This window comes from Bidens hawaiensis, unplaced genomic scaffold (genome assembly GCF_021521415.1).
Source record: "Bidens hawaiensis isolate Kalapana, Puna unplaced genomic scaffold, B.hawaiensis_p1.1 tig00009039_1, whole genome shotgun sequence".
Classification (NCBI taxonomy): Eukaryota; Viridiplantae; Streptophyta; class Magnoliopsida; order Asterales; family Asteraceae; genus Bidens; species Bidens hawaiensis.
In genome coordinates this window covers 318,565-389,847 of record NW_027491661.1, presented here as the reverse complement: position 1 = coordinate 389,847, position 71,283 = coordinate 318,565, and the positions used below count along the sequence as shown (strand labels likewise).

Genomic DNA, 71,283 nt, shown 5'->3' with positions numbered 1-71,283 from the left:
CGGTCGCGCAGATCTTTAAACCCTTGATTCGGGTTGTCAACGTGTACCACCCCTGGATGCACCTCCAAGTGTAGAAGGTTATCAGGCGGTCAACGTAGGGCTCAACACCCAAAATCCGGCACACCCACTCGAAGTGGCGAATCTTCGCGATCACCATCGGATGCAACTCGGTCAGATGAACACCGTGCCTCTCAAGGACACGGTAAACAAACTTTGTCAATGGGAACCTAAGATTCCCATAAACAAAGAATGCTGCATAAACCCCGATCTTGCCTCTGGGGGCATCGTACACAGTATGGTGGGGTTCAGGAAACTCAGGCTCGAGAGACTCGAGCATGTACTTCCTGACGACATACCGGTACAGATCGCCAGGCAGAGCACACTGGCACTCACCAGCAGTACTCTTGTCATCGGCTATGGATTCAACATCACGAGACGACATCTTGTGAAGGAAAGAAGAAAACGATTTCGGGAGAATGCTTGCCTGAAAAGGGGAGTATTCGCCGGAAATCGCTTAAGAGATGAAGAGAAGAGTGAAAGTGTGGATTACAAAGAACCCTCTCCCCCTTTATATACTAATCGCAATTAATGCGATGAAATTAATGCGGAGGAGAGAGAAATCGAAGGTGCAATGAAACTATGACACGTGGCAAAAAGCAAGCTGGCAACAGTTGTTGACAGGACGCGTACCATTAATTTCGCGGCCACGCGCCCGAAAAATAGCGCCCACGCGCCTGAAAAAGCGTCTGGAATGACCATGTACTGTCACGTCACCATAACTTCCTGCACGTCCTGACACAGTCAGAAGAAACCGTCGCACGACGTTTCAGATGTTTGGACTGTTCTTATCCTCACCAACCTTTCGAATTTCAAAATTCAAAATTCAAAAAGATCAAATAATAGGCGGGAAAATACCCCTTACCTTGGCAAACAAGTAACCGTAAGACGGCTGCGGGTACAGTGTTAAGGCAAAACCCTTCACATACCTAGCACCCGCAGGGAATTGAAGCCAAGAAAACCTTGGCGAACAAGTAACCGTAAGACGGATGCGGGTACAGTGTTAAGGCAAAACCCTTCACATACCTAGCACCCGCAGGGAATTGAAGCCAAGAAAACCTTGGCGAACAAGTAACCGTAAGACGGATGCGGGTACAGTGTTAAGGCAAAACCCTTCACATACCTAGCACCCGCAGGGAATTGAAGCCAAGAAAACCTTGGCGAACAAGTAACCGTAAGGCGGATGCGGGTACAGTGTTAAGGCAAAACCCTTCACATACCTAGCACCCGCAGGGAATTGAAGCCAAGAAAACCTTGGCGAACAAGTAACCGTAAGACGGATGCGGGTACAGTGTTAAGGCAAAACCCTTCACATACCTAGCACCCGCAGGGAATTGAAGCCAAGAAAACCTTGGCGAACAAGTAACCATAAGACGGATGCGGGTACAGTGTTAAGGCAAAACCCTTCACATACCTAGCACCCGCAGGGAATTGAAGCCAAGTACCTCGGCAACCAAGTAACTATAAGACGGGTGCGGGTACAGTGTAAAGGCAAAACCCTTCACAAACCTAGCACCCGCAGGGAATTGACGCCAGGAATACCTTGGAAGTAAAATAACCGTAAGACGAGCGCAGGTACAGTGTTAAGGCAAAACCCTTCACATACCTAGCGCTCCGCTGGGAATTGAAACCAAGAAGGATCTTCTGGGCAATGCTTGCGGAAACGGAAATAACATCCCCGCATAGCGGGAACGTCGAGAACTACGTTGTTTGAAGCTCCAGGATGGAATTGGTGGTCTTAACATAATTGATCACTATGTTTAAAACTACCAAAACCTCATGGAGAATCCACACAAGTGGGACTCAACGCTCCTGACTTGCGCGGAGGTTACAGCCTACCCGCATCATACCCAAAGACCAAGCAGGAAACTCGGGCATTTCTGCAAGTGACAAGGACTTTCGCGGGAGGAATCCCCATGGAAAACCTTAAAAAACCCTTTTCAAAACCCTCTACTTAAGTCCAAAAGTTCACCTCACTTTATTAAACACTAATGAGAAGAACATTGGACTGGGGGGACTTGAAGAGGTAGGTCCCAGCAGAGCCCAGTTGGACCCGCAAGACTCACCTTGAAAAGGGACGTCTGCGCAGAAACCAACTGGATCCGCAGGACCAACCATGCTCAGAGACGTGACGTCCTTACGCGCAGTACGCAAGCTGGTCCCGCAGGAAATGCCTCCCGATGGTGAAGGACTCCGCCTGTCCCCGCAGCCTCGGATACAAGCCATCAGGGAAGGCCACCCGCGCAGCAAGGCTACACGCACAAGGCACTTAGCTCTCAATCACTCAGTGTCACCTGAAGGAATGAGCGAAGCCGGGAACAATCCCGCACAAGGGCGGGAGGGGGAATACTCCCGCCCAAATAAGCCAGTCCGTACGATACGGGAAGATCTTCTGTACTGTACCTGACGAGGTATGGGAAAAAGATCTGACTAAAGATACGACAGCTTATTGACAACAATATGGCGAGCAGCATGCTCCTGTACTGTGTCACTATTAGCCGTTGCCTACTCACCAACTCCTGTCATACCACGTGCGTAGCCGGCAGTTGGTGGAAAAGGAATGGTATACAGCAGGCCTGGTCATTATCAGCTGCTGCCTACCCACCAACTACCAGCAGGGCACGTGCGTAGGCTACTGTTGGTTGAACAGGTACACTGTTGCAGCCGGCCACACCTCCTTGGAAACCTACCTTCGGCTATAAATACCACAAATGGTAAGACCATCTCATCTTATCATATCTTATCTTGTATCATCATAATATACCTGATATCTGCTCTAGCAATCTCTTAATATACGTTTATATTTAAAGAGCAATCTAGTCTGATTCTCACGCCGGAGGGTGGTCACAAGGAGGAACCCCCCCCCCCCTTCTCAGTGACAAGCTCACGGTGTCTGTTTTGCAGGTTATATCAGAACCATCTTCTCAGGGTCTCACCCCTCGTGGGAAACATCTATCTAACCCCCAGGTTACCAGTAATCTGCTCGGGGTCTGGTTAGTGTTTCTTCAGATACCATGTTAGAGAATACTATTATTGGGGTGTATTGTTATACCGGTACAATGTTTAAGCAATATAATTTGATTATGTTTTCTTCGTAATTATTCCGACAGTAATTCTATAAATAGTTTGTCAATAATATACGATACCTCAAATGGTTTTTATTATTCTATATGATATTAGAGTTTTAGGTTTTGCCTTTTCTTTCTCTCTTCTACTTCTTGTCCTTTTAAAGGAACACTTGTACACACATATTAGTTTTTCAATCATCACATGTTTTCTATCTTTCTTCTTTAAGTTTTACACAGGCCTGCTTCGGCAAAAAAAATTTCCTTGGTTTTCTGGCTTTCTCACAGACCCTCTTCTTAATCTCCATAAAAACCCAAATCTTAGGGTGCGTTCGTATACATATATTAGTCTTCCAATTACTATCAACTTTCTTTCTTCAAATTAACGTAATTTCGTTCTTAGATTTACTCATCTCAACCACGAATCTGCATACATTTTCACCAGCAAACTCTTAGTTAAGTTCCTGCGATAACTTCAGTGGTTTTCTCAACAGCAAATAGGTTTTTTCTCGTCGTTGCTAAAAAATTATCGACCAGACTATTTTTCCTTTCATCCAAGTCAACAGCTTCGTTTGACTCATTGGTTGAGTAATGTGGTTTCATCTTGTCTTTGTATCTTATTTTATTGTGTGTCTCATTCTGGTTTGTTTTTTTAATGAAAGTCTTATGTGTTGACCGGTATATTTAAGAAAAATAAATTGTTATTTATTAACTATTATTATTATATTTGAAAAAAAAGTGCCATTGTGCCGCCAAGTCATAACTCCTATGTCGTCAACGTCGACGTCACCGGTTTGTGCTGCCTCCTACTCTGGCTGCGGATCGAGGAATATTAGATATGATATATGTTATTAAGGTTTCTTATATGTTAATAGCATGTTTTGGAAAATTTTAATTTCGTTAGGTTTCTTTTGTAAGCATCCATATTCTATTTCTATAAATAGTTTATCAATAATATGCAACACCTCACTGCAACACTTTGAAAACTGGACGGGACGGGTTAGTCAGATCGGGACCCAGATATGAGGATGGTTCGGTTCAACAGCTTTGGACCATTTCTGGTGGGGCTAGCCAATTTGGCGCGGTTGAACTAGTGATCCAGTTTGTGGTTAGACAAAGTTTGGGAAAAAAAATTCATTATCTGTTGACACATTATATTTGAACTTGAGAACTCTCATTTATATTTTTAAGCCCTTACCAATTCTTCTAGCATAATATTAATTATAAATACCATTTATAATACTTTAATTTTTTTTATCTTTCTACTTTAAAATTAAAATTATTATTTAAGAAACCAATGCATTTTTCGTTTCACCTTTTTGTAATATATAAGTAACATAGAAACATAGTTTTATTATACTTTTAATTTGGTAGTATCTTAATTTTATATAATATTTGAATAATTTCAAATTAATTATGATGTCATCCAATTTTAAAATCTTATCCAACTAGTTAAACCGGTGCAACCTGTGAATCGATAAGACGGCCGATTTACTATTCAGTCTCATTCACTTAGATCTTGTTCCTTGTGTTTTACCAATCAATTGAATATGCGTATTCAAAATCAAACAACTTTTTGGCTTCATCTTCGGTTTATGTTCATTGTTGTTGCTAACACAGCATTTGGCTTCATCTTAACTTTTTGATATCCAATCATTCAAATAGTTTAACTGCGTTGGGAATTTATTGTCACTATCAATTGTGTCTTGGAGAAAAAGAACAATAAGAGTGAACGCAAGGTATTTCTACAAATCCAATCGTGAAAGCAAGCAAGAAATGCCATTATCTTTCAATCTCCATTAAGTTTCATGAGTTATGTTTGTGACAGAAATACAATAATAAAAATGATTAATAATAGTATAACTAGTTTACGAAACCCGCACACTATTGTGGGTGTCTTACATGAAATTTGTAAACTCGATTCCGACAACTTATACATTATCAATCATTCAAATAGATTTTACGTCAAAACATTGAAAATAAAAGCCCCAACGTCAAAAGTGAGCAAACCTCATGAACGATGTCGATGTTAGCGGTTTACACTTTACTCTTTCGATTACAATCATATTCTTTGTTATCAATGGTCTTATGTACTTACAACATATTTGAAGGGGTATATAGTGACAACTTTCAATTGAAGTTATTTCCTCGTTCAAACTTCATAGATCCTATTCATTCGGTTATTCTATTTCATCGTATTGAATTCTTAATTATGCTCTCAAACACCTGCAAATCTATTCTTTCTTTTACTGCATTGTCTTCATCGACCAGTCTTACATGGTTAGCATCTTGAAATTTGTTTCCGTACAATAAACACAACTAATGAGAGATGTCACAATTGTTGTTTTTACATATATATTGTGATCAATGATTAAAGTTTCCTTTATTCCCCATTTTTTTAGGTCTGTGACAAATACAAGTTATGGCATATAAGGTGGATCACGAGTACGATTACTTGTTCAAGATTGTCTTGATTGGAGATTCGGGTGTCGGAAAATCCAACATTCTTTCTAGATTTACCCGTAATGAGTTCTGTTTGGAATCTAAATCCACCATTGGAGTCGAATTCGCTACGAGGACTCTTCAAGTTCGGTTCTTCTCTGCGAATCTCGATTTATTTTGATTCACTTTATCATAATTGTTTTTTTTCGAACGACAAGAATTATATTAGAAAAACCTTCACTAGTAAGGAACGAGAGAGGACAAAACACGAGTACACAGCCTAATACAAAACACGTTCCATTGTTATCATAGTAATTAGTCTTGTTTCGAAAAAGATGCAATTTTTGTAGTGCCTAAATGTGTGTAACAAATGTTCCCTTGTGTTATAAAAGTTTGTGTGCAATGTTGTGTAGGTTGAGGGGAAGACAGTGAAGGCTCAAATATGGGACACGGCCGGTCAGGAGAGGTACCGAGCAATCACAAGTGCTTATTACCGAGGAGCAGTAGGCGCGTTTTTGGTTTACGACATAACAAAGAAGCAATCATTTGAAAACGTGACGAGGTGGCTTCGTGAGCTAAGGGACCATGCAGATGCCAACATTGTTCTTATGTTGACTGGAAACAAGTGTGACTTGAACCATCTTAGAGCGGTTTCAGAGCATGATGCGCAAGCATTGGCCGAGAAAGAAGGGCTTTCGTTCCTAGAAACTTCTGCACTTGATGCACATAACGTTGAGAAGGCGTTCCAGTCGATTTTGCTTGACATTTATCATATTGTGAGCAAGAAAGCCTTGGCTGCTCAAGAAGCAGCCGCTTTTGTTCCTACAGGCACTGCCATTAAAGTTGAGAGTAATGCTTCCAAGGGGAATTGTTGTGGTCGTTAAGTGTGTGTTCTTTGTTAACATGTTTTGGTACTTGAAATGACACTTGACGCGATGTTTTGGTGGTGAATTCGTGGCGTGGGCTGCGAGTTTGAGCGTTGTGTGTAACACAATTAAACCAAAGAGGCGATGAAAGGCGGAGAGGGATTGATTAGCGCATTGGGCTTTTGTTTTTTGTAAGTATAAAGAGTTAGGTTCAAGAAAGTTTTGTATGCAGTATTTGATTTCACCTTCATATAATATTGTTTGGGCAAAATTAGGGATTTTCAAATCAACCAATAGTCCGGTTCGATCAGGCCAGGAGTAAACAGTTTGGTTTATGGTTTGAAAAACCGAGTTCCGCAGTTTGTAACCAGTAAACCAATTTTGAGAGAGATTAAAGCAAAAGATTAATCTGTAACATTTTAAAAAAATTAGAAGTCTTACTATTTTGATGTGTATAAATCTAGCATTTATAATATGTATCAGTATTTTAAACTATAATGCTGATAAGTTATTAGTTTAACCACTTTCATGCTACTATTAACCTTTAATACTTACACGGTAAAGCGTCTGGTCTTCTTTCCGGCCTATTATTTTACTTCTAAAATCTTAATGGTATGATGCAATGTTAGCAGATAAAACATGATAAATAAACATCAAAACTAAACCGTTTTCCCTGGTCCGGTTAACCCATACAACCCGACGGGTTCTGTTTAGTTTTTCCAAAAACCTTAGTTACCAATTTGGTCCATAAATCCTGTAAAAACCGGTTGAACTGAGCCGTGAACATCCCTAGTGAAAATGATAGAATACTTCATGATTGTTTGAAGATATATCCATAGTTCTGTTTATGTACTTGGGTATTGTACTATTTTCTACCTAGTTTACTAGTTAATGTTGCTCAGTGTTCCTATTTTGTACCTAGTTATAGTTTTTGAGTTAAATGGGTATTTGAAGTTATGAGATAATCAACAGAGCAGCCCAACAGTTAAGCCTAGTTTCATTTAATTTAATTCGTCTAAACTCTAAACCGGAACTAAAGTATCTATTACCGGCCCGGTCTTCGGGTCACGATTTTCTACTTATAGAAGTGTTAGTAAAAATCGTTAGTTGCTCGTCGCTGGTGGGGCAGGGACTAACGATTAATCGGATCGGACTTCAATGTATGATTTTTAGTTTTATACATACAAAAACACATTTTGGCCGAAAATTAGCTAGAATCTCTTTAGAAACTGTTGATTTTTGCTGAAATCTAGTCGGAAACCGCTGACTTTGGCCGTAATCTCGCAAGAAACCGCCGATTTTGGCCAGAAGCTCATCAAAAAAAGTTGATTAAGTCCGATAATCTTAATTTTGATCAAATTTGACCATTGGCCGATTAACCCAAAATTAATCAGTGAAATAAAGAATAGCGATTAATCGACACTTAGTCGGGATTTTTTGGGACATTGCTTAATAGTACTTTTACAATTGAGTCCATTGCCGGTCCATTCTATCCATAAGTAAATACTACATGTGCCTAATTATAACGTGTATTCGTGTAATAGGCTTCATTTAATTAGAGCAATCTCATGAAAACGAAATAAAAGTATATATTTTAATCTAGTGGTTCCTAGCGTCTCAAGATTACGTCATTTGTTCGGTCAGAAGGCAAAAGAATATCTCGACATGTGGCCTAGGAATATTCTTCATTTATCTTGGTCCTAAAATTTTTTACAATTCTTTTTGTTATTACAAAAAAGCGTTATGCATTTTAAATGTAACATCAAATCCCTATAGTCACACAAAATAACAAATGCTTACTCTTGGATTATTGCTCATGCTATATTAGAAACCCACTCAAATAAGTCCAATTAGTGTAAAATATATGTTTTTTTTTCTAAATGGATTAGAGTTAGACCCTAGCTATTCTTTCTTTGAGGCACCATCAATGAAAATAAGTCCGATCAATAACTTGATGAATGAAATGAATCATCATACTTCTAAAATCTTTGATGCAACGACAGTGATAAAAATCAACAGGGTACACTGTATATACTTTAAACCGATGAAACCCACTGGCTTTCATGAGCATCAGTGATGCATTCAGTTTTGATGTTTGTGAACAAACCTAGTGAAGAAACACAAGTTCAACCAGAGGCTAACGGGGTACTTTCACAGGGTGTGGTGATCGAGAGTCTTGAATTTGAGGGTAAGTTGTGCTGAAATATACAAATACAAAGAGTATTACAAGATAAATATATTAATTGAGGTGTAGCTAGTTACTCCAATATACACCTTAAATTAAAAAAAAAAATTGGATAAAAATAAGATTAAATATTTATTATTATTTTTAATTTATTAACTTATTTCGTTTATTCATGTTTTATTAAAATCCTTTCTAAGTTAAATTTTCAATAATATCTTAAATCTTAGCATGTTTAAAACGACTAAGACAAACAATACAAAAATATCTTAAAGCGTTATACAACTTTCATATTAAAATATTTAACCGTTACTTTTAAATAAAATATAATAAAAAATGATGCAGTTAAAAAAATAAAGTAATAACGGTAGGATAACAGTGAGTGCTGTTCGTCAAAAACCACGCATTTGGCACGCAGAAAACCATGAACTTGGTTTTGGTTTTCTTTGTTTCTTAGAAAATAATAATAATAATAATTCTTAGTAATTCATCAATCAATTAAATTCTCATCATTGTCATTTAGATTTAGGAGTGAATTCATAATTTCAGTTTCCGATCTTACATTCGAAAAATTGATAGATAATATGCAAACGGAGGCTAGGGTTAGGGTTGTGGAAGGCGGTGGTGGATCGGCTCATAAACATAAACTGGTGGCACAGCATCACCGATCGCAGATCGGAGCGGTTTCTCAACTCATCGCCGGCGCCGTTAGCAAAACTTGCACCGCTCCTCTTGCTCGCCTCACTATCCTCTTTCAGGTTTCATTTTGAAATTGAATTCTATTATATTAAATTGTGCATCCGAAATCTTATTATTCAAATTAGGTTTTTGAACTGTACAAGTATTAGTATGATCTACAGTTTGCCTAGTAAGCAAACAGAGTGGTTCTCTCATTTAAGTGATAATATGATGTTGTTATATAATATATATTGTAGGGCTGTAAACGAAGGTTCAACAAACAGTTCGTTTATGTTCGTTTGTTTAATAAACGAACAAACACGAACAAGAAATTTTGTTACTTTTAGTTAAATGACGAACGTGAACAAAGGTTGTGTCCGTTCATTTTTTTGTGTTCGTGAGCGTTTGGTAATGTGTTCGTTAGTTTAAGGTTTGTTTTATATTTTTATAATATTTTATTTGTAATAACCAACCTAACATTTAACTTTTAGAATATTATTGGTTAGGTTCAGTTTGTTTTGTTGGCAGTTTGTTTTATAAAGTTTTGCTTTAACAAATAACAAATCTAGCCCGTGATTGGGTAATGATTTTGTTTAAGATTATTATCTCAAGTTCTTAAATTTATATTTAATTAAGGTGATTATGTCTAATGTTTTAGATTAAGAATGTTTTTTCCCCTTACATGTTCGTTTGCGTTTGTGAACAAGTTCAATTCCTTAACGAACGGACATGAACAAGATTTTTCATTCGGCTAGCGTTCATGAACCGTTCGTGAACAAGTTTACTGCTAAACGAAAGAACATGAACATGGCATCGTTTGGTTCGGTTCCCTTACAACCCTATATATGATGTTGCACCTTTTAAAATGAAATTTGTATCTTAATATTTTTAGCTGTGTTAATAATAAGGGATTTTATTGATTCTGCAGGTGCAAGGTATGCACTCTGATGTTTCAACATTAAAAAAGGCTAGCATATGGCGAGAAGCGTCACGTGTTGTTAGTGAAGAAGGTTTTCGTGCATTTTGGAAGGGCAATCTTGTCACAATTGTTCATCGGTTGCCTTACTCGTCCATTAGCTTTTACTCATTTGAGCGATATAAGAATGTTGGTACAAATGTGCTTAGCTATAATTTCTACATGCAATTACTTTGACCATCATTCAAACTGATAATTTCAATCTGACAGTTATTACAGTTGATGTTGGGAACCGAAGGCCATGAAACAAATCTTGGTGCAGATGTGTTTGTTAGACTTGCAGGTGGTGGCTTAGCTGGCATAACCGCCGCTTCTGCAACATACCCTTTGGATCTTGTTAGAACACGCCTTTCAGCACAAGTAAATATTCATATTTCCCTTTCTGTTAAACAAATGACTTGACTTTCTGTTATTTAAAAATCTCTTATTCACCTTTTGATGTTGCAGACAAATGTACATTACTATAGAGGTATATGGCACGCTTTACGTACCATCAGCAAAGAAGAAGGCGTGTTTGGACTCTACAAGGGACTCGGTGCTTGTTTATTGGTATTGTACTGTTGTTTAATAACTTATGCTATTTCATTTTTTATTCTATTTTGTCGCGTATACCTTTCTTTCTACTAACTACATGACTTCAATTTTTACAGGGTGTTGGTCCCAACCTAGCAATTAGCTTCTCAGTTTATGATACTGTTAGGTCTTACTGGCAATTGCAGAGGCAACTAACTGTCTTATATTTCTTCATCAGTCATCATAAGATATTTGAGTTTTTCTAATTATTATGTTAATGTTGTAACAGGCCGAATGATTCTACTGTTATGGTGAGTCTGGCTTGTGGCAGTCTTTCAGGCATTGCTTCATCAACAGGTTTGTGATTAAAATCTGGTCCTTAACTCCTTATAGATGAAGCCTGTAAACGAACATGATCCTGGCATGTTCATGTTCGTTCGTTTAACTTTAACCGAACAAACGGTTAAACACAAACAATTAAACAAAATGTGTTTTTGTTCGTGCTTGTTTGTTAAGAAAATGAATGTGTTCATGCTCATTTATGTCCGTTCTTTAGCTGTATAAACGAACGGTTCACGAACATAAACAAATGAACATAGCTAAGTTAAAAACTAATTAAAAGTAAATGTGAACATCAATTTGGTGGGCCTAAAATTTGATAAAAACAGACTAAATTGTAATGTGGGATATAAACAAGACTAAGTGATGATGGACCTAAAAAATTTCATTTTATATATACACAAACGTGTAAAATGAACAAACATTTACGAATTTAAATGAACAAATTAGCATCAACTAACAGGGAACACAAATGAACGAAGGAGACATGCGTTCATGTGGCTCGTTTAACTAAATGAACAAACGATGTTGTTCATGCCCGTTCAGTTATCTGATAAACGAACATAAACAAACGTCATGTGGAACAGTTCATGGAAAACTCACTGAACGATTGATTCGTTTACAGGCTTAACTTGTAGCACACATTTCAGCTTATATTCCAAATATGTAATCAATAAGCAGAATTTTTCAGAAAATGCTGGTTTTTGATAACTTGATTAATCTGTCCTTTGGAGGCAGGGAACCAAGCTTGTTGACTTAAGTTTTTATTTGGAAGCAATTTAACATTTTTTTACTTATTATCATAAATATACCTTTAAGCATTACAGCATCGGATCTTGTTTGGAGAACTTCATCTTACATCTAACACGGTTCTTCAAAATCTCAGTTGGTTATTGTAGGTTGACTACAGGCTAACCAACTTTGTTTAAGGAGTCGAAACATTGTGAGAGGCGTCCCTCTTTTGTGTGAGGTATGCTTCTCACTGTGACTCCCAACCGAATGTGGAAAATTATGTAAATTTGGTTACAAAGATATTGGTGGTGTTGTTTTTATTGAAGGGTAAATTCGGTATTTGACGAGCAACCTTTGTTACAGTATCGTTCCCTTTAGATCTTGTGAGGCGACGGATGCAATTGGAAGGAGCAGGTGGCCAGGCCCCAGTTTATAAAACAGGAGTTTTTGGTACGTTCTGACACATACTACGGGCCGAAGGCCCACGGGGCTTATACAGAGGCATTTTGCCTGAATATTATAAGGTGGTACCCAGTATTGGCATAGTGTTTATGACCTATGAGAAACTTAAACAAGTTTTGTCAGGTGACGCTTGCTAAATGCTAATAAATAGCCATTGTTATCATTTTCAAAACGTGTAATGTCTGTAAAAATATTATTTCCCTTGTACAGATGAAGCAGTAAAATGTTTTCGGTTTTTAATGAAATTGGATTTTTGCACCACAGATATAATAATTCATATTAATTTCCAAATACAATATCCCAATACCAATCAGAGAAAGAAATCACTTTGAAATTTATAAAAATAAAAGACTCGTAGTCGTTTGTCACACTGTCACTGTCATATATCATCCCTCGTGTATTCCCGAACAAAAACTTGGGTTCCTTAATGGTTAACTCAATAGTAAATACTCAAGTGTTGGTCAATCAAAGAGGAAAGCTTCTGGTTAAGCGAATGTGGTCGAGTGTTCGACGCAAGCCATACATATTAACAGCTGCATTGGCAGCTCTAAACCCGCCTCCATATGCAGGTGAAGCATCATTAGCGATCTGATGCATGAAAAACTCACCCAGTTTGTTCTCCAGTTGCGATTTTCCACCTTTCTTTGAAGCGGAAGAAGATGATGATGTGGCTGCTGACGTGGAGGTTGACCCTGGCATGATCTCTGATTCTAGCCACATGTATGAAAGCACTTGGCATATACCTTCTTCTACCTCGGGATTTAGGTTTCTATATCCTGTCCAAATTATGCACATTATCATTAATCAAGTTTTAGTGTTTACTGTTTACTGTTTACAATACACGTTTTCTAGTTACCTTTAAGACGTAACCAGCCGTGCATCAACTCGTGAGCAAGAATGGCACCGGTAAGCAACCTGAAACATGTTTTGATTTCATGACATTTGGTTCAGAAACCGGTCTCCAAGGTTCAATAAAAAACATAATAAAAGTGTTTTATCTTTTACCTTGGTAGACCGTAAAGAACGAGAATGGCGGTAACTTCACATAGCCGAGTCAATTTCTGAGGTTGAGTCCTCATTCCTATCAACCCGTGCCCACCAATTTTCGGCCTTTTCAGTATCTGAAATTCACAAAACCAAATAATATCATCATTCAGATCAAATACACCAAGCAAAGAACAAAAGAAACATACAACTTACACTTGCAACAGTCTGCTCTTCTGAAAGACAAAGACCCCGTGTCTCGGGCATGTGATGAAATCCCTGAAAAAAGAAGCCGATTGCGGTCATGAAACTTGAAACTACAGGTGATAGATAACACGACAAATAAAGTTATGTTACACAATTACATGTTTTTCACCGACAATCGCTTCATTAAGGGCGTGTCTTTCAACAAGTAACATGGGAATTTGTTGATCAAGTCTCATGTTCATTCCTTCATAGTAGTCTCTAATACTATGGTAAAGTGGTTGGCAGTCACCGGTATCCATTATTGCAGATTCCATACACTCCATACATAAGCTCCGCCCAACGCCCAGTGATATGAATCTCACATTCACAGACTTTTAACAAAATTGTAAAGACATCAAGCATTTGATAATCAGATTAAATAGACGCTAAATATTACAGAAACTATACCTCTAATCGTTCACAACTACAACAACGCGCTGTGTTATCATGCTCGTGTACGGGACAATATTTTTGGGACCAAAACGGATGGCATCGATACTCAATCAACCCAGCTCCATTTGTCGGAATCTTTATAAAAAGTTAGATATTAGATTCACAAATTAGCATATTATAAAGTTATAACCATGTTTAACAGTCAAAAGTAATTGAAAGTTAATTAGGGTTTCATAAATCATTACAAATTGAAAGCAGACTTCACACTTTGGATGTGTTAACTCTTTGAAACAAATCTTGTGGTATGCATCTTTCCCTGATAAAGAGAACTTGAATCAACAAGAAAAAAGAATATTAATAAGCATCCAACTTGACTTCCAAAACCACCAACCAAATAACTAAAAATGACTACCTCTTGTTCTGTGATCGGGTACCGACAAGCACGACAACAGAAGCATTCAGGGTGAAAAAAGGTCCCCATGCATCCTAGGTAATTTCCATAACCTATGTCGCGATTGCAGCCACCGCATACTCTGAAAATTATTATAAGAATTTGGTAACCATTTTGGTAGAAAAATGCATATTAATTAAGGATTGTTCTAATTTCTAAGTACCTATATCCCATTGGTTGATACTCTCTAGGAACACAAGGAGGATATGAAGAATGAGGATCATCCTCAACTGATTTTGCAAGATCTTCATCGTTATTAGGTCGCCACCCGTATCCTAAAAGTAAACACAAGAACCCTTATTTACACTCGATTTTCAAATACAAGAACAGGATTAGAATATTCAACTAAACAACTTACCATTTGGTTTCTTCAAACCTTCAGCCAAAGAAAGTGCAATTGCTCGATCCAACTCTTCCTTTTCTTTATTGGTTCTTGGTCGATTATCCTGATGAAATTTCAAAGTGTTTAATATCAATCAAGGTGGGGTTTTCAGATCAAGAAAGGTGCCTGCTTTTTAGCACTATGTACAAAACAAACTTTTCAACTTTTTGTTACAAATTAGCATATTAAAATTTAAGCAAACTTTATTTTTATGTTTTGTTTTTCTTTCAATATAAAGCAATCCCATATCTAATACTTACCAAGGATCTAACAGGAGCACGCAAAACCATGTTCTCGTCTCCGTTAAACTGTGGAGCGCGATGCGTACCACCAACGAGCCCGTGACTACTGGAACCACCTCTGAAAAGCCTGCTCAACCATCTCATAAACCAAGATTTCCTCTCTACATGTAAAGAAACATAAACTTCACATGTGAAAATGGTAACAAGATCCAAACTTTATCAGATTATATTCCAAGATTAACAAAACCCATAAGCTTGTTAAACACCGGGTACAAAAAAGACGGAGATTATAAGTTTAAGATTCATTGAGGCATTTTATCGAACACTTGGCGGGTGTTGTTAATAAAGGTGAATAAGAAAGCAATACCGTAAATACCGGGCTGGTTGACGTTCCCTGAAGACATAATTGGTAGGTATGTATAGATGAAAAGGACTTTGAAAGAGAGAGAGAGAGATAGGTATGCAGAAGAGAAAGAAGAAGAATGGCAGGCAGGCATCATTGGTGATAAAGGCTGTGTTTTTAAGAAAGAAGGTAATATAATTAAAGAAATGGGGAATCTCTGATGGGGAAAAGAAAGCGATAGGTTTCATGGGGAGAGATTCTTCGCTTCACAAAACAATTAACCGAAATCGAAATCGAAATCGAAAGAAAGATAATCGGAGAATCTTGATATCAAAATCAATCAAGAAAGTTAACGGTTGGTTTTTTTACAAAACAAATCCAGCAATTGAGATTAATATTATTATCATATGTCATCATCTCTGTATGTATATTGGGAGAATTGAGCTTGAAGCTTAGCATCTCTGTATCTGATTGCTGTCTCTATTTATTTAAATAGTATTTGAAAGTTAATTTTGCCGGTAAAAGAGAATATCTAATTGCAGAATGGTCCTTGAAGTTTTACAGATATACATAATTTACCCGTGCTTTTGCTTTTTCTTACTTTTTATGTCAACGGCTCATTATAATTTATAAGTCTCGTGCTATATGCGTTTGACGAATCTTTTGTTTTCTTATTGAAGTAAGAATATGGTTTTTTGGCATCAATAAAAGACGGTGTATGGTGTTATGCTTTAATGTTTGATAGAGAATGTCACAACCGAGTATTTTACGGACTTATTAATTTACTCTCTATAAGGTTATTTAGTCTTTGAATTCTCTTAGGAGGAAATTTTTGCGGGGAGGGACCAAGGGAGTAATAAATAACAAACACAAAATAAGTTGGATGGCTTGAGACCTTGTCGTTGCTCCGAAAGAATAAGGTAGGCTAGCGATTGGCTCTCTTATTGACGCTAATTTGGGTATTCTTGCAAAATGGTCATGGAGATCTAGGGCAGATGAACTAAGTTTATGGAGAAATTATTGTTGCTTTCTATTACTCACCATATTGTTCCTTGATTCTTTTGGTGAGAAATGTTAAGACGCGTCCGAAGCTCCATAGTCAAAACGGAACATCAATTAATCCATTATCATCCTCGTAGTCCATCTTAATAATATGATCCAAGGAGTGTTTGGATATGGAAGGTCTATTCGATTCTAGATTAGTACTTGGTTGGCGGATAAACCTTTAAGATTTCTTTCCTTTCCTTGTACATTGAGGCAGCAAAAAATAGGTCATTTAGCATATTGCCATACTCTTGAGAGTTTTAATTTAGTTTGGTCGTGAAAGAGCAAAGACAAGTAGCGGATTGTATCTCTTTTAGGAGGTGAAGAGGTAGCCCATGAATTTGGAGGTGAAGAGGTATCTCAATAAAAGATACAAGTAAGGTTGAGACCTAAATTCACTTTGTGTTTGGAATGGACTCTTGTCTAATCATGGAGGGAAAGGATTCTCCGGCTCAGATCCTTTTGATCTTGTATTTGGACGAACAAATAAAGTTAGTGAATTTGAATTCTCTCCTACAATGTGCATGATTTTGCAGTTCGAAGTTTCACAATTTAAACACATTACACAAATAAAACATGTTTTTAATCTTTTTTACATTAGCATTTCACTAAGAACAAGAGTTCAACAAAAGTGGCAGCAAGGTTTGCTTTGTCGATTCTTTTGATTTTGTATTTCCAGTTTCATGCTAGCTTGGTATTTTAATGAAGTTTAAAATCTTGACGGTTAAAAAAAAACAATGGCAACGGCATGTTATTTATGTGAGTTGTAGTTATTAACGTTTTGAATATATTATAAAACCACAAATTGTTCAATTACAATGACCGAGACTAATACAATACAATGACTAAAATCTAGGAATGATATTAAATACAAATTATATGCAACCTAATTGTGTGAAGACAATCACTCCAATATATTAACCAAGCATGATTTGCTCTTTTATAATCAATTGATTTGATCACTATGAAGGAAGGCTAGTAAAACTACCCACAGACCCCTAACCCAACCCACAGATCACCATAGAGCATCCGCAGGGGGAACCCGCGGACCAGCATACAGTCATGATAATAGGACAAAGGCCGGAAGTCACCCGCGGTTCCGAAGACACGCTTCGCGGATCTCCATCACAACCCGTGGATTACCATTTGAGCATCCGCGAGAGGAACCCGCAAGCAACACAAGGGACATCACACGAATGATTCTCACGTGATTTGGAAGAGCGGTTGTAACAAACTACTTCTAAAAGATTCCCCCAATACCCCATGATAGCGACATCGACCAATGGAACGATGACACATGGACACGTAATGGCCATCCCACGACGTGGACAGATAATGGACATCCCATTAACGCGTTTAGGCTATCACATCCTGTAAAGGCTCGACACGTGTCCACTCAGGCGAAGGAAAAATATTACGATAGTGACAACTCCACCAATCACCTTCCCCCACCTTCGGCTATAAATACTAAGGACATCTCCTTATTCATTCACTCCCACACGCCTTACGCAATTACTTGTATTCGCATCGATTATTCTGATCAGTACTTGTACTTATTCTCACACCGGATGGTGGTTACGGGAAGACCCCCCACCGTGTCCTTCCCGTGACGAGACTCACGATGTTCTGTTTTGCAGGCAGTTAGCTCGGATCTGACCTCGTTGTTATTCAGTAGACTCACATCTGGGGCAAACGTAGGTTCTGGATATCCGGTTCGGACTTGTGTTTCTTCCTTGATAGTAATATTAAAGAGTCTTTGTTTCAATGGTATAAGTGTGTTACTGTTATTCAAGAGGTGTAGATTTAGAATGTGTGCGGATTTCTCTTAAAAAAAGTTGTAGTGCCTTGTCCCTAGTAGGCAGTAGCATCTGGTTTATAAGGGATATGATATTCGTACACCCTTTCAAAACTCACACACCCTACATACGATAGTATATGGGTTATACGATCGTATGGAACACTACGTGAAAGGGTATGTGAACAAGTCAAAGGTGTGTGGATAACCAAAGCCGTTTATAATAATATTCCTTATAAATTTTTATGTAGTGAGTTGACTTTACATAGTGGATATTGACTTTATGTTGGCTTGGGATTCTATATTTCTACGTGACCTACCGAAAATGCTAGAAATATTGACTTTGTTTTGGAACAACGAAGAATTCCTGAATCCTAGCTATCAAAAATTTCAGTATGGCTATTTGAATTCATTTAAAAGTTTAATACTATCGTTTTGGGCTTGGATCTTTACTTAAATTGTTTGTTCATGTCAAATGAGGTTTTATAAATGTTTATTGGTGAATTAGATTCTAGTATCTAAACTTTTACTCATTGATTGATTATTACAGTTAACCAATTATATTTCGAACTTTCACCTTCTTATTAACAAGCAATCTCACTCACATAATCATCATGTTATGTGCGAAACGGAGAAACATACCTTATTCGGTTATCCGATATTGAACACCCATAATTCATAATTGAGATTGTCCTCAAACACTATTGAAAGTTAAATGTGCAATTGGTTAAATTGTTATTATAAATTATTATAAAAAATTTGAATTATAGGCTTACAGCTTAGACTATAAATCCAATTTGCTTTTGTATAAATCTAGAGGCACACTTTTATAACAAAACCAATTTAAAATGAGAATCAATAATGCAGCCGTACGTAATTTTGTAATGTGATGTATGTAATGTTATGTAAACAGTTACATAACTCGTCTTACGTCACACTTGATATAAAAGACATGCTGTTTATTTTTATATGATTTTCAAAATTCTAAATTTGTTATGTAATGAATATGTTTTTAGAAAAAAAAAATCAAACCTTTGTTGTTATATTATTGAAGAAACACTAACCGGACCCCGGACAGATTACTGGTAACCTGGGGGTTGGATAGCTGTTTCCCACGAGGGGTTAGACCCTTGGAAGATGGTTCTTCTGATAACCTGCAAAACAGACACCGTGAGCTCGTCACTGAGAAGGGGGGGGGGTTCCTCCTTGTGACCACCCTCCGGCGTGAGAATCAGACTAGATTGCTCTTTAAATATAAAAGTATATTAAGAGATTGCTAGAGCAGATATCAGGTATATTATGATGATATAAGATAATGTAATGTGTTTAGATGATCATACCATTTGGGGTATTTATAGCCGAAGGTAGGTTTCCAAGGAGGTATGGCCAGCTGCAACAGTGTTCCTGTTCATCAACAGTAGCATACGCACGTGCCTTGCTGGTAGTTGGTGAGTAGGCAGCGGCTGATAGTGACCAGGCCTGCTGTATACTATTCCCTTTCCACCAACTGCCGGCTACGCACGTGGTATGACAGTAGTTGGTGAGTAGGCAGCGGCTAATAGTGATACAGTACAGGAGCATGCTGCTCGCCATACTGTATCAGTGAGCTGTCGTATCTCTGATCAGATCTTTCGCCCATACCTCGTCAGGTACAGTAAAAGATCCTTCAGTATACAGACTGGCTTATTTGGGCGGGAGTATTCCCCCTCCCGCCTCTGTGCGGGATTGCTCCCGGCTTTGCTCATTCCTTCAGGTGACACTGATCGAGAGCTAAGTGCCTTGTGCGTGTAGCCATGCTGCGCGGGTGGCCTTCCCTAATGGCTTGTATCCGAGGCTGCGGGGACAGGCGGAGTCCTTCACCATTGGGAGGCTTTTCCTGCGGGACCAGCTTGCGTACTGCGCGTAAGGACGTCACGTCTCTGAGCATGGTTGGTCCTGCGGATCCAGTTGGTCTCTGCGCAGACGTCCCTGTTTAAGGTGAGTCTTGCGGGTCCAACTGGGCTCTGCTGGGACCTACCTCTTCAAGTCCCCCCAGTCCAATGTTCTTCTCATGCGTGTTTAATAAAGTGAGGTGAACTTTTGGACTTAAGCAAAGGGTTTTGAAAAGGGTTTTGTAAGGTTTTCCATGGGGATTCTTTCCGCGGAAGTCCTTGTCACTTGCAGAAATGCCCGAGTTTCCTGCTTGGTCTTTGGGTATGATGCGGGTAGGTCTGTAACCTCCTCGCAAGTCAGGAGCATTGAGTCCCAGTTGTATGTATTTTCCATGAGGTTTTGGTAGTTTTGAACATAGTGATCAATTATGTTAAAACCACCAATTCCATTCTGGAGCTTCAAACAACGTAGTTCTCGACGTTCCTGCTATGCGGGGATGTTATTTCCGTTTCCGCAAGCATTGCCCAGAAGATCCTTCCTGGTTTCAATTCCCAGCGGAGCGCTAGGTATGTGAAGGGTTTTGCCTTAACACTGTACCAGCGCTCGTCTTACGGTTACTTTACTTCCAAGGTATTCCTGGCGTCAATTCCCTGCGGGTGCTAGGTATGTGAAGGGTTTTGCCTTAACACTGTACCCGCAGCCGTCTTATAGTTACTTGGTTGCCGAGGTACTTGGCTTCAATTCCCTGCGGGTGCTAGGTATGTGAAGGGTTTTGCCTTAACACTGTACCCGCATCCGTCTTTCGGTTACTTGTTCACCAAGGTTTACTTGGCGTCAATTCCCTGCGGGTGCTAGGTATGTGAAGGGTTTTGCCTTTACACTGTACCCGCATCCGTCTTACGGTTACTTATTTGCCAAGGTTCTTGACTTCAATTCCCTGCGGGTGCTAGGTATGTGAAGGGTTTTGCCTTTACACTGTACCCGCATCCGTCTTACGGTTACTTGTTTGCCAAGGGGTAAGGGGTATTTTCCCGCTTACTTTTTAATATTTTCGAATTTTGAATTTTGAAATTCGAAGAGTTGGTGAAAAGATAAGAACAGTCCAAACCTCTGAAACGTCGTGCGACGGTTTCTTCTGACTGTCAGGACGTGCAGGAAGTTATGGTGACGTGACAGAACATGGTCATTCCAGTCGCTTTTTCTGGCGCGTGGGCACGATTTTTCGGGCGCGTGGCCGCGAAATTACTGGCACGCGTCCTGTCAACAGCTGTTGCCAGCTTGCTTTTTGCCACGTGTCATAGTTTCATTGCACCTTCGATTTCTCTCTCCTCCGCATTAAATTCACCGCATTAATTGCGATTACTATATAAAGGGGGAGAGGGTTATTTGTAATCCATACTTTTCACTCTTCTCTTCATCTTTAAGGCGATTTCCGGCGAATACTCCTTTATTCAATCGAGCATTCTCTCGAAATCGTTCTTTTCTTCCTCTGCAAGATGTCTTCTCGTGATGCTGAAGCTATAGCTGACGACAGGGGTACTGCTGGCGAGTGCCAGTGTGCTCTGCCCGGCGATCAGTACCGGTATGTTGTCAGGAAGTTCATGCTCGATCATCTCGAGCCTGAGTTTCCTGAATCCCACCAGACATTGTACGATGCCCCCAGAGGCAAGATCGGGGTTTATGCTGCATTTTTTGTCTATGGGAATCTTAGATTCCCATTGACAAAATTTGTTTACCGTGTCCTTGAGAGGCACGGTGTTCATTTGACCGAGCTGCACCCCATGGCGATCGCCAAGATTCGCCATTTTGAGTGGGTGTGCCGGATTTTAGGCATCGAGCCCCATGTGGACCGCCTGATGACCTTCTATACCTGGAGGTGCATCCAGGGTGTGACATCTGCCCGATCCGACCCGACCCAGGTACCCGTTTCTCTTACCCGAACTCTTTCTTTTATGATTTAATATTTATTTATACTTATATTTTACTTTTAATAATAATAATATACTTTTCCTTCCCGCCTCTTTCTCTCTTTCTTTCCGCCGTCCCGTCCCTCTCCTCCTCTCTTTCCGCCTTCTTTTCCCTCTTGTCGCCGTCCCGCCCTTACGCCTTGTTTCCCTCTTTTTCTTCTAACTCTTTGCTTATCCTTTGGTTCTTCCCGCCTAAGGTTGTCTGCGCAGCTCCACGCGCCAGACTCCTTACATGGAAGCCTGCGTGAAGACATCTTGTTCCTGCGATACGTGAAGAGAACTCTTCTCGCAGCGCGCTAAGAATGCATGTTCTTCCCGCAATGCGCTTAGAATTCTAGTTCTTCACGCAGCACGCTAAGGATGTGATTCTTCCCGCAGTGCGCTACGGATTGTTGTGCCAGCCTTCGCGCTCGCGCACTCAGCCTTCTCGCGCTTGACCCTTTAGTCTAGTCTTCTGTTTTATCCAGCCTGTATGCTTTTGTGTTGCCTTTTCTTCTGAGCTGTTGACCTAACCTATCTAATGTCTGAATAAGTTACTTTCGGCGCAGCATGCGTACCAACCCCATTGGTTGGTAGAAAAAGTGACTGACATTATCTTTTGAGATCTGCTTTTGCCATGCTTGACCAGTACCTTTATCTGAACCGCCCATGCCTTTTTACTGTTCCCTGACAGCTTTATCTTGCCCCCTGCAGCTGCCATATCTTTTGATATCTTTTGTTATCTTTTGTTTTGTCTTGTTCTGTTTGTCTTGGAATCTTTTCCCTTTTTTTCTGGATTTATGTCTCCTAGGGTTTCTCTATAAATAATAGTATTATTTTTTCCTAACACTACACACACAAAACACTTACTCTCTCCTGACCTCCTCCTTGCTCTCTCTGCCGCCTCCCTCTCTGCCTCCGTTTTCTCCTCTCCTCTGCCCTGTTTTCCGGTAATATATATAATAACTTATTAATTATGCTAACTTGTAATCAAGACTTAAAACCGATCATTAAAACAATAATCTTTAATTATAGGTTAACTTGTGCTTGTTTAAAGTTGGTTCTTGCTTTATCTTACACCGCATCGTTTATCAAGTGAGTAATCTCGTATCTAATCCCTTTTTGCTTTTAATGTTTTGGGATGTTCATGTGTTCATACAAACTTAGAGTCTTAAACTGTTTATGAACTTTAGTCGCGCAGTATCCCATGTGTTGAGGACGTAGACTTGGCTGTTTATTTGTATGTGTGGATCATTAACCGTCTTGTCGGTCTATTCCGCAGTTTTCATGGTACCATTAGATGAACACGGGAGAACTATCGTTTATGATTTTCTCTTTTGTTACACTTGCACAGTTAGTCTTGTTTGTGAGCTCAATTGTGAGCACTGGCAGTCTTGTCTCTTAGAGTTGGTCCCGATCAGATTACACCCTTGTTGAAAACCAGACATACACATGTTGCGCGCAGATTTATTGTTATCTATGTATTGTATTAAACTTGATTTCTCACCAACACGCGAGTGTTTGACGTTTATTTTAACACATGTTCAGGTTTGCAGTAGCTGTTTTGGAGCTTGTGGACACGTAGGAAGTTTTTACTTTTGGACCTAGAATTAAAATGTATCAAGACAAGTTAATGTTGTTTGAATGTTGTAATTTATAATATATTGATTTATGTTTGATTTATGTTCTTTACTTCCCCCGCTGCGCGTGCGCGATAAAATGTGTATTAATAAATATTGACACCAATAGTGTCGCGAGTAATGAAGCAATATGTGGCGCCCCGATGTATAATCCGCCTTTGGTCGGGGTGTTACAGATTGGTATCAGAGCTCGTTGACTTTAGGATAGGTGGTTAGACGTAACGGCCTAGAATACCTAAGAGTCCCCTCTCGCGCATGAGAGAAATCTCATGTTTGCGCGCTTATTGTTAATTACTCGTTATTTATGAATTTGCTCGCACTTGCGCAGTATATGATTTTATGTTTTATTTCGCGATATTTCGATTTTTGCTGAATTTCGATTTTTATTGATTTTACTTACATATTCGTTTGTGGGATTTGAAAATCCGAAAAGTCATGGTGATACATGAATAGTTGATTTTCAATTTCCATTTACGATTATGTTCTGAGGTTGGAGACTTGAAAAGTCATGGTGATACATGAATTGTCAACCTCCAATACTCATTTTCTTGTATATTTTATATTGAAGATTGGAAAGTCATGGTGATACATGAATCGTCAATCTCCAATACTCGTTTACTCGTATATTTTAAATTGGGAATTCGGAAAGTCATGGTGATACATGAATTGTCGATTTCTGATTCGAATTTGTTACCTTTATTAAGTCTGCATTTAGGATCATTTATTTTACTTTAACTGTTGACTGTAACTGACTCCGTGAAACCAAGCTTTATAAGATTAAAACTTTGCGCTAAAACCAAGATATTAACTAAAATTAAAATTTTTATAGAATGCCTCCGCTATCTCGCCGATTTCAGAGAAGAGAAGCCTCGCGCATGCGTAGACAGCAACGTTCCCAGGAAATGGCCGCCGCGATAGCCCAAGCTTTGAGCCAAAACAACACCTCGAGTTATAACATTAAGTCCTTTAACGCGGGTAACCCTCCAAAGTTCACAGGTCTTGAAGGAGCCACCGTGATGCTCCAATGGCTCGAAAAGATTGAAAACACTTTCCTCCACACCCAATGCCCCTCAGACAGACGAACCCTATATGCTTCCAGCGTCCTGGAATCCAGAGCGCTTACATGGTGGAATGGAGTAGCTCATGCGCGTGGCGCAGAGGCTGCTTCTAGCATGACATGGGAGGAATTCAAGGAAATTCTTACGCGAGAATTCTGCCCTCCCAACGAAGTTAAGCGCCTGGAGGAAGAATTCTGGAACTTGAAGCAATACAGTGGCGAAGCGCGCGAGTACGCGACGCGCTTCCACGAGCTAAGCTTACTGGTCCCTCACCTTGTTACCCCTTCACGCCGAGCAATCGAGAAATTCCTTGGGGGTCTCCCCATGGAAATTCAAGATTCTGTATGGGCCAGAAACCCAGTAACCCTCTCTGACGCCATTGAGTTGGCCGCTGTGCTCAGCGACAACCATGTCAGAGCAGGAACCCTGTTCCTGCGGGGAACTGAGAAGACCAAACTCACCAAGACTGCCCCTGAACCAACAGAAACCAAACCTGAACACTCAAACCATAACAACCTCAAGCGCAGGCGCAAGGCCTATGCGCTTACCAACCCGCCCATTGTCCAGCAACCCGCATACCAACCCCCAGTTTACGCGCCTAACCCTCTGTCAGCTTACCCAACTCCCCCTGTAGTTCACAACTATGCCCTAACCAATCCGGCACTCCCTGCCCCGCCTCCTAAGAAACCTTACACAGGAAACCATCCCTTTTGCCCAACCTGTAGATTTCACCACCCAACCCAAACCCCGTGTCGACTTTGTACCCGATGTGGCCGTACTGGTCACACTGCTGAGAACTGTAGAGTCCTTCCCGCCAATCCAATTGCGCCAACACCACCAGTCTACCCGCAGAACCCACAATCAATCTACCAAAACCCACGACCCAGGTCGTGCTATAACTGCGGTGATCCCAGTCATTTCCGGAACGCGTGCCCGAGACTACAAGTTCAGATTACGCAAGCGAATCCGGTGAACCAGATTTCAAACCAAGTAACGCGTGGACGAGATTTTAACATAACCGCGCACCAAGCGCAAGCGAATAATGACGTAGTTAATGGTACATTTTTACTTAACGGATTTTATGCTTCTGTACTTTTTGATACTGGCGCCGATCGAAGTTTTATCTCTCGCGCCTTCGAGCAGAAGCTTGCGCGACCGCGCAACAATTTAAAAGAAGATTTTTCAGTTGAATTGGCTAACGGTGAAACTGTTTTAATAAACTCAGTGATTAAAGATTGTACGCTTAACCTTAACGAAAACGATTTTCTGATTAACCTCATCCCCATGCCTCTTGGAAGCTTTGATGTTATTATTGGTATGGACTGGCTCTCGCATAATCGCGCCGAAGTTATTTGCGCCAAGAAGATGATTCGCATTCCTCGAGAAAATGGTGATCTTCATATTTACGGCGAAAAACCCTCCAGTGGTCTTAAGCTTATGTCTTGCGCCGAAGCCCAAAGACTCATGCGGAAGAAGTGTGTTGCCTTCTTAGCCCATGTGGTTAAACCTGCTGAAGAGAAGAAGCTTCGCGATATCCCTGTTGTGCGTGATTTCCCTGAAGTTTTTCCTGATGATCTTCCTGGTATCCCTCCCGCTCGTGAAGTCGAGTTCCGTATTGATCTTGTCCCTGGTGCTTCCCCCGTAGCTAAATCTCCTTATCGTCTTGCGCCCGCTGAGATGCAAGAATTGGCCAGCCAACTTCAAGAGTTGACTGCTAAAGGATTCATCCGCCCTAGCTCTTCGCCCTGGGGTGCTCCGGTGTTGTTCGTTAAAAAGAAAGATGGATCGTTTCGCATGTGTATAGATTACCGCGAGTTGAACAAACTCACCATTAAAAACCGGTATCCCTTACCGCGTATTGACGACCTCTTTGATCAACTCCAAGGTGCCTCTTGTTTCTCGAAGATTGATCTCCGCTCTGGCTATCACCAGTTGCGCATCCGCGATAAAGATGTTCCGAAGACTGCTTTTCGAACTCGTTATGGCCATTTTGAATTCTTGGTCATGTCCTTCGGTTTAACCAACGCACCCGCCGTTTTCATGGATCTAATGAATCGGGTGTGTAGGCCTTTCTTGGATAAATTCGTGATTGTGTTTATCGATGATGTTCTGGTGTATTCTAAGACCAAGGCCGAGCATGAGCAACATCTCCGATTGGTATTGCAAAAGCTCCGAACCGAGCAGCTCTATGCTAAGCTTTCCAAGTGTGAATTCTGGTCTGATGAAGTACAGTTTCTTGGTCATGTTGTAAACAAGATGGGTATTCATGTCGACCCATCCAAGATTGAAGCAATCAAGAACTGGATTACGCCATCTTCTCCTTCTGAGATCCGTTCCTTTCTGGGCTTAGCTGGTTACTACCGGCGATTCATTTCGAACTTCTCGAAGATCGCTTTGCCTTTAACAGCTCTAACGCACAAAGGTAAACCGTATATTTGGGGCTCGAAGCAAGAAGAAGCCTTTCTAACGCTCAAGCGTTTGTTGTGTGAAGCTCCTGTTCTTGCGCTACCTGAGGGTAATGATGATTTTATCGTGTATTGCGATGCATCCAACCAAGGTCTCGGTTGTGTTCTTATGCAACGAGGCAAGGTTATCGCTTACGCATCGAGGCAACTTAAGGTTCATGAAAAGAATTATACAACTCACGACCTCGAACTTGGTGCAGTTGTTTTTGCCTTGAAGATCTGGAGACACTACCTTTATGGTACTAAGTGTATCCTTTACACTGACCATAAAAGCCTTCAGCATATCTTTGATCAAAAGGAACTTAACATGAGACAACGCCGATGGAACGAACTCATCAGCGATTACGATTGTGAGATCCGGTATCATCCTGGTAAGGCTAATGTGGTAGCCGATGCGCTCAGCCGAAAACCCTGCCAGCTTAACTGTATTTTGCCGCGCACGCATCTTCACTTTGCGCCGATTCAAAGCAACCTTGAATCGCGTATTCGTGACGCGCAGCGCGCATCCATCAGTAATGGTAACCTTCGCGCCGAGTTAGCGTGTGGCGCGGAAGCGCATTTTGTGCCCAATCTGAGTGGAATTCTCTGCTATCTCAATCGCATCTGGATTCCCTTTGATGAGAATCTTCGCGCTGATATCCTGAGTGAAGCGCACAAATCTCGGTATTCTATTCATCCTGGCGCTGATAAGATGTACAAGGATTTGCGCATAACTTATTGGTGGCCCGGTATGAAGAAGGATATTGCTGTGTTCGTAGCTAAATGTCTGACTTGTTCTAAAGTAAAAGCTGAACACCAACGCCCATCTGGTTTGCTCGAACAACCAGAAATTCCTACGTGGAAATGGGAAGGTATAGCGATGGACTTCATTACCAAGTTACCTTTGACAGCAAGCAAACATGATAGCATTTGGGTAATAGTGGATCGTTTGACTAAGTCTGCTCACTTCCTGCCCATTCGTGAAAACTACCGTGTTGAGCATCTCGCGCAGCTTTATGTCAAGGAAATTGTCTGCCGCCATGGTACTCCTTTGAGCATCATATCCGATCGCGATGGCCGTTTTATATCTCGCTTTTGGAAATCTCTCCAATCTGCGCTAGGAACTCGCTTGGACATGAGTACGGCATATCATCCTCAGACTGACGGTCAGTCTGAGCGAACTATTCAAACTCTTGAGGATATGCTCCGATCTTGTGTTCTTGATTTTGGAGGTAATTGGGATTCGCACCTGCCTTTGATCGAGTTCTCTTATAATAACAGCTATCATTCCAGTATCGGTATGGCCCCATTTGAAGCACTTTACGGTCGTAAGTGCCGCTCCCCGATTTGTTGGAGCGAAGTGGGTGAAACTCAAATCACAGGACCCGAACTTGTTCAAGAGACAACAGATAAAATCGCCAAGATCCGTGATCATCTGCTGATTGCTAGAAGCCGACAGAAGAGTTACGCAGATCGCAGGCGAAAGCCTCTCGAATTTCAAGTTGGTGATCTTGTTCTCCTCAAAGTGTCGCCCTGGAAAGGTGTTGTCCGCTTTGGGAAGAAAGGTAAGCTTGCTCCTCGTTATGTTGGTCCATTCAAGATTCTCGCGCGTGTGGGAAAAGTTGCCTACAGACTTGACCTGCCGCCCGCGCTCAGTAATGTACATCCAACGTTCCATGTATCCAATCTCAAGAAGTGTTTAGCTGACGAGAACCTTCACATTCCACTTGATGAAGTCCAAGTTGATGAATCTATGCATTTCGTTGAGAAGCCTGTTGAGATTATGGATCGCGAGGTTAAGCAAACCAAGCGCAGTCGTATCCCTATCGTGAAAGTTCGTTGGGAGTCCAAGCGCGGAGCCGAGTTTACATGGGAAAGGGAAGATCAAATGAAGATCAAGTACCCGCACCTGTTCTCTGCGCAACCTACTTCGAGATAAATTTCGGGACGAAATTTCTTAAAGTAGGGGAGACTGTGACATCTGCCCGATCCGACCCGACCCAGGTACCCGTTTCTCTTACCCGAACTCTTTCTTTTATGATTTAATATTTATTTATACTTATATTTTACTTTTAATAATAATAATATACTTTTCCTTCCCGCCTCTTTCTCTCTTTCTTTCCGCCGTCCCGTCCCTCTCCTCCTCTCTTTCCGCCTTCTTTTCCCTCTTGTCGCCGTCCCGCCCTTACGCCTTGTTTCCCTCTTTTTCTTCTAACTCTTTGCTTATCCTTTGGTTCTTCCCGCCTAAGGTTGTCTGCGCAGCTCCACGCGCCAGACTCCTTACATGGAAGCCTGCGTGAAGACATCTTGTTCCTGCGATACGTGAAGAGAACTCTTCTCGCAGCGCGCTAAGAATGCATGTTCTTCCCGCAATGCGCTTAGAATTCTAGTTCTTCACGCAGCACGCTAAGGATGTGATTCTTCCCGCAGTGCGCTACGGATTGTTGTGCCAGCCTTCGCGCTCGCGCACTCAGCCTTCTCGCGCTTGACCCTTTAGTCTAGTCTTCTGTTTTATCCAGCCTGTATGCTTTTGTGTTGCCTTTTCTTCTGAGCTGTTGACCTAACCTATCTAATGTCTGAATAAGTTACTTTCGGCGCAGCATGCGTACCAACCCCATTAGTTGGTAGAAAAAGTGACTGACATTATCTTTTGAGATCTGCTTTTGCCATGCTTGACCAGTACCTTTATCTGAACCGCCCATGCCTTTTTACTGTTCCCTGACAGCTTTATCTTGCCCCCTGCAGCTGCCATATCTTTTGATATCTTTTGTTATCTTTTGTTTTGTCTTGTTCTGTTTGTCTTGGAATCTTTTCCCTTTTTTTCTGGATTTATGTCTCCTAGGGTTTCTCTATAAATAATAGTATTATTTTTTCCTAACACTACACACACAAAACACTTACTCTCTCCTGACCTCCTCCTTGCTCTCTCTGCCGCCTCCCTCTCTGCCTCCGTTTTCTCCTCTCCTCTGCCCTGTTTTCCGGTAATATATATAATAACTTATTAATTATGCTAACTTGTAATCAAGACTTAAAACCGATCATTAAAACAATAATCTTTAATTATAGGTTAACTTGTGCTTGTTTAAAGTTGGTTCTTGCTTTATCTTACACCGCATCGTTTATCAAGTGAGTAATCTCGTATCTAATCCCTTTTTGCTTTTAATGTTTTGGGATGTTCATGTGTTCATACAAACTTAGAGTCTTAAACTGTTTATGAACTTTAGTCGCGCAGTATCCCATGTGTTGAGGACGTAGACTTGGCTGTTTATTTGTATGTGTGGATCATTAACCGTCTTGTCGGTCTATTCCGCAGTTTTCATGGTACCATTAGATGAACACGGGAGAACTATCGTTTATGATTTTCTCTTTTGTTACACTTGCACAGTTAGTCTTGTTTGTGAGCTCAATTGTGAGCACTGGCAGTCTTGTCTCTTAGAGTTGGTCCCGATCAGATTACACCCTTGTTGAAAACCAGACATACACATGTTGCGCGCAGATTTATTGTTATCTATGTATTGTATTAAACTTGATTTCTCACCAACACGCGAGTGTTTGACGTTTATTTTAACACATGTTCAGGTTTGCAGTAGCTGTTTTGGAGCTTGTGGACACGTAGGAAGTTTTTACTTTTGGACCTAGAATTAAAATGTATCAAGACAAGTTAATGTTGTTTGAATGTTATAATTTATAATATATTGATTTATGTTTGATTTATGTTCTTTACTTTCCCCGCTGCGCGTGCGCGATAAAATGTGTATTAATAAATATTGACACCAATAGTGTCGCGAGTAATGAAGCAATATGTGGCGCCCCGATGTATAATCCGCCTTTGGTCGGGGTGTTACACAGGGGTGGTACACCTTGACGACCCGTATTAAGGGTCTGAAGATTTGCGACACCGAGCGCAGTCTTCGCGCGTGGAAGCATGAATTCTTCTACATTTCTGCCCGCGCCATCCCCCTTGCCATGAAGTTTAAAAATGGCCAAGCGATACCGAGCCTTCACGCCCCCAACTACCAGGAGGCGGAATGTTTTTCGAAGATATCCCGGATCCAATCTCCGGTTTACCGGTTTGCGGAGTCCGGGATGGTCATGTTAGGGATGAGCCGGGTGTGGAAGGATGCGTCTCAGGTTCCCATCTTTCTCGAATACGGTTTGAACTCTATTCCCTATGGTATGTCTTGTCTTTCTTTTTGATACGCGTTTGTCTTCTAACTGTTTATTCTTTCAGAGGGAAATGATTTGGAGTCGCTTCTGTACCCGCGGGAAACCGACGGTCCTGCGCGGATGGGTACTCGTGCTCTGGACGAGGGCGAGTTGCCCATCCTGGAGCAAACGGCGGATCGGTTTGTGGAGGTCTATCCGCTGGGCCACGAGATCCTGAGCCACCGGCGGCCAGGTAAGGCGATATTCTTTCCTCAATCCCTCAATGCTGTACCCGCTGCTGGAATTCCTGACCCGTCTTCTTCTGAGGAATCCTCAGATGCTCCTCCGTTGGTGCGGAAGAAGAAGGCTGCTGCCGGCGTGAAGGGGAAGGAGAAGGCCTCCACAGCTGATCCAGTGGTTCTATCTGACTCGGAGTCAGATAGTGAAGAAGTGGCGGGGAAGCCCGGTGGTGAGAAGACCACTGCTCCGGAGGCTACGACCGTTACCTCCGGAGAACCAACGAAGACGACGGTGACCGGTACCAAGAGGCCGGCTCCATCGGGTTCCTCCCCGCCCGTCCGTACGTTCAGGGTCAAGAAAACCCGTAAGTACAATCATAATGTCTGTAGATTTATCACTTCATAAATTTATCCAACACTCTCCTCTTTGTGCAGGCGTGGATGTTGACGCATTCCGGGGTGAAGCGCAGAGGAGTACCCTTCTGCCAATGACGGTAGGCTTGGTCAGCCTACCTGAGGCGTCGACCCAGGTGACCGCGCCTGCTTCCGCTGGTTCAGTTGCTCCTGAGCAGACTGTTCCAGCTGAGATGACGTCCCCGCCGGCCGTGAGTGCGATTTTTACAGCATCCTTCACAGAGCCGGCGGTTACTGCTGCTGCTGACTACGAGGCGGCGACCACGGCGGCTGCCACCATGCCCGCGCCACCGGCACCGATGGCCGGATCATCAGGTACGCGCAGGGCTTCCCGCCGATCTTTGCCACCTTCCCGTCTGCCTGACCTGTTGGATGGATTTCCTTTAGGTTCAGGTGATGGGTTTGGCGGCTATCGGCCTGTCATTGACCCTACAGGTGCGTGGGGTTCCTTTCTTTTTCCCTTATGTTTTTTTATTATCTTTTCCTTACTGCTTTTGTTTCTTTTGCAGTGTCGGATTCCAATGAAGTGTATGTTCCACGATGGAACATCCGCCGAGGAACAACCCTTCGCACACCTGTGGAGTGCGTGGACTGGGCTCGCCACGCTGCTCCCCCGGGTGCGTTGGGGGAAGCCATGGTTAGCTACCAGGAGGGTAGGTTAACCAATGAGCTTCGGGTTCTCCAGGCCCGGATGCAGCCGCGCGTCGAGCTGCTTTGTCGTGAAAACGACAAGTTGAAAGCAGCTCGCGCCAAGGACGTATCTGAGGCGCGTGCTCTTCGGGAGGAGAACCAACAGCTGGCGGCAGCTGCCGCCGACAAGGAGAAGGCCTTCAAGGCCCTCGAGGTTGAAGTTCAGGCGCGACTCGAGGCCCGTTCCAAGGCTGCCCAAGCTGTGAATGAACAGCTTCGGCTGGCCAGGGAGACTGCGCGAAACGCAACTGAGAGGGCTGCCAAGGCTGAAGCCGTTGCTGAGCCTTTGCGTGTGGAGAATGAGGAGCTCAAGGCCAAATTAGAGGCTCTCCAACGCGCTCATGATGCCTTGGCAATGGAAGATGCCAAGAAACTCCAGGAAATCCTGGACCAGAGGGGGGTGCTTGACCACACCGAGCGGAAACTTAAGGGCGTCGAAGAGGCTGCCGCAAAGGAAGTTTTACTTGCCAACCTTAACAAGAGCGAAGCCGAACGCGCCCATAACGAAGCTCAAGCTGCCCTCCAATGGCTTCTTCGAGAAGCGTTGCCTCAGGTATGTTTAGTTTTATCTTCACGCTTTTCTTTTGTAAGAAAAGGTTCTAATACTTGTGTTTTCTTTGTAGGTTGTGCGTCGGGTCTTTTCAGAGACCTCTTACGATGATGCTATGACCGCAGCCCTCAACGCTTCTCATGAGGATGGGGAAAAGGCCGGCTTCCTGCTTGGTCTAGGGTTTGTTGAGAAAGGCGTCCCGCCTTCCAACTTCCCTTTGTTCGATGTGGATACCGAAGCCATTTATGACCAAGCATTGAACCAATACGCCGCCTTCCCGCATCCAGTGGTGGAAAAGGTGGACGAAGTAGCTGCTGCTGATGATGGGTTAGCTGTCCTCAAAGCGTTCCTCGAACCACCCCGTTCTTCTGACGGAGCGGGTCCAAGTGGAAGCGGCCCTGAAGCTTGATCCTGAAGATCCCTTCCCACTGCTAAGATAGACTTGTTTTATTCTTTTAGGCGGGTAGTTACCCGGCCATTCTTGTAATATATTCTTGAAATATTAATCTTTTTGCGTATAAGATTGTTATTTCCTTCTTTGGGTTCCTTGCTTTATAAACTTATGACTTGCATACTTAGTTTAAATTAGCAATTTTCCAAGTGTTTAGAATAAGAACCTTTGAACGTGGTTGATAATGGGTTAAAGTTCCGCTCCCTCCTTCGTGATTGTGCGGGTAGAACCGTCACTTGCACTTGGTAGGATGGCTAAACTTTAACCTTCATCTGACCTGCGTGTAGGTTTTCCTTTTCGAAATTTCTAAGGCATTAAGATAAGTTAACCTTTGAACGTGGTTGATAATGGATTAAAGTTTTCGCTTCCTCTTTCGTGATTGTGCGGGTAGAACCGTCACTTGCACTTAGTAGGATGGCAAAACTTTACCCTTATCTGACCTGCGTGTAGGTTTTCTTCACCTTTTGAGGATAAGTTAACCTTTGAACGTGGTTGATAACAGGAAGTCTTGCTTCCTCTTTCGTGATTGTGCGGGTAGAACCGTCACTTGCACTTAATAGGATTGCAAAATTTTACCCTTATCTGACCTGCGTGTAGGTTTTCCTCACCTTTTGAGGATAAGTTAACCTTTGAACGTGGTTGATAACAGGAAGTCTTGCTTCCTCTTTCGTGATTGTGCGGGTAGAACCGTCACTTGCACTTAGTAGGATGGCAAAACTTTACCCTTATCTGACCTGCGTGTAGGTTTTCCTTATCCTTTTTAAGAATTTTGTTTTGAACCGTTCGACGCGCGGTTGTCGATAGGTTAGTGTTCGGTTTCCTTTCATGATTCATGCGGATAGACCGGCACTTTCATTTAATGGGATAATTGAACTCTTCCCCTTCAATTGACCTGCGTGAAGGTTTGTCAAGTTATTGGGTTCGTGCGGGTAGGACCGCCTTCCCACGCAATGACTTCACGTAATGTGAACGCCGTCACCAGTGTTGCATAGTTTAACCGTTCGACGCGCGGTTGTTGATAGGTTATTATTCAGTTTCCTTTAATGATTCATGCGGATAGACCGGCATTTTCATTTTTGGGTGCTGAACTTTTTCCCAAACTGACATGCGTGAAGGTTTGTCACGTTATTGGGTTCGTGCGGGTAGGACCGCCTTCCCATGCAATGACTTCACGTAATTATGCGGTGAAAACCGGCATATTAGTGTTCAGAAAAGTATAAATGTAAAATCATCAGCTTCGATGTTCTTAAAAAGAATCATTTCCATTAGAAGTGGCTCTTGGCCTTTTCTTTACAAATTGGAATTGATTTACATGCAGACTGTGTAAATGAGCTCCCTTCCATGTTGGGATGGGAGTGCCATCGAGCCGATACGCACCTGGTTCGGGATCTCGTTCTTTACGCAGCATGTAGTCTCGATTTTGAAGCTGGAATTGATTCGTGTTTTCCCCAGCTGAGGTTCTATACGCACCCGCCTGCTCAGCCTTTATTGTGCCACGAGGTGCGCGAGCGTCCCATCTCTGACAAATGCTTCGACCATGTCCTTTACGTCTATGCATTCTTCAGTGTTGTGGCCTTTTGTCTTGTGGAAGTCACAGTATTTGCTCCGATCAGCATCGTGACGATGTCGGATTATTGGAGGCTTTGGCCATGGGAGCTCTTCAGTGGCGAATATCTCAGTGACGCTTTTGGTGAGTGGCGTCCATTTGGAGTTCCGGTGCGACTGTACATTATCCCTTCCGCCCACTCGATGTTGCAAGCCGGATGAGGTGTCAAAGTTTACCCTTGACTGCCAAATGCCTAGCTTCCGTTTTTTATTTAGTCTGGCGGTGAGGACGTTGTCTTCTCTCGTCTTCTGAGTGTAGAGGTTTGTGCTCTGTGGGAGATCTCTACCCAGTTGCTTCTCTGTTTCCGCATAGCGTTTTGCTGCTGTCATGATGCCATCCCATGTGGATGGCATGCCATCTTTACCCGTTAGGGTGCGGATGAGCTCTGGGTCATGTGCGCCCTGGATGAAGGCAGCGCGAACAAGATCTTCGCTGATATTGCCCAAACTTAGCTTCTTTGAGTTGAAGCGAGTGATGAAGTTTGGCAGAGATTCATCTTCCTCTCGTATGCATTTGAGGATTGTCCATTGCTCCTCGGTATACTTCCGTTGCTGGCTGAAGTGTTGGCTAAACTTCTGTTGGAAGTCTGCCCAGTCGTAGATGTGGTTGACCGGTAGACGATCAAACCAAGCTCTAGCAGCCCCAACAAGCGTCATTTGGAACATGTAGCACCACGTGGGTTCCGTCCAATTGCTGACGGTTGCCCCCGCTATGAACCTGTTCAAATGATCGTCTGGATCAGATAAACCGTCATATGTGCCTATGTTAGGCATTTGTTTGGCACTCTTTGGGGCGATTGCTTCTGCAATGTCCCTTGCAAACTTGGACATTCCTGCATTTGCAACGTTTGGTCTGAACGTTTTGGAGAAGTCTCGTGGACTTCCACCTGTGCTTTTTGGTTTGAAGGCTTGTCCAAAATGCCTTTTCGGTTGGGATTCCGTTTCCTTACGCTTCCCTTTTGCCCTATGGCGAGGGTTCGCGTCGGAGTCGGATTCCTCCGAGTCATCTTCCCAGTACTCGAATTCGTCGGCCTGTTGCACGGAACGCAAGCGTTCGTCCAACTCAGCCTGGAATTCCTTTTGTCGTGCCTCCGCCCATGCCTTAACTTCATCGAGAGTCTGGCGGGGGAGTCTTCGTTTCTCAAACTGGGTATCGGTGGATCCCAGTAGGCGATCATTTACTGCACTTGCCCCAGCTTTGGTAAGTGGGGTAGTGTTCGTAAAATTTACTTCACTTGCCCCGGCTTCGGTAGCCGGGGTAGTGTTCGTAAAAACTGTGTTGCCGGTATTCCCCCTAGTAGCTGGGGTTGTGGTTACCGGAATTTCTCTAACCATCTTTGTAGAAGTTTGAAAAAACTGGAGAAAAATAAAGTTCTAGCTTTATGCACGGATGGCGCCAATGAAGAAACACTAACCGGACCCCGGACAGATTACTGGTAACCTGGGGGTTGGATAGCTGTTTCCCACGAGGGGTTAGACCCTTGGAAGATGGTTCTTCTGATAACCTGCAAAACAGACACCGTGAGCTCGTCACTGAGAAGGGGGGGGGGTTCCTCCTTGTGACCACCCTCCGGCGTGAGAATCAGACTAGATTGCTCTTTAAATATAAAAGTATATTAAGAGATTGCTAGAGCAGATATCAGGTATATTATGATGATATAAGATAATGTAATGTGTTTAGATGATCATACCATTTGGGGTATTTATAGCCGAAGGTAGGTTTCCAAGGAGGTATGGCCAGCAGCAACAGTGTTCCTGTTCATCAACAGTAGCCTACGTACGTGCCTTGCTGGTAGTTGGTGAGTAGGCAGCGGCTGATAGTGACCAGGCCTGCTGTATACTATTCCCTTTCCACCAACTGCCGACTACGCACGTGGTATGACAGTAGTTGGTGAGTAGGCAGCGGCTAATAGTGATACAGTACAGGAGCATGCTGCTCGCCATACTGTATCAGTGAGCTGTCGTATCTCTGATCAGATCTTTCGCCCATACCTCGTCAGGTACAGTAAAAGATCCTTCAGTATACAGACTGGCTTATTTGGGCGGGAGTATTCCCCCTCCCGCCTCTGTGCGGGATTGCTCCCGGCTTTGCTCATTCCTTCAGGTGACACTGATCGAGAGCTAAGTGCCTTGTGCGTGTAGCCATGCTGCGCGGGTGGCCTTCCCTAATGGCTTGTATCCGAGGCTGCGGGGACATGCGGAGTCCTTCACCATTGGGAGGCTTTTCCTGCGGGACCAGCTTGCGTACTGCGCGTAAGGACGTCACGTCTCTGAGCATGGTTGGTCCTGCGGATCCAGTTGGTCTCTGCGCAGACGTCCCTGTTTAAGGTGTGTCTTGCGGGTCCAACTGGGCTCTGCTGGGACCTACCTCTTCAATTATAAAAAGCAACCAAGTAAAAGGCTTTAAATGAAAGTGGTTCAAAAACCATGTCATTTGTGGCTCATTTAGTCACTTTTAGGTTTGAACGACCTTGAGGGATCTTATGATTAACATAAAGCTAAGAATATCTACTCGTTGGGTTTCTTGGAATTCATTCGAATAAAAGTCTACTCTTCCTTTTAGCTGTCATTTCCTTTTTTTATTTTTTTCCTATTTCTTATTTCTGTGTCCGCAACTTTGCTTGATCCAAGGTATTATTACTTTATATATAGTTTTTTTACTTTTACCGTTTTCTTCAACTTCAGAATATTTTTGTTACTTCTATTGAAGAATATAACTTTTTATTACTGTTGGTGAGCTTTATCTCAATTAGCATTGGATGGAAAATGAAGATTTGGATCGGAGCCCGTAAAGTATCAAATTCGATATGATCCCAACCAGGTTTTATCGTAGTGTGCCTTCGGACGATGGGTTTTTCCTGGAATAGGAGATGGTGAGCTTGAGCTATCTAGCGCTGTTTGCGATCGCGGGCATATTGGATCGTCTTTTTCCATTAAACTACCCCGGGTAAGTTTCGTTATTTTAATTTGTTGGTTCATTAACAAATAAATTTTTTGTTAATTTTATAAAATAAAAGTGATAAAAGAAGAATAAAAGGGGAAAAAAAAGAAAAGAAAGTAAAGTTCAACATTTATAGTTTCAGTGGCCGAAACTGCTAACAAAACTAGACGTAAATGTCTCATTCTTTAAAAATTTTCATTTTGGGTTGAATGAACTATGAAACATAAACTAATAACATTATAAGCTTCAAAACAGATCGAACCGTAAAATTAGCAAAATGTTCAAATCAATCTGTTTGGATGTCAAACCAGTCTATTTATTTTGGTTTGAACGCTTCAATAGGTTAACGATTTATAAATACCACTACTTTGGAACAAACTTTTGAGCAAATGCTTGATTAAGAATATGCCACTATGTAGACAAAAACTGTTTTCCGTTCGTTTAAATTAATGAAAAGGGAGATTAAAAAAAAAGTCGACCATGGTCCAAGAGTGGATTTTACAAAAGCAAAAATTGAACCCCTTTTGAGTTGTGTCATGTGTCATACGAGCATAAAAACACCCACATATCACATGTGCTTGTGACCTCATAATCACCTTTTTGTTTTTCTAATTACGATTTATCGAATCTTAACAATTACAACTAACTTTTTATCATGTTTTGCATGGATTTTTTCTTTCTAGGAATACAATTCCATGTGAAAATAATATTATATATGGTATTTGTATACTTCTAAAATTCTGGAAATTTCAATAGCCACACGTATCGGCGTGATAACTCACGCATCACGGCATGCTAAAACGTGAAATATCGAAATATAGAACAAAACGTAAAACACTATTTATAAAAGATTATATTCTAAAAATTATAAAAGAAAACCAAAATATGCTTTCAAATAAGTTATAATAATAAAATAACAAAATATGCTTTCACATTTTTGGAGAGTGTCACCTTGCTTCAATGGAATGATATCGATCGTTGGTTGGATGTGTCTCTTTCGGAGGATAAAGGGCCTAAAAGTATTTTAGAATGGTTGGATTCTTCAGGATGAGTGAAAAAGAGAAAAAGATGTTATTGAGGTGATTATCTATACGACATGGTGGACTATTTTGAGAGTTCGGAATGAGATTATTTTTTGTCAACCCAGTGATAACAGAGACACTCTATTTGATTAGATTGTTTCAGTTTCGTATTTGTGGTTATCATCTCGTAATTGTAAGTTTTATTTGAACTGGGTGGCGTGGCTCAAAAACCCGTTACTTAGCATGTAATTTTTGTCTTGTCCTAGTTAGGTATTTATTTCTGGGTGTGGTTTTTATTTCAAGCTTGCCTTTTAAAAAAAAACAAAAAAACATCCTTAAAAAAAGTGTCCACATGAACCACTAAATACTAAATCTTGTAATTGTTAGGAGCATTTCTAGTGGGTTGTTTAAATTATGTGAGGGAGTTCTCTATATTTCAGAGAAGGTTAAAAATGATTGTGAGAGGAGGAGAGAGAAAATATTACTGTTCATGGTTAAATTTGGAGAAACACACTGTTCACCTCTATAATTTTATAATGTTTTTTAAAGTGGTTGTGAGTGAAGGAAAGCGAAAATATAATGATAAAAGTATAAAAATATATTATTTAATTGAAAATGAGAGAGAAAATATAGTATGTTTAATGTAATTATAAAGATGAAAATGAAGAATAAATGAGAATGCTCTAAGTACTATACATATTTACAGCATATTTTCACTTTTGTAAACCTTTTACCAAAAAAGATTTGCAATATATTATTCTACCACTGAGGGCGAAGAATCAAACTAAAAATACTAGAAAAAACCGTTGGATATGCAAGACAAGTTTGTGGCTGAGGCTGATCATAACACTTTTCAAAACGAATATTGTCATCAATTTAACGGTCTACTAGAATACTTGTGTATGCAACAACGTATAGATTATTCTTTAAAAAAATATTCTTTAGATTTGTTTCCACATTTGACATAAGAGCGTATCCATGTGATAAAAATATACTAACATTTAAGTATCAAATAATGACAAATGAGCAAGAATATCAAATATATTTGCAAACGTTAAGGATGGTAAAAAACTAAAAATATCAAATAATTTTGTTCAGCATTTTACCTGTTTCTCTAAACTAAATCGTTTTTTTCCAAGCCGAAACTTACACCAACTTTAGGTGAATTTGGTATAACAATCCGAGGTGGGATATGAAACTCCTTTGTTAATAGAGTTGGTTTTGTCGAGTCAAATCAGACCAAATCAATAAAATACAATGTTAAGAAAATGATCACAATAAAAAAATAATAAAAAATAGGCTGTTATTAGATGGTTAAAGAAATTACATTTTTAGACCATGTGTGGTTAAAATCGCACATGGGTGTTTTACGACACGTGACACCTTAGTCAGCAATGAAAAACTTTACAAAAAGTGATGTAGCTAGTGGGAAAAGTTTCCTACAATAATTACTCAATTGTTATAAATAAATAAAATATAAATAACTTAAATATTTGATAGTTTGAGAGGGGGGGACCTGATTTGTTGGAGAATTTAGTGGGTAGTGCTTCTTACAAAACACATGAGGCTAAAACTTGGCTCAAAACTTTAAAGGAAGTGGTGTTCATAAAGTTTTAAGAGATTTTGAGGTGGAAAGCACCCCATTACAAATTATCAAAGTTGTTCTATGTGAGTTTTAATTTTTTGAAAATGATTCATTACCAAACACATGTTCAATGCTAACAATTATTCAATTATTGTGTAACCTTTTCAAGTTCATATTTATTATTCGTTTTACATTAATATTGAAATGATTCTTTTTGTACTATCAGGCAAATATCTATTACACGTTTATTATTAAACATGACACAAAGTCTAGGTGCTATTTATCACCGGTTACGACTACTTTTCTTTGCACGTTTTTGTAGTCATATTTTCTCGTCAGTAGAATATAAACCCCAAATTTAACCGCATTCATAACCGCCAATAGCCAGTAGAACTTATCGAGCCGACTGCTATTTATATCCTTCCCGAACCAACTAGACCCAAACCGCCCGGTCACACGACCAACAACAATAATCAGAGAACTACTATAAAAATTCGCAACACCGAGCACACTCGAATATAAAGCTATCCCAATACTTCTCATCGAGTCGGGCACTTGCTCATAAAAATACTCCTGCAAACCCACCAGCGTAAACGCGTCCCCAATCCCCTGAATAAAATACTGCGGAGTTAACCAAAACACACTCATTGGCAAAACCCGACTATATTCTCTCTTCGCAACCATTAACCTCTTTTTCTCAACCAATGCCGCAACAACCATACCCAGAATAGAAAACACCATTCCGATCCCCACTCGCTGGAGGATCGGAATCCCCCTTTCCTGTCCCGTTACTTTCCTTAGTATCGGGACTATCATTTTATCATAACATATAATACACAACAACATACCAAACGCCGCAATCGCGTGAATACTCGCAGGTGGTATCACAAAACCATTAATATTTCGATTCATCGTACTACTTTGTTTCACGTAGAATGTCGCACCTTGCGCAATACACACACCAAACAACAACGAAACGAACCATATTGGGACCACTTTCACCACGAGTTTTGTCTCTTCAACTTTGGTAATCGTCGATAGTTTCCAAGGAGACGGTTTCTTCCCTTCGAATACAACTTCGTTTTCAATAATACACGCTTTATCAAGAAACCTAAACTTATTAGTATGAGACAGTAGCCTCGTATTCGGGTTTTCAGATTCATAAAACGAATCTTGGTTCGATGGATACGGTAGGTTTCTTTTTCTTATGGATGCAACTAGAACTTGCACTATTGGTGTCAACGGACTACTTTGTGGCACACGGTACCTATAAAACGGTCGTCCGAGGTAGAATATAACGGTAGTTAAGAACATGGAAACAGTTAGGATAAGGTTTGCTGTTCCCCAACCGAAGTTGTCTTGAACATAAGCCATGACAGTTACTCCCAGAACAAGTCCAGCACACAATGCTACATTCCAGTAATTAAAATACGACATCTTTCCTTTCCGTTCGTTTGAATCGTTGTCGTCAAACTGGTCAGCTCTGAAGGATTCTAGTGACGGTTTGTGGCCGCCTGTTCCGATAGAGAGGAAGTACATTGCGGTGAAGAAGGCGAGTTTGTGAAGCTTTGTTGGGTTGATGCAGTTATTGTCACTGACTCCGCATGGTTTTAAGGGTGGTATGAATTGAGTCATGGTGAGGATTGTTAAACCCTCAAATTAAAAAACAGAAGTGTGAGCATGAAACCGAAAAAATGAACTGCAAAACCGGAATTAAAGTAACTAAACCTGAATAAAACTGACGGTTTGGTTTTATGTTTTTGTGAAAACCAAACTTCGGATATGGTTTTGGTTCTGCGTGTAATTAAAACCAAAAAACCGAACAGAACCAAACCAAATTTATGTATTTTCATTTTGAATTTTAAGTAATCATTAAGAATTTAATAAATAGTGATACCACTAATTAGTTATTAATTAACAAAAAGATTTATGCTCAAGTTCACTATTATGGGCCAATTTTTAACCAGCCAAAAATGTCAAGCCCAATTGGTAAAACCGAAAACCAAAAAGAAAATATAGAAAGATTTCAAAACATAATTTTTGGTTTTTGGTTCGGTTTGAGTCCAAAACCAGCCCATGAACACAAATTAGAGGGGTGGTGATTAATGATGATTATATGTACTGCGATATAGATGGAGGAAGAAAGTAATATCATGAGGAATCTGCCAGCATAGGCGTCGGCAATGAAGCCGCCAAGTAAAGGCATGCTGGTGGTGACTCCGGCCCAGCAATTTACAGCCTTGGCTGCGGTTGTGAGGTCTTGGTGCAGCACTTTTGTTAGGTACGTGATGAGATTTGATGAAAATGAAAAGTAACCAAGCCTCTCGCTTACCTCGATCACTTAAATCAAAACAAATTAAAATTAGTCAAATCTTGTATATTGTGCTCCCCTGTAGTCTAAGGCGCTAGCTGCACTCAAAGCACAAAGTTTAAACATATCATTTTTAGGTGTTTATACATGTTTTAAGCCGGTTTAATGCTAGTTTTGCTGGTTCCATGCCATTTTTTTTGAATATTTTTGATAAGTTTTATGTCTTTCAGAACTCTTCGCAGTTTGACCATAATTAACCAAAATGTGCGCAAGGTGCGCACAGGGCACGACCCTTTGACTATGTTGTGTACGTCTATGTGTGCTGTGTGCATGTTTGTTTTCAAAGACACCACTCGTTTGGATGAGCCATAGTATCTTTGTTGCTACAAAGACACTTGAAACCTTGGTTTGGATGGGTGTTAGCTCACTACGATACTCGATTGCGGAGGTAGTTCTGTGTGTTTGGATGGTGTTCGAACAAATTCCGCATTTGAATAGTTATAGTTTTATATATGTTCAAAATCCTATTACCTTGCTAGGAAACAAACTGGTATGCACCATACTCAATGCACCCAACACCTCTGCTTACAGGCTAGCCACCAAAGCGCTCCCAGTTCTCAACAATTCGTATAACTTTAATGCCCCCATACGAGTCACTGGCTGGCTCGTGTTACTGAGCCCGGCAATAAAATTGGCCGTTAAAGAAATATATGTTTAAAATCAAGTGACATGATCAATTATGAAAAATAGTCTTTTAAGTTTCTGATTTTGCTTCATTAAAATAACCTAAGAATTGCATGATCAGTAAGACCTTTCGCATCAGGGTCATCCATGGTTTATGTAGAGGAGATTTGTGAGAATAATGGAAAAGGCAAGTTTTATATAGGTTGAGGTGGAGGTCATCCATCCTTAAAGATTCTTTCTCATGAATGGTGAAGAATGGTGGTTGGTGGGTCTCCTATATTTGTTGATGTGAAAATTACAAGATTGTTTATGAGAAGAATGAATATGTTATTGTTGTAGGTATAAAGTGTTTACAAAAAGATAAAATAAAAAATTGATGTGATATACTTACTAAGCTATTTTCTAAAAAATGTGGTCCTGAACTAATAGTCCAAGACAAACAATAAATTACAACTTTCATGCAAAAGTTTACAAAAAGATATAACTTACAAAGTCAACTCTTATAATAAATGTTTTTTAGTCCCAAGTTAAAGTCACTAAATGATTGAGAGAACCAACAAATTTTCCACCAAGTACCTTAATGTTACCCCGCATCTATTATTAGAGCAATAAATGTTAAAACAAAATATTTATTTTCAAGTAAGACTTTAAATTACTTTGTAGAAGCATAGTTTTGTAGCATTAAAATTTATAATACGATATAAGATTACATTGGATAAAAATAGGTTGAGATTGAAAATAAAAAAATGACAAATGTATAGTCACTACTAATATTAATATTGTTAGCGAAATGGTCACAAGTCTTCTTGTAAGAAATAACATATTAGTTCATGGATGTTTCCTATGCCATTGATCTTCTCAACTTATTTTTTCATTTTTTCATAAAACATGTTTTGTTTTATTAATTTATCTTTTGTTTTGCTATTACACATTTATATACACATTACCCGAACTATACTCGTAAACCTTGTGCTTTATTTCCTTGGCTTTACTATTAGGTAGTGGAGTAATCTAATAACCCAGTGACTTTTTAGCCTTTTTATTTCTATTTCCTTGAATAATTAAAATATACAAAAATTAGAAATGCAAATGGAAATCATAATATAATTGATGAATTTTAACCCTGATACCAGTGAGCATTTCCAATATCCGATAATAATCGGGTACTCGATGGACATGAGAATATGTATGGGACATGCTTTTACAATACTTGCATGCAACTGCGAAGGTTGGTGCGCAAAGATAATCGTAAAACAATGTCAAAAATGTGCTCACCGATAATGAAGAATGACGCCTTCCAAGTACCAGTAGAAGATCGCAGAGGAAGTCTCCCTTTGTGATCCAAAGATGAATCACAAACCCACTTGGCATCTTCTCCAATTTCACTCATATCTGCCATTGTCACTTCAAAATAAAACAAAGGATGCTAAAACAGGGTGAGAGTGGTTGTGTTTTATAAGTGTGTAGACTCAAATGTGACAGTTTTTTGTCTTTTATGTTATTTTCTTTGTTTTTTTGTTTTGTATTAATAATTAGTTTTATCAAAAAAAATTATATCGTTTTTTGTTTTTGCATTATTAATTTTATAATTTAATCAATTCATTTATTTAATACAAACGTCCTCTCAAAACCATCTCCCCACATTGCTTTCATCTCCAACATTGGTTTTCAACCACCATATTTTCCTGCCACCATATTTTCCAGCCACCAATGTTAAAGATCTGGGTGAAATTATAATAAAGTTACAAACTTTGATGCTGAAACAGATCTGGGTAACATAATTGTTAAAGAAGTATATGAGACGTATGACTTACAACATGGAAAGTATAACTGATAAGGCCGGTGAATGGATTAAAGCATCAAGATGTGATTTTGAGAAGTGGGTTGGTTTTAATTTTTGGGTTTGATGAGGGTACCTACCGCCATTGTTGGATGGGAGATTGAGGAAGAAAGAAGAAGAGGGTGTCGTTAATTAATGAAGACAAAGGACAAAGGTTAGTAACACACAGTATATGGTGGCCGGAAAATATGGTGGTTGAAAACCAATGTTGAAGATGAAAGCATAAGGAAAGCAATGTGGGGAGATGGTTCTGAGAGGAGATTGATTTGAGGGGAAAACCATCTGAATGGGGTATTTTGAGGTGAAAATCAACGGGGGTAGGTGGGAGTGGGACACTTGACACTTTTTCACTGGACCGCGAAACCAATCGGATTTTTTGGAAATCTATCGGGCCCGATAGATTTGGTTGGACTATTTTGGGAATAAATTTAAGGGACTATTATGAGAATCTCTCTCTAACTTTGGACTATTTTGGGAATTTTCGCAAAAAAAATTATATTTTATTTTTGTTTTTGCATTATTAATTTTATAATTTAATCAATTCATTTATTTAATACAAACGTCGTTATCAAGAATTGGCTCGATTTCAAATTTTCAACCTAACAATATAAATTAAACGTTATTTATACAATCACTGCAACCAGTCCGCAGAAATAAAACAAATTGTACGAATCTATCTAAACAGCAGCGTCGCCAACGCCATCATAATCGCGTCTAGCACCAGCGTCATGGGTTCGTATAATATAATATTCTTATTATATATACTGTACTGTAGTGTATTGTATTAATAGGGGAGGGTTCAGTTGGGAACTCCAAAAAAGTGAGGAACTACAAATCATGCCTTTTATATTTAAAAAAAATAATATAAAGCTCGATTTCATACGTAAAAAGTTAGTTTTAGCATAAACCTTTTTGAAACTTTTGCTTATAAATAAATCTAGAAGACATTCAAATAAAAAAATTTCAAAAAAATATATTTTTTTACCTTTTTTTAGCTGATTTTTTATTAAAAAAACTTTTTTATGAAAAAACATATGCATATGTTTATATGTAAAAAGTTCTAAAAAGATTATGAAAAAAATAATATAATATAATATAATATAATATTGTATTATATTATATTAATTATAATTATATTATATTATAACGTATTGTGTCGTATTGTATTATATTATATTATATTATAAAAAGAAAATAGTATAACATATAATATAATATAGTAAACGTATATGTTATAACTAATAAAATATTATATACGTACCTGTACAAGGGGTCCTTGATGGGCGAGGCCTTCACGCTGCTACGCCTAACCTCGAAAACACCATTTCCAAACACTTTGTACCAACACCACAACTCATCGTCCGGGTCTCGTGTATGCCCGCCGTGTACATCGGCTGGCATACCTACTCCGCCGTCTAGAAGCCGATCGCCACCGCAAAACTGTTCCAAGGATAGGTAATGCCAGACTCCGAACATGCATAAAAAAAACGATGATTTGCCCCGGGGAGCATCGGCACCTCCGACATTCATGCCCTGCATGGCCTAAAACAATTATATCAAGTATCTGCATATTGGTAAATAATCGAGTTTGACAAGTTAATTTAAAAAGAAAATACCAGAAACTGAACGTAGAGTAAAACTCTAGCGTGAACTCCCGACGCGCGAAATGGGCTACGATAAACAATCTGGACCAGGGCGTACCATCTTTGGTAATCTGTGTAATCCGATCCCTCTCGCCACAACTGTATATAAGCTCCAAACAGATGATCGTGTTAGGATGCGGCTGCATTGCCAGAGGTGCTGAAACCGGTCGAATGGGGTATTGCCGATGTCAAATTGCATATGGGGTAATCCACTAAATCTGCATCCCCCTCGATATGAACCGGTACCTGCTGCTGCTCTATCTCCTCATCGATGTTCGCCATCTTTATTTTAAAATTTTGTTTAAAAATTAATTAGTTGTTTATATTAAAATATTAACAAATATTTTTTTCAAAATTATTAATTTACTTATTTTAAAAACTAGGTTATAAACCCGTATAGTACACAGGCCGGTTGAGTACAAAAATACTGAAATTAAAATAAATTTATTAATAAAAAAATACATATTGTATTTCAATATTTTGCATTTGCAATTTTTTTTATTAATGTTACATTTACTATATTCGGTCGATAGCAACGAGTTAACATAACTTCGACTGATATTATCTACATTCAATAAAAACTATTTTCTAAAAAGGTTAAATTCTTTCTGAAATATAATTATTTCATGACAACAAGGAACTAATTAAAATTATATATTTATTTAATTTAACATTAAATGTTTGTTATAGATTTGTAGAAATAAATCTACTTTGGAACAATTAAAGAGAGAAAATATATTTTTTTAAAATATTAAAAACACAAGTTCTATTTTTTTCAGAATATGTTTTATTTTATTAACAATATTTCTTTTCCAAAATACGTTTTATATTACAAAATAGAGATTTTATTTAAAAAGTGTTTATATTTCACTTCAAAAGTTTAAACTCTATAATTGTTAAGATATAAACAAGTTTTTAAAACCAAATAAGCATATTTAAAAGTTATAAAAAGAATTTAATTATACAAGTTAAATTAGGTTTTATTTTAAAAGACAAACATGATATATAGAAAAGAAAGGGAGAAAGAAAAAAAGGAGAAAACATATAATTGTATAAAAATAGTATTTAAATTTACGTATAGGGTTAGGTTCATATAAGAAGTTTGATTTTTAAGAATGCTAGGAATGAGGGTATTTTATACTTAATACTTTAATATCAAAACCCACTTACTTTAATCTCAAAACCCACTTAAATTAATTTCAAAAACCTATTTACATAAAACCCACTTACATCTTCACTCATCTCCTACAACCACCACCACTCCACCGCCCAACGCCACCACAACCGTCACCCACCATCGCCACCTCGCCGGAAAAGTATATGGAAATTTCGCCGGAAAATTTCACCCGAAAAGTCGTCAGAAAGTAACCGGAAAACAATCCCCAAGAAATTTCGCCGGAAAAATCACCGAAAAGTCGTCGTAAAAAAGTCACTGGAAAACGGCCGTCGAAAAAAACACAATGAAAAAAAACACAATGATAAAAACAGTTGTATGGCACAATGTAAAAAACACAATGGAAAAAAACACAATGATAAATACAATTGTATAACACAATTTTGTAAACCACAATTTTGGTAAAACACAATACGTAAAAAACCCACTAATTTTTTTTTAATTTTTATGTAACAATATGGTATTCATATAAAAGATAAAAAGACACTCGTTATTATGGTTAAATTGTTTTTCAATAAAAACGTCGTAAAAAAAGTTATGGACGTTTCAAAATGATAGAGGAATTTGGCATGTGCCTTGCATATGGAGAGAGAAAGTCAACAAATGTGTTATTCTTTTTATGCTATTCCCCTTATTTTCACACATGATTTCCACCTAAACTAATCTCAACCCTCCACGTTCAAAATCAATAGACAATATTACTTCTTATCCTTCCTACAAAAACTATACTTCCTATTAAAACCTAACCCTTTAAGTATATATTATTATTATTATTATTATTATTTGAAAAAATGAAAGGCAAGACATGGGTCAATCTTGGTATTACATATTATATATATATTAAAAAGCAATTTTTACTCTTCTCAGAAAAAACACTATTCATGGTTATGTGAGCCGCACACGTGTATTTGTGATTCAGCTTATTCCACCACCGTCTGGAATGTACTCTCACCTTTTCCACCATCTTCAAGTATTGTCGCTGCTGTCTGTCTCTCTATGCTTCATCGCCAGCGACTTTGGCGATGCCAGGTTTCAATTTGGAACCCTCGGTGACGCCGGACGTAGCCCTAGGTGTCGTTGTCTCTTACTCTCTCTACTTCATCCTCGCCGATGTTCCCAAATTGGAATTGTCGTTGCCGAGTTTCGGTTCGGAACCCTTGGCGGCGTCGGTCGGCGGTGGTGTGGTGGTACGGTGGCAATTGGCTTTTGTGAACTGCTTCTACAGGTTTATTGGTTCGATCTGTTTTTCTAGGGTTTTCAAATAACTCTTCAAAATGCCGCTGATAGTTTGCTTTTATTATACTTTAATCATTATTAGTATTTGTAGATTTTGCTTGGCCTAATGGAAATGGGGATAATACTAAACATCAGCAGTCGGTAAACTACAAACCAACTTACACTTTCTTACTGATTCTAGCAAATAATGATCTGTTGAATTGATGATGTCGTATTTTTTATGAACGTTTTGCCTTTGAAGTTTGTAGATTTGTTTGGGTGTAGAGGTTCCACTTATCAAATATGATGATTATTACAGAATGGCCATAAATGAGTTTATGTTCCACAAAGTATACTGATAACTTTATGATCACGATCTTTTATTGTTGTCGGGTTCTGATTCGGAACTCTTGGTGGCGTTGGAGTCATGGTGGCCCTATGCTATTGTGTTTGCCGACTGCTGTCTGTCGCTTGCCGGCCTGCGACTTCATGTAGTTACATTTGTGTTGGTCTATTTGGTTACTATGTGGTCTAACGTTTATTGCAGGCTTTATGGTTACCCTATGGTTGATGTAATTGCTACTGGCTATGATGATCATGAATCTGAGCCTACGATGATTATCATTGATCGTTGCCGGGTTCCAACTCAGAACCGTTGGTAGCCGGGAAAATCGTGTTCACTGTCTTTGATACTGAAGAAACGTGGATCTCCTCGCTGGTAGCAGATCTACTTTCCTCGGGTGTGATTATACTATTTCACCGATGGTTCTTCTGGATCTGTGTTCTTCCACCTACAAAATGAACAGCGCCGTTACTTACCCCTCAGAAAGGGACAGAGGGGTCCTCTTTGGGGTAACCCTCCGGCGTGAGAATCAGTATATTTGTGGAGAAAGATAATAATGTGTGTAAGGGAATCTCAAGAGTATTGCTGAATAGCTGAATACCCTCTGATTATGAGACTGTGTTTGTATGTAACTGACTGTGAGTGAATGTAATTCAATATGATTGAATGTGATATCACTGCTTGTAACTGTCAATGATTGAGAGTGAATGTGTCATCAAAGTGGAGTTGATGCTGTATTTATAGTGCTAGGGTTACCACCGGTTGGGCTCAACCTCGTTGGCTTCCTCCAATCGCACTGCGCCACGTGTCCTCTGGGACACCTGGCGCTTTCTCGTTGGTTGTAATCACGTGGCAACACATGTGTCATGCTGAGTTGTCGACCTTTCATTTGGCAGCTGTCAACATCAGCATATTCTTACTCCTTAAAAAGATGCCTTCTGGAAGGTTGTCTGACGTGCACAATCAAGGTTGCCCTAATCCTGATTTGGATAAGGACGAGGTTGATTATGCGCACGTGTGATATGCGCCCATCCTGAGGATGCGCGAGGTCTTCTCTTTATTCTCACGCGCAGATATTTCATGCGCAGATGTGATATGCGCCGCGCGCTGATGCGCTGCGCGCATATGTGATGCGCGAGCATATGTGTGCCTGGGCAGATGTGATATGCACGAGCATGTGATATGCGCCGCGCGCTGATGCGCCGCGCGCATATGTGATGCGCGAGCATATGTGTGCCTGGGCATATGATGCCTGAGCATGTTTTGTATGCGCCATGCGCATAGGTTTTGGCTTTGTGCCTTCATAATGTCTTTATCTTGTGGGTTGACCCGCCTTGCTCGGTGTTGAGGCGGGTACATACCTCTTCAGATACATATCTATTATTGAACTATTTTATCCCCCATTTGTTGTTTTGAATACTTTGTAAATGCTTTTACAGATTATAATTCTTTTGGTTTATAGAGATGCCTTTGAGATTTCCTTGATAAAGGCTATGATGATAATATATCTTAGCCTATGATGTTTTACTTAAAGGAACTTTGCGTTAGAGTTGGGAGGCTTTATCATTGACCATTCAAAATTACCGCTATCGCTATCATTGACCATTGAAAATGACCGCCCCAGCAACGCGGGGTCAAAATACTTGTTTAATAAGAAGAGGAGGGAGAAACACAAATGGTGTTAAAAATACTATTTTGATAAGGTAAAATTCTCAAAGTGGATCTACTTTGAAAAGATATTTTATTTATATCTCTCAAACTTTGGAATTTAAAAAATGTACCTTTCTAACTCATCTTTGATCATGTGTTAAAAATTATAACACGTCTTTGACGGCGTGCTATACACTTCCTAACACATCGTCAAAGATGAGTTAGGTCTCAAAACACATGGTCAACGATGTGCTAGCATCCAAACACATAGTCAAAGACATGCTAGCATTTTGTTTGTTTTTTTAATATTATATTACTATAACTAATTTCATTTATATTTGATTTTTCTGTTATAACTTTTAATATATTACTATAACATGTCTTTGACTATGTCGTTGGCCTTACGTTTTGAAGCCTAACTTATCTTTGACCACGTGATAGGAAGTCTAACACATCTTTGACAACGTGTTACTATAGCACGTTGTCAAAAACGTGTTATACTTTCTAACACATGGTCAAAAATGAGTTAGAGGTGGACATCTTTGGAATTCTAAATTTTGTGATATAGAAATGGAATATCTTTTCAAAGTAGATCCATTTTAAAAATTTTCTCTTTTTGATAAATATTTTTTAATAAAGATCATTTTAGTAAATAGTTTTTCATCAACATTTTTTCAGAAAAAAACTCTCAAATACTATCACATTTATACATATGCTACATAAAGTAAGTACCTAACTAATAATCAAATAAAACTTTAATTTTTGAGCTTCATATTTTAATGGTTATTAAGAATGCTTTGAAAATCTTATTATTAAACCTTAGTAATCCTGAAGTGATATTTACTTGTCCAGGACGCATTGATGGATTAACACCACATTTTAACCAACATTTTTTTTAACGGCATCAGCTCCGGGGAGGCAGTGTCTGTCTCAAAGAGTCGTAACATTTACCAACCTTTTCTTATTCAAGTTCAATTCAAGAATTGTGGTATTCTCCCATGTTTAATGGCGCAATTTGGCATACACTTATAGGCAATGTTTTCAGACCCGGCCCGGAGGTGGACCCGGACGCCTTACCGGGTCAAAGGTCGGACCGACCCGGGAGGGTGGACCGGTGTTTGACCCGGATGACGTCATAAATAATTTAAATATATATTTACACACATATATATAACTCATATACATATAAAAAATAATAATAATAACAAACTTTAATGTTTATTTATGTTTTATATATTATTTTTTAAATATATATGATTTATGTTTGATCAATAGAGACATCAATGAGGCTTGGTTGGTTAGCTTATGGGGTAATTATTAAAGCTTTTATCTCTGAAATGACTCAAGTTCGAATCCTGGTATACACATTTCATTTTGGATTCAACAAAAAATGGTTTTTATCGGTCCACCCGCCGGGTCAATCGGTCCAACCGCCACCTGCAAAACCCGGCCGGGTTTTTAGAAACGTCCCAAATACACTGACCCAGCCCGGTATAGGGACTGGGTCCCGGTCGGACCGATCTGACCGGTCGGGCCGGGCCGGGTTTCAAAACATTGCTTATATGAGTCGAATCTACGACTTTTCCACAGGAAACCCTAATGGCAAAACCCCCTGACAACTCGGACGAAACTCCGATGGCATTTAACTGACAACTCAGCTCCTTTAACAAGTATGTGAATCATTTAATGTCGTTAGAGGAAGGATCGTTGTCGTTTTGAATCAGTAAAATTAGTGATTAATTTTGAATTAATATTTAAAAAGCAAAATTCTAAAGCAATATTTGGAACTTCATATATGACTTTTATAATTACTATTTGGGACGGGAAAGGTGGTGGTGGTGGTGGTTAAGGCGTATAAATGTAAAAAATATATTTTTTCAAGAATTTGAAAATATGAACAGGAAAGGTATGAAACATAAAAAAACAGTCTCTTAAGACGGTTTTTTGAATAAAAAAGATTTGGAAAAATATGGACTTTTGCTCCAAGATTACAAAATAATTTGGACTTGCACGACATTATTTCGCAAAATCTTGTCTTTTACCTGACTTTCTTTCGAAATTTAGCCTGCTCTCTCTTTATTTTTATCTTTTCCTAAAGCGTCTTGCAAGTCCAAATTATAAAAGATTTTGAGGAAAAAAGGGCTAAAATGGGACTTCTCTCTCTAAAAGGGGCTATTTTAGTAATTTTCCCTAAAAGAAAACTTTGGTGACAATGAAACGTGATTGGTCCACTTGGCAGGATATTGTATTATTTTAGTTCCGATATCGACATACCGTAACGACCGTGACACAAACTGACCTAATTCGCATAAGCTTACTGCATTTTGTTTTAGTTCTAATACCATAACGAAGGTAACAAAACCAACCGGATGCCAATTCTTTTTTTAGTCCGGTTTCGTAACGAACGTGAAAAAACCAACCGAATTTGCATGAACTCACCGCTAGCAGCTAGGGAACAACAACGCTCAGGTTTTACTAATACTCGAGTTTTATCGACCGATGCCACCCAATTGGTCTGTCACACCCCGACCAAAGGCGGCGGAACATGCCGAGGTGTAACGATTGTCCATAAGCACATGACACTAATTAAAGTGACAGTATTTAATAAACTCATTTCATTTCACAACATCGAAAATGTCACATAACAATTATCCATAAAATAACCATAAACAAGATATCACAAAATATGGCAAATTTGATATTGTTTATTTTTACTAATATCCTAAGGTCTTTGATATCGTTTTCTTCACAATCATAAATCAACCAAGATGCAAACCTGCAACATTTCATAAAATAAAGTTTTTCAACACAAAGGTCGGTGAGCAATTTATAAGTTTAATCATATTAGTATATAATAAAGATAGCCACAAAACTTGCATACGAAACGATAAATAAAAGTGGTAATTTGGATAAATAGATATCGCTAAACACATTAGCGACACCTAGCTATAAGGGGATGCCAAATAGTCTAGGATTTTATAGTTATCGTTAATTGCATTACGTTAATGACACCTTGCTATAAGGGGATGCCAAATAGTCTAGGATTTTATAGTTCCACCAACCAAAAGCGATAAACACATAGGCATATAAGCATAGAACACCAAATCGAACAATTATTTAGGTAAAGTATACAACTACGTTTGTGGTTTAAGATTCAATATAAAGCATTTGTTGAATAAATATGAAATGTCACCCCCAAAATAAAAGATGGAAAATGGGGTATGAAGTACTCACCTTCAAGTAGTAAACTTGAAATATGATAATTTGGAGATTTGTCGGAACTACGAGTTTAACGCACAATGCCTAAAAAGAAAAGAAGTCTTGAATTTAGAAAGGTTGTCTTGAAGGTCTTTAAACAAAATAAATGTTGAGAAATGTAAATAATTAAAGTTCAAGGTTTTAAAATGTAACTATTTAAGAATTTATAATAATAACCCTTTAAAAATGTAAGTTTGCATGAAACCGGGTTAAAATATCTAATCTTAATATTTACTCAACCTATGTTAAGTAATAAGGTGGGTAAAATGCAAGAATGCAAATCTCTTTGGAATAAAGATACTAAAACGGTTTTTTTTTATCGAGTGTTCGGGTTGTCGGTTCGGGTCTTGATAATTGGTCAAACCCAAAGTCAACTTTCCAAAATATTGAATGTTATGAGATAACTCAATAAAATTTAATAAGACTTAACCAAGTATGTAGTTTCATTGTTTTAGAACTAACAACGCATGTTAAGCGAGTGTTTGGTTTTGTCGGTCCAAACTTTGTTATGAGATCAAGTTGGATCCAACATTTTCAAGTACTTAAGAAAATATTTAAAAATCAATTTGTAACTATTTTTAAAGAAATATACAAGTCTTGATGGCTAAAAAAAACACATTTGTGTGTCTTAAACGAGTAAGAATCGGTTTGGTTCGGTTTCCATCTCACAACAAGTTCATAGATGGTTTCCACATGTCCAAACACTAAAGAACTTGTATAATAATGTACAAATAAAAAATACTTTAAGTTTTACAACCAAAAGTTAACAATAAAGTCGTTAAACAAAAGTTCGGTTTTCGGTTCGGATCGGGTTTCGGGTTAAGACCGAGGTAAGATTCTACAAACCCATAACCATAGAATTTGTAAAAATGATTTTAGAAACTTAGATCTAACAATTAGTATGTTTAAACAATTATTTAACAAAACTAGTAACAAAGTTTGGTTTATGGTTTAGAGCTATTTACGGTTAAACCGAAGCATAGACTCTTATAATTCCATAACCATGGAACTTGTAAACATGACAACAAACTAAAATAAGCAAGATTAATATGTATAAACAAGTTATATAGATGTATATATATCAAGGACACAAAGTCCTCCATGAAGCCTTGCCTTATGAGGTCCGAAACCTCACCGACCGGAATCGGAGAAGTAATTACCAAAGGTAAACAAGGGGTGTATATTATATATATGTTGCACAACCATAAACAACTATTAATAAGGCTACATAAACTAATTAAGATGAAAGACTAAAACCTTCAAGAACACTTAAGAAGATAACCTTGAATCTTTGATGTTTGAGAGAGTTTTTTTTTTTTTGAGTTGTAGCAAGGGAAAATGAAGAGGAAATGTGGTGTATATATAGGGTAATGTTGGTGGTCAAATATGGGTGTGAGACACAAGAGTTTTCATGCAAAATGGATCAAGACAAAAACACAAAACAACAAAAATAAATAAATAAATAAATAATAAATAAATAAAAATAGGATGTTTTCAAGACCCAACAAGTGTGAAACAATATTGTAACATAAATCTATCATTTTGATTATAACATAAGCTTCGGTTTACAAATCGGGTCGGTTTACATAATAAACAAATACAAAAATGAATACAGATAAGATCCGAAATTGACGAATGTCACATGGTCCATCTCAATTTTTATTATTTTTTTGTTTTAGTTTCCGTACAATAACACACGTAACAGAAACCGACCGAATTCACATCAACTTACCGCCTCAACACTTAGGCCCGATATTGCTTGTGTTTTGCCAACGTTTGGATTTACTAACCTGTCCGGCGCAACACGCCGGGTAAAAAACTAGGTTACTCTAAATTATATGTATGTAGTGTGAATTAAAATAAAGAAGGATAAGTGTGGTGCATGAGCATAATATAAAAAGATTGAGGATTCTATTGATTAGATGGTGGCCAACGGAAGCACAACATGAGGTTTGGAAGTTTTAAAATAAGTTGCTAGTTGGTGTTGGTGGATGCCCAATTGCCCTAAAAAATATTCTAATTGTTTTTGATATTTTTGTATTAAATTCTAGGGGCATTTACATATTTTTTCTTCCTAAACTTTGAAATTATATATTTTCTCAAACCATGCTTAAAGAGCATTGTACATTTTGCATTAAAGACTTGTATTTTGGGGAAATATGTAATTTCAAAGGTTTAAGAAGGGAAAATATGTAAAAATCTTTAAATTTCTATATAATTAAGATGTATTAGTAGTTTTATTTATTTATTTTTAACGTAAGAATTAGTGAATTTTTGTTTGAAAAAATAGGATTCTACGGCTCTTAGTTTACATCTGCATCACTCAATTCCAGGCTTGATTTGCTTTAGCACAAGTTGGCTCCCCTATAAATCAATTATACGGCTCTTATCTAACATCATGCATCAATCAATTCAAGGTTTGATTTGGTTTAGCACATGTTGCTCCCCTGTAAATCAATGTCTTTGGTTCAAGCTCAATAGAGACTCGAAGCTTCATCTTCTCGTATATATCTGTCTAAGTTTTCAATTATGGTTCTTATCACGTCTTGTCTATGATTTCTCTCTTCCCAATTCAAGTGTTTGTAATTGTTAAGATTGAGATAGTGTTACCGTCTAATCTCATTTGAACATTTGAGTTTATCTACATTTTTATTTGAATAAAATCGATACAACATTTGTGACATAATGCTAGAGGTGAAGGGTCTTTCACCCCATTGCAAAACTGTACATTGACAATGTGTCATCTAATTTGCAAGGTTGTTCTTGACGCATGGAATGAGAACTCAAAGATGTCTTCAAGAGTTTCAAGCGAGCCACTTGATCTCTTTTGTGTCGCTAATATTTAAATTTACTCATGTGAATATTTGCTTGCACCAACAACGACCGATTTACAAATGTTATACGCGACACATGAACAAATTCATGGATTTCTGTGAATGCGCGGTGTTATCAGTTGTACACATGTTGCTTGGTGACATCGTCCAATAAGATGGGTGTGTCACTTAATGAAAGGTGATCACCTACACTCTATGAATATGCTTAAGCGGTAGCCTTGCTAGATTTATGGTTTTTAACTTTTTGGCATGCATTTTTTTGTGTCGTGGGTTCCAATAACGGCATTAGCATTTCCAATCAATGGTCATTAACTAACAATATATTCAATGGAATCATATCTGATTACCTGATAGTTCATTTCAAGTAATTGATCATATTATGGATATTTTCCCTTTCCATACTTTGATAAACAAAAAGGATTCAAGAGAGAACAAGAAGCGAAATTGTGCAAAAAATAGAAGTATCATGAATGGTTGCACCATATTACACAATATGATCTCTAATCACACTATTGTTGTAATTTACACATGTTGTCGCTACCTATTCCCTCGTGCCACCTTTGAAAGCCTAAAACCACCTCTCTATCTTTCCTTTGAAACCGCCAATCACAATGAGAAGGGAGGGTACCATAGGTTTAAGTGAGGATACATTGGGTTGGTTTTTCATCGATTACCAATATCTATAGGGATATAATCACACTCTGTCAACCCACATTTGTATCCAATTTAAAAGTTTAGTCCCCTCACACCCAATTACGAGTTAAATCACATATAAACTATTGAACTCTTATTATTATCCCATACTTTATGTTACATCTAAACCCCACATCTTAAAATAATAACATTACTTTTCATTGAAAAAAAATCCGATGACACGTATAGTTTGATGGTAGAAAAATATACTTAACAAAAGCATATAATGAGCTAAAAGAATTAAAATAAAGTGCACGGAAAATTATAATATGCTTTTTTTTTTTAACTTACAGGATTTAAACCTTCAAGCTTTTTAGAAAGACAAACCTTTTTGAATCCATATATACCATTAGACTAAAAAGGTCTTTATAGAATTGTAATGCCTTAAATGGATAAAAACACACTATTTTTTTAAACAATACTGTTTTTTCATGAAAAAAAAAAAAAACTCATAAAAAGCCTAGTACTTTACATCTTAAATATATATAAATAAAACATTTAAAAGCTTTCTGGTTGCTTTATATATTCTCTCAAGCCACCATATTACTTTATTTGTAAATAGAGGCTTTTTATGTATTTGACTCGAATTCACGGGTTTGGGTCTCACCAAACCCAGATAATCCTTAAATGGGTTATAACATCTCATAATATTAAAAATTAATTTTATCAAATATTTGATATGAAAATCATATAAAATTGGGATAATACTAAAAATTAATATCCAATTTAAAAAAAAAAGATATTATTTATATTAAAAACAATTTTATGATAAAAAAAATAAGCAGGTCGTGGGTCTTAACAAACCCAAATAGCATTTAAACGGATTATAACATTTCATTTATTGTGAAATCCTAATTATATTATTAATTATCTTACAATAAATAAAATTAAAATTCAAAGAATATATAAATATTAGAAACGAAAAAGCGAAAAAAACCTAGTTTTACAATAATGATATAATAACCGACGTGTCACAATCTTGTAGTAAAACACCAGCAATCGTGATTCGTGATCCTTGGGTCAAATCACACACCCTATCATAGTTTAGTTTAAGTCAAAATCTCTTCGCAAAACATGTGTGTCGCTTGATGACTGCATACACCCCCACTCTTATATATATATATACTCTCTCTCTCTCACACACACATACATAAATAACAATTTGCAGACACCGAAACTGAAACCCTACGCTCACGTGCAGCCTCATCTCCCTCTGCTTTCGGTTTCACACACACAATGGCTGCCATTGATCCAACTCGTCGGTTTCTCAAGGATGTTAAGCGTATTGTAATCAAGGTAACTCACTCTTTATTTAATCAATTTCATTTTTGAGTGAAATCTATTGAATTGCCACTTGGGTTTGATTAATTCCTCAAATTCATACGCTTAATTTTAATGGGTGATGATTAAATTTCTGATTGCATTTGTCGATTTGGGTTTTTGTTAATTGAGTAATAATCATGCAGGGTTTTCAGTTTATTTAATTTGAGTGGTTGTTTGGATCGGTCTAATTTGTTATTGTATGTTAATCGGTGTACTTTATCTAAACATTTGGAAAAATTATTATTTGTGGGTTTTTTTTTTAATAATTTTGATGATTTATGTTATATACTGAGGTTTAGCATATAGTTCACCTATAATAATCCAAATATCAAGTGTTTTTGTAGCTTTTGATGAGGATTGAAAAATAATATTAATTTTTATGCAATTCCTAATTTTAATTAGCAGAATCAATGGAATTACTTTTGGTATTGTTTATGGATGTTTTTAAAAAGAATATAAATTTACTCTTTATGAAATGCCAAGTATTAATTGGTAAAATGAATGAATTTTTTCTTTGTAGTGTGATTCGGTATTTGAATATGGAAAATGTAATGACAATTATGAACTGATAAATCTTTTTGTTAAAAGGTAGGGACGGCTGTCGTCACCCGAGAGGACGGAAGACTCGCGCTTGGACGACTAGGAGCTCTCTGTGAGCAGGTATATTTTATCAGAACGCGCTCTAAAAAATATTTTTTGTAGAATGTTTCGAATTTTTATTATTATTAAGTTATGTACTTTATGTTATATTCTAAATGCAGCTCCAAACACTAAATTCTCAAGGATTCGAAGTTATCTTGGTCTCATCAGGTGCTGTTGGTGCTGGTCGACAACGGCTTAGATACAGAAAATTAGTCCACAGCAGGTATTATTTAATTATTTACATAATGTAACCGCACCATAAACTATATTATCTGGTTTAAAATATTAATAAATGTTTACTGTCTTGAAGCTTTGCGGATCTTCAAAAACCGCAAGTTGAGCTTGATGGTAAGGCGTGTGCAGCGGTTGGACAAAATGGTCTTATGGCACTTTACGACACATTGTTCAGTCAGGTTCGATTTATTTCTTTATTTTCGTTAATTCATGTCACCACGTCTGTAACTTTTGTTTAAATGAGACGCTTAATATTGTGTTTGCAGCTGGATGTGACATCAGCTCAGCTTCTTGTGACGGATAACGACTTTAGAAGTCCAGAGTTTAGAAAACAGCTCACCGAAACTGTGGATTCGTTATTGTCTTATAAGGTTATTCCCGTATTTAATGAGAACGATGCGGTTAGTACTCGTCGCGCTCCATATGAGGTATGCTTTCATTAATAAACATTTCCATGTAAAAGTTTCATTATTATTATTAATGGTAATAATAATGTGCACTTATGTTTTATTGTAACGACAAGTGTATTGTAGGATTCTTCCGGAATCTTCTGGGATAACGACAGCTTGGCGGCTCTCTTAGCATTGGAGCTAAAAGCCGACCTTCTTGTTTTGTTAAGTGACGTGGACGGTCTCTACAGTGGGCCCCCCAGTGATCCACAATCAAAGTTGATTAATACATACATTAAGGAAAAACTTGAAAACACAATTACTTTTGGTGATAAGTCAAGGCTCGGACGAGGTGGAATGACAGCTAAAGTCAAGGCTGCGGTTTATGCTTCACAAGCGGGTATTCCAGTTGTTATAACCAGGTATGCATATGATATTACATTATTATGATATTATGATCCTATTTTATTCTTAACTAACCTTTTTTATTAAAATGTTTGGAAGCGGGTTTGCAGGGGATAACATTGTGAAAGTGCTACAAGGTCAGCGTATTGGTACGTTGTTTCATCAGGATGCGCGCACGTGGGTGTCGAATGGAGAGTTGAATTCGCGTGACATGGCGGTTGCTGCACGAGAAAGTTCTAGAAGACTTCAGGTATTATTATTATTCATTGTTTTGCACGTGTGTTATTGATATGTTTTGATTAATTATGATGCATTTTGGTTAATGCAGGCGATGCCTGGTAAAGAAAGAAGTAAGATTTTACTTGATGTAGCGGATGCGCTAGAAGCAAATGTGAAAGTGATTGTGCATGAGAATGAATCTGACTTGGCAGCTGCTAGAGACGCGGGATATGAAATGTCATTAATTTCTCGGTTGGCTTTTAAGCCCGGGAAGGTAAAAGTCATTTTGCTTTTTATTAACTTTCTTTTTTAATTTATTTTACACAACGTGCACACCATATTTTATAGGTGTCTAATCTGGCAAAAGCCATACGTGTGCTTGCAAATATGGAGGAACCAATCGGACAAATATTAAAGAAAACGGAGGTGAGGAATTGACATTTCGTGCTTTACTTTTTTATTTCGTTTATTTTGATCTAATAGCTACTGTTTAATCCAGCTGGCAGATGGATTGATATTAGATAAGACATCATCTCCTTTAGGCGTCCTTCTTGTTATCTTTGAGTCTCGGCCAGATGCTCTAGTTCAGGTATATATGCATAATAATATCTTAATATTCATTTCACTTGCAATTATATTTTATCAATCATATGCAATTGTTAAATTTTGTTACAATGTGAACAGATAGCATCATTGGCAATACGATCAGGGAACGGACTCTTATTGAAAGGGGGAAAAGAAGCAAGACGGTCCAATGCAATCTTGCACAAGGTCTTTTTTTATATAATTTAATCGGTATCTTTCTTTTTATTTTGCTAAATTTTTCCAAAATTATAGATCATTACATCCGCCATACCAGAAAAAGTTGGTGGAGGATTAATTGGACTTGTGACATCTAGAGATGAGATTCCCGAATTGCTTAAGGTAAGTTGTATTATAAATTTCTAATAGCTCTCCTCTTACATTAAGTATTGATAATAATATGCAATTTTATATCCTTTTCAGCTTGACGATGTCATCGATCTCGTGATTCCACGAGGCAGCAATAAACTCGTCTCGCAAATCAAATCTTCAACAAAAATTCCCGTTCTAGGTCACGCTGGTAAGACAAAAAAATGTTATAAACTTTTTTTTATAGGAATATAAAATATAGTAAGATGTGGTAAATCTTTTGCAACATTATAGATGGAGTTTGTCATGTTTATGTTGATAAATCTGCTGACATGGAAATGGCAAAGAAAATTGTGTCGGATGCAAAAACCGATTATCCTGCCGCCTGTAACGCTATGGTATTTTATTTTTTGGAAAACTGTGACTCCTATTAATAATATTTGTTCTTTTTAGCTTATTTTGCTCTTTAAAACCAGGAAACGCTTCTTGTTCACAAGGATCTGATGGATAATGGTGGTGTTAATGAGCTTCTTATTGAGCTTCAAACTAAAGGTGTTAGCATAAACGGTGGTCCACGAGCGAGCTCGTTGCTTAATCTTCCAACCGCACCTTCGTTTCATCACGAGTATGGTTCACTGGCGTGCACCATTGAAATTGTGGATGATGTGCATGCTGCAATTGATCATATACACAGGCATGGAAGGTAGTATATCTTCTTTACCTATTTATTAATATCTTATATTAGTAATTGTTCTACTATTGTCGTAGCGCATAACGATTAATTTTACTTGCAGCGCGCACACTGATTGTATTGTAACACAAGATCGGGAAGTTGCAGACATCTTTCTTCGTCAAGTTGACAGGTTTTCTGAATAATAAGATTGACAATATTCTGAATAATGCATAATTAATATATTTTCTGGTTGGAATGGTTTTATTTTGCAGTGCTGCTGTGCTTCATAATGCGAGCACACGATTTAGTGACGGCTTTCGTTTTGGTCTTGGTGCAGAGGTAAATACTACATTTCTCATGCTATTAGTATAGGGGTTAAAATGAGCCAAGCCAAACCTGCGCTTGACTAGACTCGAGCTTGGCTCAATTAACTTACAAGAGCCCAAGCTCTAATTTTTAAAGATCGAGCTTGGCCAGTGAGTAGTTTTCGAAGCTCGAGCGTAGCTCGGTTATTGGCTTGCGAGACAGCTTTAGTCTATAATGAAGCTCGGCTCATTTATTAAACAAGCTTATTTTCGGGCTTGGCTTGTTTATTATTATTAGCTAATTAATATACATTGTTATTCATTTTATATGTATATATTTAAATCATATTTTTTTATGTATAACAGAATATATATTATATAGACATATAGTTATAATTTTGTCATAGTTTTATATATAAAAATAATTATTATACAAACATATATTTAATATATTAATAAAAGTTTTGTATAAATAATAGGGTCGTTTGTTATTCATTTTATATGTGTACATATAAATCATATTTTTTATATATAACATAATATATATTATAAAGTTATTTTTGTCATAGTTTTATATTTAAAAATAAGTATTATACAAACATATATTTAATATATTAATAAAAATTTGTATAAATAATAGGGTCGTGTAGGCTTGCAAGCCAGCTTGAGCTAGATAAGTGAAGCTCGGGCTAGTTTATTAAACATACTTATTTTTAGGATCGAGTTTGTTTAAGCTCGGCTTGATTCAAGCTTTTAGCGAGCCGATCTCGAGCAGCCCATGAATGGTTTAGCTTGTTTCCCTATTAGTTAATAATGCATACATAGTAATTACTAATGGACTAATGTTGCAAAAGTCGCTAGGCGGACCCTAGGCGGCCGACTGGGGAGTTGGGAGTAGTCGGAGTACTTGGGGAGTCGGAGAGTACTCGGATATGGTAATTATAATGAAAATTAATTTTTGGACAATATATATTTGTCAAAATAAGCATAATTCACGTCAAAAGGGTACTCTAGCTGACTCGACAACTTTTTAATGACTTTTAACTGACTTTTAGAGAACCCTAGCCCGCCTAGCCTGACTTTTGACCGCCTAGCCCGACTTTTTGTCCAACTTTTAGAAATTCCTAGCCCGACTAGGCCGACTTTTGACCGCCTAGCCCGACTTTTGGCCGACTTTGACCGCCTCCGACTAATCCAGCCGACTTGAAAATGTCTCCAAGGTAGGGGTCCGAGGACCGACTAGCGGCCTTGGAATCCGACTTTTACAACACTAATGGTTGTGTGACTCGACAGGTTGGCATTAGTACCAGCAGGATCCATGCTCGTGGGCCGGTAGGTGTCGAAGGACTGCTTACAATGCGCTGGTATATTATTGTTCATATTTTACCTTTTGTCTATTTGTCAGAATCAAACACAACAATTGAAGTGATGTATATATGTAACGTTACGTTTTAATTTCAGGATTGCTAGAGGAAGTGGACAAGTGGTGGATAATGATAAAGGCGTTGTCTATACTCACCGTGACCTCACTCACCAAGCTTAAGTAATGAGTGGTGGTCTTGTTGCGTTATCGAATGTTGTAATGGTATATTAAATGTGTCCATGACTTAAAACGGACTGGGTGGTTGGGTGATTTGTTATGATTGGGGAGGGAGGAAAGTGGTGTTTAGTATCTGTCTAATTGCTTTTTAGCTATTCATGTTAGAACTTAATTAGAAGCAGTAATACCATATTCTGTCCTGGTTCCATTCTTCTTAGTTTTGACTTCTAAAATTCAAACTTGCAACTACATTTTACATTCTTAATATAAAAAAAAAATACCTGGTAAATTGTGAGCCAAGGGTCTTTCACGAGTCAAGCCAAGGCGAGCCAACTTAAGCTTGCCTTAATAATTATTTCAACCCAACTTGGCTCGGCTCAGGTTTAAAACTGGGTTGAAAACTTGAGCTAGAGATTGACTCAGTTTTTAATCAAGCTAACTCGGTTTGGCTTGTTTTAGACTAATTTACTTTGTTTGATTTATCTTTGGAAAGGTCTTGATGCGAAGTTAAAAGTTTGACTTAATTTAAGTGAGTAGACGAGTGAGCCAACAAACGAGCTCAGCTTGGCTTGGTTCATTTACAAACCAAACCAATATCGACCAAGCTTTTATTATCAAGCTTCCAAACCCGAGTTATTTGAATATCCACCGCGCCTTAAGGGGTGTTTGAGTTCTCTTATAAGTTATAAAAACTCCTTATAATTTCCCCTCTCACGTCAAAAGCAATGCCAAACACTTTATTCTTTTTTAAAAAGTTAATTGGTTGTAAGATGGTGAAAATAAGCTCCCAAACGACTCCTTAATCTGCCGGTCCGATTTTAAACTTGGGTAACAATTTACAGATTGTTGTCTATTTTTAAAGGAAAAATCTCATAGAATAGAATAATAACCAACTTTTAAAAGTGTTCCAATTAGGTCACTGATACATATTTTTCTCAAATCGGGTCACTAAATCTTCAAATCAAGTCTTACCGATTTTTTTGTGCGTCAAGAAAGAAATGGAGGATAAGATGTGGGGGTCGGAATTTGCAATATATGTAGCTAAATTTAAAAAACTTAAAAAAACGTTAATTATATTAAAATTGAAAAATAAAAAATAAAATTCACGTTACCACTCAGCGTCAACTTCAAAAAAAAGATAAAAAAGATTTCCTATGTGAAACAAAAAAGAAAAGGACTAAAAAAACATGTTAAAACCTTTAATTTAATCAAGCATGAAAGTCGGGTGACTTAATTGAAACACTTTTGAAAGTTGGTTTTTTGTCGAAAAGGTCAAACTAACCTAAACCACAAACCAATGGTCACAAAATTGAATGTTATGCAATAGACTGCTGAAAGTCAAAAGTTTATGGAAAGTTGGTGATGGTCCAAACCTGTTGTCTCTTAAAAAAATAATAAAACGTCATGCCTATAGTTTAGTCATCTTCCACTTTGATTAATCAAACAGCAACAATTGTTTTTGCATGTTCTTTGGAATGTTGTAACAGTCTAAAATACCAATCAATCATACATATTACATAACATGTAGCAACATCCAACTTTCATTCTTGAATTAGTTAATTATCCAAACACATAGATAGAGATGAAATCGTTGTTTGGTAGTCCAGGGAAGGTCAGCGGGCTCGTGTTGAGGACCGGTCAGTGTTTATTTGCGGCTGCTTCACTTGCTGTCATGGCTTCTGCTTCTGGCTTCTCTACTGCTACTTCCTTCTGGTTTATATCTCTCTCAAATAATCATACAAGAATTCATAGATTTTCTGTTATTATTTGGAGTATGATTGTGTTCCTATGTTGTGTATTTGCTTTTGCTTAAAATATTAAGATATTAGTTTCAGGTATAGGATTTTGTAATAACAGTTTGAAGTAATTGTGGTTTTATTTCAGCTTTCTAATTGCAGCAATGGGACTTCAAGCATTGTGGAGTTTCGGGCTCGCTTGCCTTGATATTCATGCTCTAAGGTTAAAGAAAGACCTGCACAATCACATCGTCTTAAGCCTCCTTGTGATCGGCGACTGGGTTAGTAATATGATATACACTGTTGCTAGAAAATGATTTTGAAATTTGGAATTTGATATTGGTATAATATGTAACAGGTGACCGCGATTCTATCACTTGCAGCTGCTTGCTCGTCGGCTGGAGTGATGGTTGTGTTCACGAAAGACACAGATATATGTACCAGATCACAAATCACATTATCGTGTAACACGTTTCAAGTATCCGTTGGTTTGGCTTTTGTAGCGTGGTTTCTTCTTGCTGTTTCTTCCTATGTCATGTTTTGGCTGTTGGCCACTATTTGATTTTGACTGTAAGTATTGTTTTGTTGAGTGTAAAAGCATAAAACTTCTTTCTTGCCGAATTAACGTATATTTAAATTTACCGACACACCAGACATAACACGTCTTATAATGTCTAATGAGGTCTTTTACACCTTACAAAACAAAACTGAAAAAACAAAAACATATAAAAGAAACATAAATAAAAACACATTATAGAAACTATGTATTGACACAATCTTCAGTACTTCACATCACTATCTCTGGCTTCAAGATACTAGCTTTGATCTCCTTATGTGGCAGCACCACACCACCGTTACTGTAAACCTCGTCACACACGTGCACATCTTCTCCAAGAATCGTCATGTTCTCAACCCGGGCCCACTGGCCGACAGTCGAGTGCCAGCCAATAATACTACTCGATATACACGCGTGTTTCTTGATCCGAACCCCACGCATCATGGTGCACCTCGACAACCTGACACCCGCCTCGACAACACAGCCTGGCCCGATTGCAACATCGGGCCCGATCAAACACCCGTCACCTATCTTTGCACTTTCGTGAACCAAAACGTTGCCCACAATGTGGGACCCGATAGCCAGTTTAGACGGCTCGTTCCTTCTTAATGAGTCAAGATAGAGTCGGAGCCCGGTGATGTAATCCTTGGGTTGACCAATGTCCATCCAGAACCCAGGAAGAACCATTGCATACAATAATTTCTCGGACGCGATCTTCGGGAACGTTTCTTTTTCGATTGAAGTCGGCTTCAGTTCGATTCGGTCAAGAACAGATGGGTTTAACAGATAAATCCCAGCGTTAATCTTGTTACCGACAAACACTTTCGGTTTTTCAACAAATTTTTCAACTTGACCGGTTGACTCTTCCATAACCACCACACCATATTTTGAAGGTTCATCCACCTATACATGTAACTTAATTAGAATAACATCCAAAATTGATTAAAAAATTAACTCAAATGTACCTTGGTCACCATTATAGAGGCTTCACCACCATGGGATTTGTGGAATGCAATCATCTGCTTCAGGGGATATTCACTGATGACATCACTATTGAGAACAAAAAACGGTTCACCAGAATCGTCTATTAGCATGTCTCGAGCTAAGGCCAGGGGGCCTGCGGTTCCAAGTGGCTCAGTCTCTTGTGAACATGAGATTTTTATTCCAAGTTTTGTCTCAAAATCTTTCAAAAAGTTGAGCATAACCTGCATAAAACAGAAGATTATCAAATTCTGTTATATTTAAAAGAAAAGAACAAAAGGTTTAAACTTTATTACCTCTGGCTGATAATTGATAGCAAGAACCACTTCTGTAACTCCTATAGCCTTAAGAGCCTCAATCTGATACAGATCATACGCAGACGAGATTGGTTTAATAATTTCTTTAATACAAGGTTAGTTTTCCAGAATATGAATATGTACCTGGTGAAGGATCATGGGCTTATTGCCAAAATCAACAAGTGGTTTTGGAAAGCTGAGAGTTAACGGCCTCAGCCGAGTTCCAAATCCACCAACAAGAATAAGTGCCTTCATATTGTAACCTTTTGCTGTAGATAAACACAAGAAAGCAATATATGAATATATATGAAAGAGATTCAAATACCTTCAATATAAAGTGATAACTAAGAGAAAGATGAGGAATATACATAACACTATGACAACGATGCTATATAAAGCTAAAATTAAAACGATGACGGTGCTTCGATTGACAAGTGTATATCAATATTGACACGCGTACATTGCATTCGAAGAAGACGATAAGGATTTGAATATCATTCATGAATGAATTAGGTAAGAAATATTGGATAGTTAAGGCCGGAGTTAATACGAAACAATCGAACTTCCCAACAAGCATTGCCACATGAACAAGATAGCCTTGCTGGATACATAATCAAATCCCAGATACACAACTGCCTGAATTCGATTACGTGGCAAGAAACATTTACTTTCCATTTATCTTTTTCATTACCATTTAATACTATAACACTGAATCAATATAGAGCTTTCAGAGAATTTTGCAGTCATGTATCAAGTTTTTAGACACTCAAATTAGACAACTGTTAATAGATAACACTGCAAAACAAAATTCCATAGTGTTGGTTCCAAAGCAGGCTGTACAAACCACTGCAGATATGAAATTCAGGATGATCACATTGTTTATTGATAATCATGGAGGATGAAGAGCTAAATCAAGAGCCAGATGACTGATGAGTATCTTAACTGGCTAGTAGGAGTGTACACGAGCCGAGCCAAGCCGAGCCCCGCTCATGAGTAGCTAGCTCTATTTCTAGTGCTTGGGCTTGGCTCGCTTGCTATTTATTAAATATTTTACTTATATTTATACTTAATTTTTGTATAAATTTTAATTATATATTATATATAACATAATATATATTATCTACTTTTTTATTTCATAAGTTTATACATAATAATAATTATCATAATATTATATATTTGATATAACTAATAAAATTTATTTATTAAATATTTTACTTATATTTATACTTGTTTTTTTATATAAACTTTAGTTATATACTATATACAACATAATATATATTATCCACTCTTTTTTTCATAAGTTTATATATAATAATAATTATCATAATATTTTGTATATAATATTAACTGATAAAATATAAAAAACAGAATAGTTTATGCTCACGAGCCGGCTCAAACTCAACAAGTGAAGCCTGGGCTTGTATATTAAAAAGCCTAGTTTTAGGGTCGACCTCTCTGCTCAAATCAAGCTTTTAACAAGTCGATCTCGAGTATCTCACACGCGACTTGACTTGTTTGCACCCCTACTAGCTAGGCTAATTAATTGTATGGTAGGTACATTACCAAAAGAGGTAAAAGCTAGCTAAAAATGGTTGACTGATTCTTCTTTTCTCAACTGTATTCATCAAATAATTAAACCCAAAACAGATCGATCCAATTGAACGTAAGACTGTAACATAATCAACTCAATAAATCACCAGATCTAACTAAAACACATCAAAATCAGCAATTACAAACAACGATTCAATTTCCGTTAATCAAACCCACATTGTTCAATTAAAACCATATCCAAGATTCAAACAATAAAACGAAGGGTTTACCTTGATCACCACTTCAATTGAGGATCCCTAAATCCACTCTCTCTCCAATCAACAAGAACCTTCTGCGGTGATTGTGATTGTGATCTGGACTGAGTAATGGTGTGTGTATGCATACATATATACACGCCTGTATATGCGTATGGTATATTCCCACGTCACACAGTGTGTGAAACATGAATGGATGATAACATTATTTGGCCCAATTCCATAATTACAAACTATCTGACCTGGAATTTTCTTGTTTTTTCATTTTCATTTTTTTAGGATAATTAGGAATATAACGTTTACTCAACCTTTTTTTTTTCCTTTTCCAATTTAACAAATCTGTTTCTAAGACATGCTTTTTATGTGAATTACTATTGTTTTTATATCAAACGAACAGATGTATTCGTTAAGATTTTATCGGTAGAGTAAAGTCCGAAAAAATATGAGATGTGTATAAACGTTACCTCTTTCGTAAAAGATATCATATTACTTCTGAAAACACCTTGGTTATTTTTACTACTAAATATATATTTTCATATGTTTTATTAGCTGTGTAATATTATTATGTTTACCATTGAATAATTTTGTTATGTTTTAAAAGTTGTGTAATATTTTATTATTAAGTTGTGGTGCACGTGATTCATATGTTTTCATTAAATTTATTATATTCATGTGTGAAATGATTGGGGGTAGGTTTTCACGTCTTCAAAGATCTAGATCAAACGATTTATGTAGTTGTAGATAAAAAGGTTATATTATATAATAGAAAGATTTATTTAGTTGTAGATAAAAAGGCTATATTTACCTATTCTAATAAAGTAAAATAAATATAGACACTTATCATGTTT

The 71,283-nt window shown here is 38.3% G+C and overlaps 5 protein-coding genes and 2 pseudogenes across 7 annotated transcripts; 4 read left to right on the top strand and 3 right to left on the bottom strand.

Moving 5' to 3' along the window:
* Positions 1-5,544: 5,544 nt before the first annotated feature.
* LOC143530809 (ras-related protein Rab2BV-like) lies at positions 5,545-6,641 on the top strand. Its single transcript, XM_077026242.1, has 2 exons — positions 5,545-5,709; positions 5,978-6,641. The coding sequence occupies exons 1-2, from the start codon at positions 5,545-5,547 to the stop codon at positions 6,446-6,448; spliced, it is 636 nt and encodes a 211-aa protein (XP_076882357.1). The 3' UTR covers positions 6,449-6,641.
* Positions 6,642-9,196: 2,555 nt separating this feature from the next.
* On the top strand, positions 9,197-12,449 carry LOC143530840 (uncharacterized; annotated as a pseudogene). Its single transcript, XR_013134922.1, has 7 exons — positions 9,197-9,370; positions 10,219-10,395; positions 10,477-10,626; positions 10,714-10,815; positions 10,917-10,987; positions 11,069-11,136; positions 12,214-12,449. The product of XR_013134922.1 is annotated as an uncharacterized LOC143530840 (transcript).
* A 206-nt stretch (positions 12,450-12,655) lies between these two features.
* Positions 12,656-15,457, bottom strand: LOC143530839 (protein DA1-related 2-like). The gene is made up of 12 exons (XM_077026270.1): positions 15,378-15,457; positions 15,029-15,171; positions 14,745-14,832; positions 14,550-14,661; positions 14,348-14,468; positions 14,181-14,264; positions 13,951-14,070; positions 13,662-13,874; positions 13,513-13,575; positions 13,318-13,433; positions 13,169-13,227; positions 12,656-13,088 (listed from the first exon to the last, which is right to left on the bottom strand). Exons 1-12 carry the CDS (start codon positions 15,412-15,414, stop codon positions 12,778-12,780), a joined length of 1,467 nt encoding a protein of 488 aa, XP_076882385.1. The 5' UTR covers positions 15,415-15,457; the 3' UTR covers positions 12,656-12,777.
* Positions 15,458-41,071: 25,614 nt separating this feature from the next.
* LOC143530866 (protein NRT1/ PTR FAMILY 5.6 pseudogene) lies at positions 41,072-45,180 on the bottom strand (annotated as a pseudogene). The gene is made up of 3 exons (XR_013134928.1): positions 45,066-45,180; positions 42,918-43,135; positions 41,072-42,448 (listed from the first exon to the last, which is right to left on the bottom strand). The product of XR_013134928.1 is annotated as a protein NRT1/ PTR FAMILY 5.6 pseudogene (transcript).
* Positions 45,181-59,676: 14,496 nt separating this feature from the next.
* On the top strand, positions 59,677-65,125 carry LOC143530838 (delta-1-pyrroline-5-carboxylate synthase-like). The gene is made up of 19 exons (XM_077026269.1): positions 59,677-59,736; positions 60,352-60,423; positions 60,525-60,628; positions 60,716-60,818; positions 60,906-61,067; positions 61,173-61,450; positions 61,533-61,683; positions 61,762-61,926; positions 62,001-62,078; positions 62,152-62,241; positions 62,337-62,423; positions 62,490-62,576; positions 62,658-62,754; positions 62,838-62,941; positions 63,020-63,246; positions 63,338-63,406; positions 63,489-63,555; positions 64,815-64,885; positions 64,983-65,125. Exons 1-19 carry the CDS (start codon positions 59,677-59,679, stop codon positions 65,062-65,064), a joined length of 2,154 nt encoding a protein of 717 aa, XP_076882384.1. The 3' UTR covers positions 65,065-65,125.
* A 1,488-nt stretch (positions 65,126-66,613) lies between these two features.
* On the top strand, positions 66,614-67,448 carry LOC143530837 (CASP-like protein 5B1). The gene is made up of 3 exons (XM_077026268.1): positions 66,614-66,774; positions 66,946-67,078; positions 67,156-67,448. The coding sequence occupies exons 1-3, from the start codon at positions 66,644-66,646 to the stop codon at positions 67,357-67,359; spliced, it is 468 nt and encodes a 155-aa protein (XP_076882383.1). The 5' UTR covers positions 66,614-66,643; the 3' UTR covers positions 67,360-67,448.
* Positions 67,449-67,452: 4 nt separating this feature from the next.
* On the bottom strand, positions 67,453-68,917 carry LOC143530836 (mannose-1-phosphate guanylyltransferase 1-like). The gene is made up of 4 exons (XM_077026267.1): positions 68,775-68,917; positions 68,631-68,693; positions 68,319-68,558; positions 67,453-68,256 (listed from the first exon to the last, which is right to left on the bottom strand). The coding sequence occupies exons 1-4, from the start codon at positions 68,883-68,885 to the stop codon at positions 67,585-67,587; spliced, it is 1,086 nt and encodes a 361-aa protein (XP_076882382.1). The 5' UTR covers positions 68,886-68,917; the 3' UTR covers positions 67,453-67,584.
* Positions 68,918-71,283: the final 2,366 nt, after the last annotated feature.

Bases quoted from the DNA above. Each gene is read 5' to 3' on its own strand.
- LOC143530809 (XM_077026242.1), top strand. From the start codon at position 5,545: ATGGCATATAAGGTGGATCACGAGTACGATTACTTGTTCAAGATTGTC. The intron at 5,710-5,977 runs GTTCGGTTCTTC...AATGTTGTGTAG, and splicing joins TCGCTACGAGGACTCTTCAA to GTTGAGGGGAAGACAGTGAA.
- LOC143530839 (XM_077026270.1), bottom strand. From the start codon at position 15,414: ATGTCTTCAGGGAACGTCAACCAGCCCGGTATTTACG. The intron at 14,265-14,347 runs GTAGTCATTTTT...TGTTGATTCAAG, and splicing joins ACCCGATCACAGAACAAGAG to TTCTCTTTATCAGGGAAAGA. The intron at 13,576-13,661 runs GTAATTGTGTAA...TTCTTTTTTCAG, and splicing joins CGATTGTCGGTGAAAAACAT to GGATTTCATCACATGCCCGA.
- LOC143530838 (XM_077026269.1), top strand. From the start codon at position 59,677: ATGGCTGCCATTGATCCAACTCGTCGGTTTCTCAAGGATGTTAAGCGT. The intron at 62,242-62,336 runs GTATATATGCAT...CAATGTGAACAG, and splicing joins GGCCAGATGCTCTAGTTCAG to ATAGCATCATTGGCAATACG. The intron at 63,407-63,488 runs GTTTTCTGAATA...TTTATTTTGCAG, and splicing joins TTTCTTCGTCAAGTTGACAG to TGCTGCTGTGCTTCATAATG.
- LOC143530837 (XM_077026268.1), top strand. From the start codon at position 66,644: ATGAAATCGTTGTTTGGTAGTCCAGGGAAGGTCAGCGGGCTCGTGTTG. The intron at 66,775-66,945 runs GTTTATATCTCT...GTTTTATTTCAG, and splicing joins TCTACTGCTACTTCCTTCTG to CTTTCTAATTGCAGCAATGG. The intron at 67,079-67,155 runs GTTAGTAATATG...AATATGTAACAG, and splicing joins TCCTTGTGATCGGCGACTGG to GTGACCGCGATTCTATCACT.
- LOC143530836 (XM_077026267.1), bottom strand. From the start codon at position 68,885: ATGAAGGCACTTATTCTTGTTGGTGGATTTGGAACTCGGCTGAGGCCG. The intron at 68,694-68,774 runs GTACATATTCAT...GATCTGTATCAG, and splicing joins AGCCCATGATCCTTCACCAG to ATTGAGGCTCTTAAGGCTAT. The intron at 68,257-68,318 runs GTACATTTGAGT...TTACATGTATAG, and splicing joins CCTCTATAATGGTGACCAAG to GTGGATGAACCTTCAAAATA.